The following is a 72,089-nucleotide window of genomic DNA, read 5'->3' on the forward strand; positions in this document are numbered from 1 at the left end:
TGCTTATTACCACATTGAATTAACAGATGATTCTAAACACTTTATCACTTTCCTTCCGCTGCTGGGGCTGTACCAGTTCAAGAGAATGCCCTTTTGTTTGGCCTCAGCAGTGTCAGTGTCCCAGAGGGCAATGTACCACATTTTTAAGGATATGGACAATTTTGTAAAGTGTTTCCATGATGAGATCCTTATATTCTCAATGGATCAACTGGAACACTTGAGTCATCTTAGAGAAGTATGCAAGAGAGTTAGAAGATTATGGGTTAACTCTGAAATGAACAAAATATAAACTGCTCTAGTGTGGAGTATTTGAGACACATGTTATCTGGTGATCGGCTTGTGCCTAAGAAGTCTTTAATAGATGCTATTGTTAAGGCACCTGTACCAAACAGTAAGGGAACGTTATTCTTCACAGGAATGTGTATCATAGTACATGTATTTGAGACTTTGCAACCAAGATGTAACCTGTGCACACATTGCGAAGAAAAGATGCTCTATTTAACTGGACTGATTAACAACAACAACCATTTGAACAAATCAGATGTGATATAGTGGAAGTTCTTACATTGAAACCTTTTTTATGGGAAAATAATGCATAATTATGGTAGGTGCAAGTTTGTATGGGCTGGGTGGTGTTTTGTCCAATAGATGTGCAAAGGAAGAGTGGAATGTGGCATTTGCCTCAATATCTCTCAATGATACAGAGATAAGTTATTCAGTAATTGAGAAAGAGGTATTGGGGTGTGTTTGAGTGATTCAACATTTTCAAAACTATGTATGGGTAAGTTTGAGAACAGATCATAAGCCTCTAGTGAATATTTTTCCACCAGGGTGATTGGAATGTTTCTGCTCGCATTGTGAAATTTACTTCAAGATTGCAAGAGGACTGTTTCAAAGTGGAATAGGTACCAGGAAAAAATAATGGCACAACAGATTGTTGGTCCAGATTGCTGTGTGGTACTGAACATGAGAAGTGCGAGAAGGGGAAATTGGACCTGATTGCCCTAGTTAAGGATGTGGTAGGGAATGAGTTTGAGGGACTTGATGAAGAATTGTAATTGGGGAGTGAAAACAAGGTTGAATTATGGCAAATAGTTAAGAAGTATATCATGGAGGGTTGGCCAAGGAAAGAGAATTTGACTCCTGAGATAATACTGTTTTGAAAAGTGTCATGTTAGTAGGAACTTGGGTTTCCAAGGATGGTAAATGTGTTCCCCCTGACATGATGTGAGATGTACAGAAAATAGATAAGACCACAGCACTCAAAACATATATGGTAGCAAATACAGGTGCAAAGTCCAGTATGGCAGGTCCATTGATGAATAGTACAGTACTCTTCTTTGTGTTCCAGAAAGATATTTATTTGGATCAATAGTCGGATTTTTCATAGGCCATGTACAGTGATAGCTTTTAACAGTTTTGTGTATGTTCAAGCACAGCCAACACGTGTTTCGTCACACAGTGACTGTCTCAAGGCTAGACTGGAGACGGGTAAACAAGCTATCCAACTAGAAAATAAGGAGTAAGGGAGCTATATACTAATTATAGCAAAGCAACAGGCAGAGTGGAAGGTCCTCCTCAAGCATCAAGCTCCTTTCCTTGGCAGAGGTTCCTCTTGATCCAGAAGTAATCTAAAATGGTGGGGTCAGCAGTTCATTACTTATACTCCTTTCTGCCTTTGAAGTAGGCAAACTTCAAAGGAAAGTCTTTGTAGTGCACAAGACCCTGCTTCTTCCTTGCCCTGCCCCAGACACACATTAGGGGATTGGAGACTGCATTGTGTGAGGGCAGGCACAGCCCTTTCAAGTGCAGGTGTCAGTTCGCCCCTCCCACCCTCGCTCAGGAAAACCCATCAGGATACACACCTTAGCTTGCTTTGTGTCACTGTCTAGAGTGATTTCACAAACAGCCCAACTGTCAGTCTGACCCAGACGTGTACTCAGCAGTCAGGCAGAAGCACAGAATGGTTAAGCAAGAAAATGCCCACTTTCTAAAAGTGGCATTTTCAAACAGACAATCTAAAAACCAACTTAACCAAAAGATGTCTTTTAAATCGTAACTTCAGAGACCCCAAACTCCAAATCTCTATCTGCTCTCAATGGGAAACTGCACTTAAAAGGTATGTAAAGGCAATCCCCATGTTAACCAATGGGAGAGATATGCCTTGCAGCAGTGAAAACCGAATTTGGCAGTATTTCAGTATCAGGACATGTAAAACACATCACATCAGTACATGTCCTACCTTTTAAATACACTCACCCTGCCAGGGGACTGCCTTGGGCCTACCTTAGGGGTGACTTACATGTAGTAAAAGAGAAGGTTTTGGGCCTGGAAAGTTGGTACACTTGCCAGGTCGAACTGGTAGTGCAAAGCTGCACACACAGACACTGCTGTGGCAGGTCCTATACATGTTTACAGGGCTACTCGTGTGGGTGGCACAATCAGTGCTGCAGGCCCGGTAGTAGCATTTGAATTACTGGCCCTGGGCACACATAATGCACTATTCTCATGGAAAACCAATTACCAGTATCTTTTATACAGACAGCACCTGCACTTTAGCACTGGTTAGCAGTGGTAAAGTGCCTAGAGTATCAAATCTAGCAAAACCAAATTACAGCACAAGCTCCAAAAACAGGAGTTCAGAAGCATAAAGTACAGGGAAACCATGCCAAGAGCTGTCAGGCCTAACATGTGTCCCCTCAAGCTGAAAGTGGGGAGAACTACACAACCCCTTGGGAGTTGTCATCACTAAGGTGGAAAAACCTGGAAAGAACATCAGTGTTGGAGTGATCTGTTCCAGGGCAGTGTACCACGGTAAAGTCCATTCCCAGTAGGGAGATGGATCACCTCAACAGTTTAGAATTCTCACCCCTCATCTGCATTAGCCATCTGAGGGGCATATGGTCTGTCTGAATCCGGAAGTGAGTCCCAGACAAGTAGGGTCTTAGCTTCTTCAGTGCTCAGACCACAAAATTCCCTTTCTATTGCACTTCACTTCTGTTCCCTGGGAAGTAACCTCCTACTGATAAAGGCTACAGGTTGATCTAGGCCCTCTTCATTCAGCTGTGAAAGCACAACTCCCACCCCAAGCTCTGAAGCATCTGTCTGCACCACAAACTCTTTGTAAATGTCATGAGCCTTGAACACAGGTGCTGTGCACATAGCCTCCTTCAGGGTGTCAGAAGCAGTCTGGGACACCTCTGTCCAGATCACCTGTCGTGGCTGCTTCTTGGAAGTCAGCTCTGTCAAGGAAGAAACAATTGTGCCATACCCCTTGACAAATCTCCTGTAATATCCAGTGAGTCCTAAGAAGGCTGTCACCTCAGTCCGGGTCTTGGGGCAGTCCAGAATGGTGTCAATTTCTGCCTGTAGGGGTGCCACCTGGCCGCTCCCTACCAGGTGTCCCAAGTACACCACAGACCCCTGCCCTATTTGGCACTTACTGGCCTTAATAGTGAGGCTTGCACTTTGCAGGGCCTTCAACACTTCCTGAAGGTTGTGCAAGTGGTCTGTCATCTAGGCAGTTGTTACTGAAGTTCTCCATCCCAGCCAGGACCTGGTTGACCAGCGCTTGGAACGTGGCAGGGGTGATCTTCAACCAAAAGGGCATGACACAAAACTGGTAGTGCCCCTCTGGTGTTGAGAAGCAGACCTCTATTTTACCCCCTCGGTTATGGAAATCTGACAGTACCCAGATATCAGATAAAAAATGCTGAGGAACTTGGCAGCTCTCAATTGGTCAATGAGCTCATCAGCTCTGGGGATGGGGTGTGCGTCAGTCCTGGTGATGGCATTGAGCCCCCGGTAGTCAACACAGAACCTACGCTCAGGTGTGACACCAGGTGAAGCAGCCTTGGGGAACAGAACCACAGGACTGGACCAAGGGATGTTGGAGTGCTCAATCACCCCTAACTCCAGCATCTTAGAGACTTCATCCTTGATGCTGTTTCTCACTCTGTCAGTTAACGGCTAAGACTTGTGCTTAACAGACAGGCTGTCCCCAGTATCAATGTCATGGGTGCATCAGTCGGTGCCCCGGAGTAAGTGAGACTAGGGATGCAAACTGTCTCAGCAACTGTAGACAGTCCGTCTGCTGATCTAGGGTCAGAGTAGGGGAGGGGATCACAGCCTCCACTGACACATCCTGCTCTTCAGCAGACAGGAGGTCGGGGAGAGGTTCACTCTATCCTTCCACCCCATCATCTGTAACAAAGAGCATGGTCAACTTAGACCTCTCAAAGTGTGCTTTGAGGCGGTTCACGTGCAGGACCCTCAAAGGGTTCCTAGGAGTCTGCATGTCCACCAAGTAGGTGACATTACTTTTGCACCCCTTCACCTGAAATGGTCCAGACCAACGGTCTTGAAGTGCTAGGCGCTCTAGGCTCTACCGGAGTCATCACCCACACTTTCTGGCCAGGCTGAAACTCAACCGGAATGGTATTCTGGTCATACCAGTGTTTCATGTCTTCCTGGCTAGCTTCCAGATTCTCTTGGGCAAGTTTCCAGAAGTGGGTGGTCAGGTTCCTGAAGGCCAACATTTAAATAAATACATCCGGGGGGGGGACTTTTTGGGAGCTTGTTTCCAGCTATCCTTCACGAAACTGAGAGGCCCTCTTAAAGGGTTCCCATACAGAAGCTAAAAGAGGCTGAAGCCAACTCCCTTCTGTGGTACTTCCCTGTAAGCAAACAAGGAGCATGGTAGCAAGACGCCCCACTTATGCCTCATGTGTTCAGATAGACCCTTAATAATGCCCTGCAGGGTACTGTTGAATCTCCCCACCAACCCATTGCTCTGGGGGTGGTAAAGCGTGGTGAAATTGTATGTTAGACCACACGCCTTCCACATGGCCTTCATGTACAGCAACATGAAATTGGTACCCCATCAGATACCACCTCCTTGGGGAAACCTACATGGTAAAGATCCCCATAAGTGTCCTGGCCACTGTGAGCACAGTCACCATACTCAGGGGAATGGCTTCCCGATACCAGGTGGCATCGTCTACCAAGACCAGGATAAACCTGTTGCCCATGGCTGTCTTCGGATACAGAGGCCCTACATTGACAATGCCCACCAGCTCAAAAGGAGTGCTCAGGAAAGGATTGGTGAGGAGCCTTGCACCTCTTCCCAGATTTGCCACTCGAATTGCAGGTCTGACAAATCCTGCATAATGCATCTGAGTTCTTCCTCATTTGAGGTCAATAAAAGTAGGTGACAAGCCTGTCAAAGGTCTTGCCCTGTCTCAAATGACCTACCAGTGCTCAACATGAGCCAGGCCCAGTAGGAAGGCTCTGAAACACTGGGGTAGCACCAGCACGCGGGCTACCCCAGCCTCAGCAACCTTATGCTCACTATACAAGAGATCATTCTCCCAGTAAATCAGGTGAAGGCCAAAGGTGTCACCAGCTGCCTGGGCCTTGGCCTGTTTCCGAAGGCCCTCTAGCGCAGGGAATGCTTTCTGCGCTGCTCATAACTATTCCCTTGTGGGGCCTCCTTGCTGTTGCCAATAGGTCAGCTCAGGCAGGTCCCCAGGTTCAGCCACATCTTCCCCTGTAGGTTCCAGGGCATTCCCCTCAGGTTCAGCCTCCTCCCAGACCATGGAAATCTCAGGAGCACGTTTCCCATGCCCCTGACCCCTTCCTTTCCTGACAGGTACCTGGGCCACTGTATCAGGCTCCAGGTCCTTCTGATCACCCTCTCTGGTGGCCATGGACCATGTGGCCATGCACTCTGGCAATCCCAACATTTCCAAATGGGACCTGACCTCCATCTCCTTCCAGGCATTATGCTCTAGGTCATTCCCTAGCAGACAGTCAACAGGCACGGATGGACTCACAGCTACCCTCAAGGAACCTGACACCATCCCCATTTCAAAGGGAACTTGAGCTACCAAGCATTGGCGCTCACTGTTGTGTACCGCTATCACTTGATGGACCACATTATGGATTACCTGCTCTTGAAACACAAGATGACAGCAAACTGTTATCATACTGGCTCCTGTGTCTCTAAGAGCCTCCACCCGCCTCCCATTGATGGGCACCGACTGCGTGCACTTCTTGGCATTATTAGGTATGAGGGTTATCTTGACCACCTCACCCTCACCCAAGGATACTAGGGTTAACTTAGCTGGCTCCCCACCACTAGCTGGGGTCAACTCCTCCCCAAGCACTACAATGGCCACACCAAGTAACTGTCCACCGGTGGGAGCCTGTGCCCACTTAGGACACTTGGGACTCCCTCTGATGTGCCCTTCCTGACAACAGGCAAATCACTTGATGGGTCCCTTTCCTGAAGGCTTCCCTGAAGGGAACCTGCTCTTCTCAACAGGGCGCTGGGAATCTTTACCCTGGGAACTAGTTGACAGCCCTCCAGAGAACTCCTTACTTTTATCCTTGTCCCCAACTTCTTTTGTTGGGGACCCTGCACACCCTTGGCAGAGTCTCCCTCATACAACTTCTTGTGGACCCTGGTACTCATCCAGCGGTTCGCCTCCTGAGCAAGCTTCCTGGGTTCAGTAAGCCTGCTGTCAATCAAGTGCTGGTGCAGCTCTGGAAAACACAGACTAGACAAGTGCTCCCATACAAACAAATTTTACAGCCCCTGGTGAACTGTTACCTCATTGCCCTTCACTCAATCATCCAGTGCTCTGAGAAATGAATCAACACATTCAAGCTAGGTCTGGGAATCAAGTTTCTTAATCACCTTCAACTTCTTCCTGTACATTTCTGGTGTCAGGCAATCCCTAGTGATGAGGGCATCCTTCATGTTATAGTAGGAGAGCTCACTAGCTGTCCCTAGTGCTAACAAGGTGTCCCTCCCTTCTGCTGTGAAGTAATTCCACAGGCCCTCCCCCCTATTCTAACTCAGAAATCTCATGCATTTGGAGAGCTGCCTCATAGCCCTGAAACCAGCTGTGGATGTTATCCTCCTTAGTGTACTCTTTCTCTACAGTCTTGGGAAGGTACACTCTCCTCTCAGACTGCACTGAAGAAACGCTGCCACCATCTGTGCTGGACCTGCTCCTGCAATCCAGCTCCTTCAAGCTCAGCACCTGAGCTAAATGCATTTTCTCCTTCTCCATAGTAATTCTCTCTTTTTCCTTAGCAGTTTTGTATATCTCTTCCTGCCTTCTATACCTAGCCAGCTCCAGCTGAAGCTCCTTTTCATGCGGCAGCTTGAGCTTCTCCAGTTCCAATTGATGCCTCCTGGTTTCCCGCCTGTCCACCAGTTCCTCCTATGTCAGGCCTTTGGAAGAAACACTACTGCCTACCCTGAAGGCCCTTCCTCCAGGCAGGACTTGGTTACTTAACAAAACATCATGGATGCTCTGCACCTCCACATCCACAGCAACATTCTCCTCCTCTGTGGGCCTGTCAGCCTCCTTTGCTGCCAGCCAGGCCCTCAGCGTCTTTTGCAGCGCCTCCTTTTTAGTGAGGTTCTTAATAGGACATTTGAACTCTCTGCAGAACCTTTTGAGCTGAAGCACCGTATAGGTCTCCAGCCTCTCCTGCTCAAACACTACTTCTGAACTCCAAGTGATGGCTCACGAGACTGAGATATGATTGCGATTAAGACTCAATAAAGGTGCAGAGTTTCAGAAGGCAAGGGAAATCCAAAAAGGAAAAAGCAAACATCCAAGAGACAAAAACAGTATATGGCTGTGTAATGGTCTGCATTAAAACAGTAGTGTACACCAATTACTGTATGTCAAGTACAAATACAAGTTTTATCCTCACCACTGAGCAGGGCAAGGGGAAGCCATCTTAAGGTATGTAGTGGACACTAGTCAGCATGAGTGGTCCAACTACATAATGGCAACTCAGAACCTAGGCATGTTTGGTATCCAACATGTCGGCATCATACAACTACACCAATTCCAGTGTTAGTTGCATGACACCATGTACTCTGGGGCTTCCCTAGGATATCCTCCAGTTCTGTCTGTGCAGCCTTACCGGGTACAGATGCCGCCCCACACTGCTGCTGACCCTAGACACTGATCTGCCTTCCTGCTGATGAGCCAGGCTCAGGTGGGAGGAGCAGAACAAAGGATTTCCTGCAAGGGAGAGGTGTAAAAACCTCTCCCTGTGTATTAGATGTCTAAGAGCTGGGGTGGGGTGGCCTCTGAGTGCCACAAGAATGCTTTGAAGGACACATTTGGTGCCCTCCTTGCATAATCTGTTTTTCACCAGTTCAGGAACCCCTGGTTCCTGCTCTGGTGCAAGACTACACAAAGGACTGGGGAGTGGCCACCCCCCTGTACTGCTCTTCCTTTAGGGAGGTGCCCAGAGCTCTGCCAGGTGGCCACTTGATTCTGCCATCTTGAAAATAAGATGGGCAGAGGCCCTGGGAGCATCTGGTTGGTTAGACTAGGTAGGAAACAACCCTAGCCCCCTCTGATAGGTGGGTCACTACAGAGAGTGACCAACCCCCTACAAGGGTTATTTAAGGGCTCCTTCACGGGTGGGTCCTCCGATTCGTCAAGCAAGACTCTACAAGGAACTCTCTGCAAGACATCTTCTGCCCCTGGCCTCTGGAACCACTACTGGTTTTCACCTGGAACTGGGCAAGTCTGCTTCTGGTGGAAAGGTTCCCACTTCAGCATTGTTTCTCCAGATCCTGCAAGAATTCAGCAACATCCAAGGCTGTGCATCCTCCAGGGGCACAAGGACTCTATTTTTACCAAGAAGCATGAAGGAATCTCCCTTGGAGTGAAAGAGTCACTCCCCTGCATCCACAGGCACCTCAAGACAACATCAACTGGTTGGTGGGGTGTGCTGTCTCTGGACATCTGAAGATTCGGCTTTACAGGTGGTGAGTCTGTGGCATCCTTTGGGTCCTGCTTGTCTTCTACCCAAGTTGAGAGACTGTAGTCCCTTGTACCTGCCACTCGACTGGCACCCCTCTGCATTGCCATTGTTGAACTTACAAGGCTTGTTGACTCTTCCTCTACAAAGATCTTCAGACTCCAAGAAGCCCCAGCCTCCAGCACTCTGTAAAACGAAACTCGGCTCCTGTCCTACAACTCCTGCGACATGGGACTTCTGTTTTATTGGGCTGGTAAGGCCTCCTTGTGACTCCCTGCATACGGCACCTGTGTGTCACTCATGGGGGCACCATCGACTTCTGTTGGCCTTCCTGTGTGCTGAGGGCCAACTCTGGCTCCCCGTCCTGGGTAGAGTCTCCTGGGCCTGGATGGTCCCCGCAACTTTTCAAATCCTTCACCAACTCCTATTTGCACTTGCCAGTGCTTGTTGGTGACCCGGCTGGTCACTAACCCTCCTGCAATCTGGTGACCATCGAGGGACAGCTCGTAGGTGACTCGTCCTCAGCTCCTGGACCCTGCAGCTGGACTTCTTCTTCCACCGACTTGCAGAAACTTCATCTCCAGGAGTGTGGGCATTGCCACCTGCACCATCTGGGCACCTCCTTGGGTGCTGGTCTCTGTCCCCTTTCTTTGCAGGTCCTCCATGTACGGAATCTGTCCCTGGGTTCCACCGGCCTGCTGTCCAGGTGACAGCAGCTGGGCAACCTGAGGCAGCCACAGTCTTCAAAGAGAGTTCCTTCTCCCCTTTTCATATGGATCCCTGGGGTAGATACTCCTGTTTTCATGGTAGGCTGGGGTAGGGGCACTCGCCACCCATCATCTTGCCAGCTGGTATCCTCAGGTTCTGCTTGGAAGGGTCCTGAATTCCACAAACTCCAACCACTACGCTTGGTGTTAGCCCATGGGACAACTGTGTAAGTAACTGATTTAATCCTGATTGCTGGGGGCCACTTACTGTACTTTCCTCTGGTGTTCCTAACTGCCCCCATACCATAGCTCACCACCTCATTTAGCTTGGCTGAAGTCCCACTTTCACATTCCACTTTTTTCGTGATTGGTTTGGCATTCCCCTACGGTCCTGTATACTTCTATGCTATTTTTGCTGGTTATTTTATGTGTCTATTGTATGTAATATCTCCAAATGGAAATGTACCAATGTCAGTTTAGTAGTAGTGCTGTAATCAAGTATCCTTTATTTTTGCAACACTTGTGTGGTTCTTTCTTGTGAGAGAGTTACTGTCTGACTACTGTGGTACTGTGAGTGCTTTACATTCTTTCTGGATAAGCTTTAGCTGCTCGCCTCAGCTACCCCTGCAGAGCTTCTGCTATCTGAACACCTATTCACTATCACTAAGGTTTGCCTGGGCTCAGTATAAGATGCTACACCATAGGTGTACACCATAAACTGAGCCAGTCTCCTACAAATGCAAAACAATAAAAACCTCAAAATGAATTAGAAAAATAGAATATTTGAATAAACAAAATGACAAGAACCATTAAGGTCAACCAAGATCTGAATTTTTAAAGTTTTAAGTAGAAACAGCATCAAGAAGCACTCAGTGGCATTGATAGTCAATGGACATGGTAGAGGAGAACCTAGTTGCAATTTGATGCTGATGTAGAGTTGGGGGAGTACTCTAACCAGATTTGTTATGGGCAGAGATTGTGAGGGTTATTCCAACTTTGGAGGAGGTGTTAATCTGTCCCAAAAGTGACGGTAAAGTGACGGATATACCACCAGCCATATTACGACTTCCATATGATATAATGGACTCGTAATACGGCTGGTGGTAAATCCGTCACTTTTCCGTCACTTTTGGGACGGATTAACACCTCCTGCAAAGTTGGAATAACCCCCTGTATCTTCTGACTTTAGTCCTTTAAGTCCTAATCCACCATAAGAGTACACTTCTAAAACCCCAACACCTCATAGGGAAGCACTTAGAGACTCACAGGAGATCAGGCAGAGGCCACAGCAGGGTCCAGACCAGGCTTAGTTGCCACTGGTCAGCTGGGCAGTTGCAGGAAAAGAAAAGGCATGTTGTAGCTTGTTGTGTCCCTGTAGCTTCAACAGGAGAACAGTCTTATGACTCTTGGATCCCACTTCTGTGACATAGGTACAAGAGAGAGAGCAGTTCCAGTCTTCCATGCACATATCAGGTCTCAGGCAGCGGAGTTCAGATGCAAAGTTTATGCCTGGCACAAGTTATTGAGTGGTGAAGAACCCTGGGGATGCCCTGAGCAATGCGGTAAAGGTTTCTGAGGCTAACTCTAACTACTTTGGGCATTTTCAAGTTGGCCGAAGTCTTCGGCCACAATGAACCTGGGCTGTGAGGGCTGTGTGTGGGGGGGGTGGGGGTGGGGGGGGTGCCATATAGTAGTTCTAGTGTCCTCCCACATATAACACAAAAATCTAGTTTTAGACAGTCCCTGTTCTGCCAACAAAGCTGAGATTTTAGAACCAGACAATGGATGCATACAAATTGTTTTACCATTCTGGCTCCATCCTTAAAAGTGCACTGTGGTGATCACGTACACTTGTATGAGTTTCCAAGCAGGTTTATTGCTTGTCTGTACAGGGATGCACACAGCCTGACCTCTCAGCTACATACCTTCTCTTTTCTGCCTCACCCACAGTCTATGACATCATATATATATTAGAACCCCAATACAATAGAACCCCAAAACATTTCACATTTGTCCTTTAAAGGAAACCTACCTACCTACTAACTGGTACACATCCCTTCCCCTTGAAATAAAATTATTAACAGACCATATCCCTCATAAATAAAGGAACTAAAAAAATACAAAAATTAGCAATATAATATTATTCACATAGAAAACATTCTAACATCCTCAAACAACCATTAGCAGGATCCGAGATTCTGGGAATGTAATTTCTGGGCCTAAGGGAACATTTTCTCTCCAATTAGCACCATTGAAAAATAAAATCCAAATCTCAATAATAATGAACCTTCACCTCTGTTATTCTCTGGACACCTATTATGGGCTCTTAAGGTAAGTGACCATTACCTCTCTTTACCAACACTGTCAACACCTGTTATCCTGTACCGGACATCTATGATAATCTCTTAAGGAGACAAACCATCTCTGTTAGCGCATCTGACCTTAATAAGTAAACTTACAAGGGGATGCAAATAGGTTGATGAACCTTTTGACTCGCAATTAAGATGTTCTTACCATTACTCCAGTACATGCAAATCAATAATCAATAACCAATAAACAGTATCAATAATCAGCAATAAACATTAACATTAATAATCAATAGAGTCAGTAATTGTCACGCACCATGACCTTACAGTCATGAATAACCACACCTTTTAGTGAAAGTTAGAGTATTTATTTCCCAATATTAACAATGCTAAAGTCATGTAGATTAATCTCAGTATCAAATGAAACACATACAGAAACTATACTGGCTGTCCAAAGCGGCGGAAGAAACGTAATCTAATCAAAGCTTGAACTACAACACATTCTAAGGTTATGGTGCAAATTAATAACAAAATCAACTGTGTCAGAGTGATTACACACATTTGAGTTCAGCAGAGAAATTCATCAAGCATTTTTCCCTATTAGCAGATTTTCATTACCGAGGACCTTTAACTAACATCAGATTAGCATCAGCATGTTGGGCTTCATGCAAAAAAATTTGTAACATGAATTTAGAAAAACATCTAACTATGGCTCTATCAAAACAAATATACATGATAATCAATATTCTAATTCATAATATCTATCCTCAGTGTGGATCAGCAATCAGAGTCAGTCTTCGTCCTCAGGACATCAGTCGATCAGCAAGGCATCAGGATTCAGCATCAAAGTTCAGAAAACGCAAAGTCTTTAAGCATGAAAGTTAAGCATGTCTCTTGTCAACACGCACAAGAAAATATTGACCTTTTGGACAGGCAAGAAAATGGGCAATGACGGTGTCTTCTCTCAGTGTACTCTCGTTAAATCAAAACCAGTAAAACGATGTCTCGAATCCCTATTGGTCAATTAATCGCATGTTCACACGTTGTCCAATAAAACGAAAACTCCAAATCTATGAATTCCACTATTACTCTGCTCTCATGCCGTTGATTGGTTGTCCTGCAATGTCCTCATCATCCGGATCATCAGGTACCAATATTGTTGCAGCTTCTACTCCAGTCAGTATCTCCATTGTTCTCCTCCTGAGAAAGTCAGTCTCACAAACATTACACACATAATGTTACATTAGCAAGAACAGCACCTTCTAGGATTTGGTTCTCATGAGAAAACTTTTCAGCTATGAGCACATTTAAAGAATACAACGGAAAATCACAGTTTAACACTCTAGGACAGCCATTTATTAAATGTTAAGCGATACAGCTTGACATGAGGCCTGGAAACCAGGCCAAGACCTGCGGTAAATTAAGGCCTACAATTCATAAAGCTAATATATAATGTATAACCTTTAAAATGACATACTACTACATTAGTCAAAACAAATATCCAACATGTCACAGTATTAGAATATATATTTTTTTTATATATTTTTATTTTGTATAACACAACAAATGAACATAGAGAAGATATACAGGTGAACGTAGTACAATGCAATTGTAGACTCATTTTTCTCGTCCCCTGTCAGTCAAGTCGGGTGTTACCGAGCAGCAGTGCCCGCAGGTGACCCCGAGTGCCCGAGCAAGCATGGGTGTGCGCACGGTCGGTGGGGCAAAGTCAGGGGGGAGCGTTAGTCTGGAGAACTTTAAAGGATTAAAATTCTTCGGTTAGGGGGGAGTGTAGGAGGGCCTCGATGGAGGGGGTTGATGGGGGGGGGGGGCCAGTGAGTGCAGGCCACGGGCGGGAGGGGAGAAAAATGCACAGAGGAGTGCAGAGCTAGTAGAACCCGAGTCTGCGCCCCCTCCCCTACTGGCGTTCCCGGGGGGGGTTTACCGCGTCGCATGGCTCGTCGGCCATGTGCAATCAGAGATCCCTACGTGGGAGCGAGCCCCAGAATGTCAAGGTGGCGGGGGGGGGGACACACGGATGCATGTGCAGTTGTGGGGCTAGGTCTCAATGGGGCAGTATTAGAATATTAATAAGTACACTTTGTGAACATTGACAGCCACTCATCACAATCACATTTAAAAATGCGTGCATTATTTTTTTACGTTATTATATTTTCTACACAAACCCATTATTCAGAATACATGAACACTCATTAATAATTTTTATTAAAACACCTGCACTAGCACTTACACCTGCCCGGAAGCTTCAAGAGTTTTGACTGCGTCGTGTATCATAGCGTGGAACACCGGGACCCAGGAAACATTTGTTAGCTTGTTTAACCAAGGGCTTATCATTCCAATAGTTTCAAGTCACGCCATCTGTACACATGACTTTTTGTCCCCAAGGCATATTTCCAGGCCATAGAGTTTATTTAGCACACCAGTGCGTTCTGGGAGTTGTCGTGAAGTTTCCACACAAACCAATCAGACGGTCTATACCAGAATGAAATGGGTTGTAGAAGGAAAGCACCGGGCTGGAAACCTGATATTCCATTATTATGAGCCATGTTTGTAACTCTGGTCATCTGAGGCCAGTAGAATGTGTTCCTGCTCATTATGTCTCATACATGTTTTAGGTTTTCAGTTCAGAATTAGCTGCCCTTGCAAGAAAGAAAAATTGATTGTTTCATTCATAAGCCCACTTCCTGCCTACTCAGAACTCCTCTCAAAACTCCTCCTCACCTGCAGGTAAACCTGAGGGTGCTTCTCAGGGTGATGGCACCACATAACAGCTCTGGCCTTCAAGCCATTTGGGACAGCAGCAAGCGCTTGCAGTGAAGCAGGCTCAGCCTCTGCATGTTGAATTTTGCCATCTCCATTCACACAAGTCTAGCCGTGCCGGAAGCAGGGGAGGAGTGTCACCTCCCCCAGTAGGCGGGTGAACCTGGGCAAGGGGGCAGGGAAGCACTTGTGCAAGTCTCATGCCATGGGCACAAAGAACGGACAGCAAACTTAGAGGCAAAGCCCCATGCATGACTGTAAACATGGTAGGTATCTTAAGTTTTACTATTTGCTTCTGTTGCCAATAGTGGCACCTGGGTGAAGTTTGAAGTTTGAAGAAGAGGTGGGCGTGGCTAAACTCCACCATAGGGTGGTGTGCAGAGTTTTTGCCGAACTCCGTGCTCCAAGCAGAGTGTGGAGTTCTAAAAACTCTGTGAACTCCACCGGTGTGGTGGAGTTTACCACCCAGGCCTACACTTCACTAGACGCTACTCCACTCCATGCCTCGACTTACACTCCCCTGTACAGTTTTCCACTGTACACTATTCTCCTGTTTGCTACTCTACTTTACAGTAATTCACTCTACATCACTACAGTGTACCCCACTCCACTCTACGCCACTCCATTGTATGACACTCCATATAACTCCACTCTATAAAATTCTACCACATTTCATGGCACTCTACAACATTCTACTCCACTCAATCCCTTTACACTCCTGCTCCTGCTAAACTTACAAAGGGACGTGCATAGGTCAATAAAACTTTTGATTTGCATGGAGTATCCCAGAGAGGGTATGGTTGGTACTTCAAATGATCAATACACAAACTCAATAAGCATTTGACATAATTAGTAATGAATCAAAGAACACAACACACCATGACCTTTCACTCATGAATAACCACAACTTGTTATACGTTTTAGTGCTTTTATTTCCCTATTTGTTACAATACTAAGTCATAAAATTAATTCCACACAAATTCAAATCAAATCAAAAGAATTCCATATTAGTTATTATAAGGCGCCAAAAACATAATCTAACCAAAACTTGCATCAAAACATATTCTAATGCATTAGTAAGATTCAATAGAAAGATCAAAGGTAACATGTTTTCCCTATTCATAGAGTTCAGCAAAACAGTCCGTCAATCATTTGTCTCTTAAGTCAGTCAGATTGTCATATAAGGGAAACCTCATCTAGTCCAGATTAGCATCAGCATGTGGGACTTCATGCAAAAACAATTTAGAACAAGAATTTTGGAAAAACATCTAACTAAGAAAAACTATTTAGACAGTGAAGTTGGTACCTAGAAAGCAAAAGCACAAAGTTATATTCAGTCACATTATCATATCTACCTATCCTCGGTATGGATCAGCAACAGAGTCAGTCTTCGTCTTCAGGTCATCAGTCAGTCAGCACCACATCAGAGTCACAAAAGTATGAGCCCAATGATAGAATCTCAAATCGCCTTAACAATATCTAGCATCTGCGTCTGGCATGTGACATCTCTCTCCATCTGTCTGTTGTCTCTCTGTCACGTGGTTATATCGAAGTTACCCAGACTATCCCCCAATTTCCAATTGGTCAATTAATCACCAGTTCTGACTTTACCCAATAGTTGTTTTTATTCCAAATCGATGAATTCAAATATTTCACAGTTCTCATGTCGTTGATTGGTCCGCTTTACGAGGTCCTCATGGTCGGGCTCGTTGGGTATCGAAAATGTTGCATCTTCTTCTTCAGTCAGTGCCTTCGTTGTTCAAATCCTGGGAAAGTACACTCAGTGCGCCTTACACTGTTAATCACTGCAATTCTAGTTCTATCATCTCCTGTCCATTGACTCATGTAGAGGTTTTAGCTAAGCAAATTTTATTAAACAAAGAGCAGTTCACGATTAGTTCAGCTTGTCAGCATTTTCCATTAAACGCAAAGAAATACAGCTTCTGCATGAGGCCTGGCAAAACTAGGCCAAGACATTAGCTAAGTTAAGGTCTACCATCATTGTAAAATATAGGTTACATCTCTCAATATGACACATTACTACATTTTTTTTTTATACGTCTGTTCTATATTTCATGTATGCTAGTCATTTTATTAGTACATTTGTGAATCTTGGTGGACAATCTCCAAGGTCACAATTTCAAATGTGCACATTAATGTTCTACGTTAACTGTTTTCTAACAAATTCATTATTTGAACACATAAACACTCATTAATCATTTTTAATTCAGTCATTTTGCGTTAACACTCCCCTGTCCAACTCTATACTCTAGATCGGACTTCATGTTTAAAAGGCTCCCTCGAGCCATTGAGCTGACGAGCTCTGGAGATGCACCTGTGAGCCGGGGAGTGGTACTAAACCTGAGACTATAACGGCGGCATTTCCAGCAACCCCAGATATTTTTGTTGTTCTTTGGTCTCTACTGATGAAGGGCACTAACCCAGAAACAAGTGTCTAGAGATGAACAGTACTGTCTGCACTAACTTTAGTGAAATACTACAGATTTTTTCCAGCAAACGTTAATTGTTCAAACTGCATGTACCCAGATGCAAGGGGCGAACTAGACTGGAATGTTAGGCAGTGTTCTCCCAATCGGACTTCAACTCTATACTCTACTCTATGTCCGTACACTCCAACGTACAACACTCTAGTTCACTATTTATACTACATTTTTTTATACGACACAGCAATCCACTTTACTGTCAGGACCCCATTCCAATTTTTAACAGTTTACTACCTATGCTATGCCAGTACACTCCTCTCCATGCCACTCTGCTCTACAGCACACCAATACACTCTCTTGTACTTTACTCCACACTATGTTACACCACTCCACTTGACTGTATTCCACTGTACAAGTCACTCTATGCTACTATACAACAATTCACTCTATGCAGCTCCACTGTTTCACACACTATGGTACTCTGCGCAACTCCACTCTACAGCTCGCCACTACACTCTATGCAACTCTCTGACACTTTGCCCCTGCCTACACCCCTTTACTCCACTCTACTACACTGTACTATACTGTATGCCACTGTAGAACAGTCTACTCCACTCTATCAATCAATCAGGAATTTGTAAAGCACACTACTCACACCTGAGGGTCTCAAGGCGCTGAGGAGGGAGGGAAGGGGGTATGCTGCTACTGCTCGAATAACCAGGTCTTGAGAAGTTTCCGAAAGGTAAGGAGGTAGAATTGATACATCCACAATATACTAGAACACTGTATGACACTGTATGCAAATCTCTGTATGCCACTGCATCCCAAGTTATTCTACTCTACTGTAAGCCACACACAGCCCCCTTAGCCCCCTCCCCAGGCCTATTTCGGCCCTGGGTACCACATCTCTTGGAGCTTGGCGATATGTACAAGGGGAGTGGGCATGTGGCTCCACTCCTGAGCCATTTTCAGCCCGGGGACCCCAACTCTCAAGCACTTGTGCAATTTTCAATGGGAGAGGGAGATGCGGCCCCCCTGAACTGATTTTACCACTTTGCCCAGCTTCATTGTAAAGATGGGAGGGAGCACTTGGCTCCCCTGGGTCAATTTCAGCCCAGGGACCCATCCCCCAGGCCTCGCCACATTTTAAAGAGGGAGGGAGCACACAGTACTATATTGAATGGGGAGGAGCCATGCAGCCTCCCTCCAAGGGCTGATTTAATCCCAGACGACCCCATTCCCTGGGACCCATCACTATATTGATGAGGAGGTGGGCATATGGCCACCCTTCTTGGGCCAATTTTGGCCCTGGGGACCCCAGCCTCCAGGGCCTGGCACTAAATTAAATGAGAAGAGAGGGAGGCACAAGTGGCCCCCAAAACCCTGGGGCCCGTGCCCTCCCAAGGTACCAACCATGCTCTCTTTGGTGGTGGTGGGGGAGCCCAAAGGCCCCCACAGCCCCAGCGGGCTCCCAGCACCCAGCCGGAGCTATTATTGCTCCCGCCTCAGGGAGCAGCTGATAATAATGCTGCCCCTGTGGACTGGAGCATATTTAGATCCATTCCCTTGCCCGCATCACTGTGGGGAGGGAAAAAGATATAAAGTGCTCTCTCAGTGGCAGGGAGCATTTTTGAAGCTACCGTCAGTTGGGTGCAGACTCTGGGTATTCTCCCACATGGCAAGAGATTTAAAAATGCCCCAGCCAAGTGAGAGCAAACACAGGTGTCCCTGCCGGCGCTGGTGGGTGCAGAGAAACTGCTATATCCCCCTTCCCATAAACATTAATGCTGGCCAGTGAGTGGGCTCCACTGGGCTTCTTGAGGCACAAAGAGGGGGTCCCAAGCAGTCCCCCTCCCATAAATATTAAGATCGGCCTCGGAGGTGGGCATCCTGGGGCCTCTAATGGCTCTGGGAGGGAGGCTACGCATCTCCCCTTCCCATAAAAATTGATTGGGTCTTGGGGGGTAGGTTCCGCATGGCTTATATTAATAAGAAACCTACCCAGCCACTTTTTTTTATCCCTCAAGGGTCTTACAGGATGGCAGCAATTTTTGCTGTTTCCTTTTCTTTTTTGGCAGAGGGGGGTTCCTCTGGGTCCCCCCCACGAGGCCTAGGGGGTCAGGGTATCCCTACTATGTCCCCATATATCTTATTTTGTACAGAACTTCAGGACAGTGGACTAAGTTCCAGAGTCCTGTAATGGGTACCAGCAACATTTTTATCATGTTGTTGGCAGCCAATCAGAGCACTTGCTCTCCCAGGAGTATGACTCTTCCGGGATTCAGGTGGCTCAAAAAAAGTAAAAACTCCCTGGGCAATCAGAATGCTCTATTTTCATCTTGGTGCTCCTGTGAGATTATCTCAGACTACTGCAAGCCCAACTGCTAAAATATACAATTATATTTTACCCTTAATTTCACAAAGACTACTCAACAGATTTACACCAAACCTCAAAAGATCAAGATTTAGCTTCCTGCTGAATTTGGTGTAGTTCCATTTAGCGTTTTTTGAGTTTTTGGCATAGCCCTGCCTAAAGAGTTCCATAGAAAATATGTGGAGATATAAATGTTTGGATCCTCCCCCTTTTTCTCAGCCCCCCCGAAAACTTCCTGGAAGGAGCTGAGATGGATGAATGTTGTTTTAGAAAGTTTCGTGACAATTGATCAAACAGGCCGAAAAATATTAGCAAACCAAAAAGCTACTGAACGGAATTATACCAAAACAAAATAGCTCTCTTTCTGGACCAGGACCTACCTTCCTGCCAAATTTGGTGTAATGCCATCCAGTATTTTATGCGCTATCGCTGTTCAGAATCCCTATGGAAAAATGAATGGGAAAATGTGTTTTGGGACCTCCCTTTTTTCACCTCCCCCCCCCCCCGGACAGATCATCCCAAAACTTTCCATGCAGCAGCTGACAGTACTGGCAATTTTTTTGGAAAGTTTTGTGAAGATTTGCCAAGCTGTGTCAAAGATTTAGGCAAGTAAAAAAACACTTTTTGTATAGAAACGTGGTCGTACCTATAAATACCTAATGGTGACCGCATAATAAGAGAAAATATATATGTAATGGAGCATTCCTTATGGAGAACTCCTTCGTGCTTGCAGGAACTGCAGCACAAACAAATCTTTCTCCATTGAACAAAAGAACATGATTACCAGATTTTGCAAGAGAGGTTACCCTGAGCATGTGTTGCAGCGAGCGATCAGGAGAATACAGGAGAAAACCAGGGAGTCCCTATTATTTGATGACGGTTTGTCCACCCCTGAAAGTGGTGGTGACCAAATGAGATTCATTACCACTTTCAATGAAGCTTCCAAAGAAATCAAAAAGATTATAACGAAGAATTGGCGGTTGCTTAAATGTGATCCCATTATACAGAATGAGATTAAGGATATACCCAGTATAACCTACAGGAAGGAAGGGGAGGTCATTAAGGGACCCTTTGATGTGAAGTGAATTCATAGATCCATGATATAAGACAGTCTTAGATTTTAAGGTAATGTTATTAAAGAATTTGCATTGCCCCACAGAAAGGGAACAGGAGTATGAACACATTTTTTAGTTACAACTCGGTTTATGCTACTTATGTCTTGCTTTGCCCTTGTGGTAAGAAATACAGGGGCAGCACAATTCATCCTGTTTAAAAGCGGATTTTGGAACATATGAGGGTGATCAATAATCAGGATAGCCATTATCCTGTGGCACGTCACTTTGCAGAATTTAATTGCAGTAATAAAGAGTTGCTTCAGTTTTTTACCATTGACCAGGTAAAATGGAACCCACGTGGTGGTAATAGGGAACTGAAACTTCAAAGAAGGGAATCCAGGTACATCCTTGATCTAGGAACGAAACATCCTTTGGGTTTGAACACACATGAGGAACTGAACATATACCTAAGTGATTAATGTCCTCCATGAGAGATTGCCTTGGATTTATATTTTTATTAGTTTTGCAATTTGGGGCTTCCATCACTCATGCAAAATTTGAATATTCATTCAAATGTATGTTTATTGGTCTTGAAAGAAGATGGACAACTGATTTATTGTGGGTGTATTGGGGTAAAAGGGGTTTATGATAAAACCTAGGACTGTAGATGCATGAATTACACAATGAAACCAGACTTTAGAGTTGACAAATGGGTAATTATAATTGTTGATACATTTTTGGGGAATAGTACTGAGTACAATATTTGATTCTAATTACATATAAACATTTGAATAATTTCTATTTGCACTAACTGCCTAATCATGACAGTTGCCTGAGAATTTTGGGGAATTGACCATTATTAGTCTAAATAGAGTGTTGCTCATATTAGTCGATTCTAAATGCATGATCTATACTTTTAATTTTTGACATCTTGCTTGTATACCTAATTGTGAACTAATCCTTAGTACTGCTTGCTTCTAATTGATGCCAGATGAATGAACTAAGTAGCCAAAGTTGACCGAAGAGTTCTGTGATTAGTACTCAGTACATAGCGCAATATATAATTGTAATTTCATTTCAAACTTATTTGATCTTATCTCTTATTACCTTATTTTAATTTTTTAATTATGAATTATATATATTTTACCTACTGGTGATAGGCAGATGAAGCATTTTTTGCTTTGCTAATAACTTTGGCACCTTTTGACAAATGTTTACAACATTTTGAAATAAAGTTTCCTACTTTGCCTAGTTCTGAGTGGAAAGTTTCGGGGTGCTTCGTCAAGTGGGAGCCAAGAAACAGCAGGGGTGCCAAATCACTTTTTCCCCAGTATTACATTATTTAGACACACCTACAGCCCAAACTGTTGAATGGAATTACACCAAATGTAGCAGGAAGCTAGATGTTGGTTTGTACAATTCACCCCAAAACTTTCAAGGCAGCAGCTGAACTAGTTGTTGTAGTAGTTTTGAAAATTTCACAAAGATTGGTCAATTGGCACCAAAGTTATTGACAAAACAAAAAAACACTGCATATTTGAAAAGTTGGTCCTAACTATAACAGCTATCGCTAGTAGGTATATATATATCTATATATATATGTATATATATATATATATATATATATATATATATACATATATATATATATATATAGACATAGATATATCTATGTCTATATATATATATATACATCAAACCAAGGCCCTTTCAGGGATAGAGTGACGTATAAATTATGTAAAAAACAAAGGAGAACTCTGGGAAGTTCCCAATTTTAGGTGGAGAACTGCTCTAGTAAGGAGCACCCTGCAACACCAGCGACACTCAAGATTTGCTCACCTCAAATGTCTGCTTATCTAGCAAAGTCTTTAAGCATAGGATTAGTACAGTGCTATCCTCGCCGAGCTAGATAGTGACAAAGTCTTTTGCCATTTGTACAGCAAAATCTTTAAGCATAGGATTGACATAGTGTCATCCTTGCCGAGCTGTAAAATGACAAAAGCCATTTACCACTCCAGGCACAGTATTACAGCTTTGGACTGGTCAAATACCATCCAAGCCAACCTGGAATGAGTAAAGCAACCCCTGACACATGTTTCACTCTCATTAGAGCTCTTCAGAGGGGTATAGCTTTGTCCAGACACAAGGGAGCACCCAGTATAAGTCAAACCAAGGCCCTTTCAGGGATAGAGTGACGCATAAATTATGCAAAAAACAAAGGAGAACTCTGGGAAGTTCCCAATTTTAGGTGGAGAGCTGCTCTAGTAAGGAACACCCTGCAACACCAGCGACACTCTAGATTTGCTCACCTCAAATGTCTACTTATCTAGCAAAGTCTTTAAGCATAAGATTAGTACAGTGCTATCCTCGCCGAGCTAGATAGTGACAAAGTCTTTTGCCATTTGTACAGCAAAATCTTTAAGCATAGGATTGACATAGTGTCATCCTTGCTGAGCTGTAAAATGACAAAAGCCATTTACCACTCCAGGCACAGTATTACAGCTTTGGACTGGTCAAATACCATCCAAGCCAACCTGGAATGAGTAAAGCAACCCCTGACACGTGTTTCGCTCTCATTAGAGCTCTTCAGAGGGGTATAGCTTTGTCCAGACACAAGGGAGCACCCAGTATAAGTTAAACCAAGGCCCTTTCAGGGATAGAGTGACGCATAAATTATGCAAAAAACAAAGGAGAACTCTGGGAAGTTCCCAATTTTAGGTGGAGAGCTGCTCTAGTAAGGAGCACCCTGCAACACCAGCGACATTCTAGATTTGCTCACTTCAAATGTCTGCTTATCTAGCAAAGTCTTTAAGCATAGGATTAGTACAGTGCTATCCTCGCCGAGCTAGATAGTGACAAAGTCTTTTGCCATCTGTACAGCAAAATCTTTAAGCATAGGATTGACATAGTGTCATCCTTGCCGAGCCGTAAAATGACACAAGCCATTTACCACTCCAGGCACAGTATTACAGCTTTGGACTGGTCAAATACCATCCAAGCCAACCTGGAATGAGTAAAGCAACCCCTGACACGTGTTTCGCTCTCATTAGAGCTCTTCAGAGGGGTATAGCTTTGTCCAGACACAAGGGAGCACCCAGTATAAGTCAAACCAAGGCCCTTTCAGGGATAGAGTGACACATAAATTATGAAAAAAACAAAGGAGAACTCTGGAAAGTTCCCAATTTTAGGTGGAGAGCTGCTCTAGTAAGGACCACCCTGCAACACCAGCGACACTCTAGATTTGCTCACCTCAAATGTCTGCTTATCTAGCAAAGTCTTTAAGCATAGGATTAGTACAGTGCTATCCTCGCCGAGCTAGATAGTGACAAAGTCTTTTGCCATTTGTACAGCAAAATCTTTAAGCATCGGATTGACATAGTGTCATCCTTGCCGAGCTGTAAAATGACAAAAGCCATTTACCATTCCAGACTTTGTCACTTTCTAGCTCGGCGAGGATAGCACTGTACTAATCCTATGCTTAAAGACTTTGCTAGATAAGCAGACATTTGAGGTGAGCAAATCTAGAGTGTCGCTGGTGTTGCAGGGTGCTTCTTACTAGAGCAGCTCTCCACCTAAAATTGGGAACTTCCCAGAGTTCTCCTTTGTTTTTTGCATATATATATATATACATATATATATATAGACACACTTGGAGAAGGATAAATATAAGCACTTCAAATACGGCTTGCGCCTTCCTGCGCCATCCTGTAGTGAGTGGGATATCCTTATCAAGAACTTTGGTGAGTAGATGTCCCGAAATTATATGGTCACAATACCGATGCAGCTCTGAAATGAATATTTATTCAGAGAGAAAAGGAACCGGAGGCAATGCAGTAAATCTTTATTGTTCCGTAAACAGAGCTAATAAGGACTGGGAAGACTAAATCTGAATCGTTGATCGCTGAGAAAGCTTTATTGGGATTAATAAACACACGTCCTGCTGATAAACAACATTATGAGAGTGTTGTTTTCACAAGTAGAAGTACGAGCTTACATGCAATGAGCAAATATAATAAATTCAATGAAATTACCCATAAAAGTTTGAATGATAGTGAAATCAGCAGGAGATGGACAATTGGAGATAGGGCTAGTTAAGCTCCATCAGAATAAGGACTCTGGAAGGAGGCACCTTGAACTACAATTCCCAAAGTGCCTCTGAGACAATTCAAGGCATGTTAATAAGAACAATGTGTGCCTACAAACTGAAACCACTTGAGGAAGAAAGAATGTTGAAACGCGTTGTGGTGTTTGATTTACTGCTCTTTGAATAAACAGAATCTGCGAAACAAAGCTTCAGGTAGTGCAGAGTTTCTTGTTTGGAATAATATATATATTATATATGTTTTAGGCTTAACATGCATATAGGTAACTTCATAGTTTTCATGTCTTCATATAAGTTACTTGATTAGATACTTATGGGTCTCTGTTTTATTTATCTATCACTATATGTAAACATGATCATAACTCTATCTACAAGTGCTTCACTATTGAAATATTGAGGAGAATATAAAATGTAAATGTAATAAATTAAAACAATATTTTAAAAATGCACAAAAAATCAGCAACACTTGAAAGTCTGAGTTTATACAATGCAACGTTATATCAATATATGATCTTCTGTATTCATGTATACCTTTTCCATGTAGTTATGCGTCTATATATATATTACTTTACTCTTGCTGTAGAAACAATCTTTGACCTTCTCCAGCGCACTACTCTGTCTCCTCCTATACGTCTCTCAATATATCCACTAACTCCACTGTCTGACTCATCCCAAACCTCATTCTACTACTCTGATCTCCAAAATAACTCTTTCTAGGCTCTCCCTTCCTCTATCTCCCTCTATCCCTCCTTGGCTCACCCAAAACCTAATTTTACTACAATGATCTCCAAAATAACCCCTTCTAGATTCTTCCATCATGTATCCCTCCTTTGACTCACCCAATTTCACTATTATAATGTCCCTAATCCCTTTCGAGACTCTTCCCTTTTCCATTTATCCTTTGACTCATCCCAAACCTCATCTTACCACTGTGATCTCCCAAAAACACTTTCCACACTGTTCCCTCCTCTATCCCTACATTATCCTATTCAATTTAACTAATAGACTCACATGTCCACCGCACAAACTAACAACTCATATTTCCCTGTACTAATCCACCACTAAACCTTTTTGGGTTCCGGAGTAGCGTGCTTCTCGCCGAAAAGAGCTCTGACACCTTGTCAGGGGTAGTAAGCGCTATAAAAATACAGTTACAATTACAATGTGCATTTCTTCCTTGCACCCACTCCTTCCTTCACTTGTTTCCATCGGTTCACTGATACCGAATCGGGGTAAAACATATTGTTGACAAAAATATTGTATACAACAATACGGTGCTACTTATAATAGTAAGGACCAAAATGTAAAAAAAATATATTGTTGACACTAATGTCATCCAAAAATATACAACATTTTGTTTTCTTGTAATATACATAAAAGTTTAAAGTAGTAAATGTTAAATATTTTAACATATAAATTTATTATAATGTAAATTAAATAAATTCCACTGATATGTAATCTTTGATATAAATATATACTCATATAAACACACAACCACATATATACTTGCATTTGTGTTAATATAAAGATATGTATGTATAGTAACATAATGCAATATTTATTTTACATTATATTATTTTAAGTATTTTAATTACTATGAATATATATACATATAAATATATTCATGGTAATTCATTTAAATATAAAAAATAATGTAATGTAAAATAAATACTTAAATATTTTATCAACTATGTTACACTATATATATATATATATATTTTTTTTTTTTTTTACTGAAAAATCTTTAAAGTAACATTTTAATTAGGTGTGATAAAAAGATCTGTTTTTGTTTGAAAAAAGCCTTGGAAATTAACATTATGGTTAGGTGAATATGTCAGTGACAACAATAATGTTTTGAACTAAAAAAAACACAGACATTCTCCAGTTATAGTTCAGTTATGGTTAGCACGGCTAACTATAACTTGTGCTCCTTCATCCATTGCTTATCGCCTCAGATATTACACCACTCATCACTCATGACATGTTCTATGACATCATTTATGTCATCACTGATGACATCTGAAATGACATCATTGATTACATCATTTAGGACATCATCCAATGAGTGTGTTAGTTTGTTTTATGGTTTACATAGTGGCAGTTAGCTACCATATTGCTATTCTACCTATGTTTGTACAGTCTGTGTCAAGCTAATGAGTGTTATTGTTCACAAACCGCATGTGCTTCTAATGCATCATAAGTGTGTAGAGGTACTGAACATGTTATAAATCTTTGTATTGAAGAATAACTTTGTGTGCAGATGACAGCTGACGACTTGTATCCAGCATGTTGCACACATGTTTTTTGGTTCTGCAGAAAATGTTTTCAACCGGGCAAAGATTCTGCGTAGTAGATGCTAAGTACTGTAAGCAGCCTTGAGTTATTAGACCGACTTGTCCCAGCAAGACAGTTTCTACACAACATAGAAGAATGTGTGCGCCAGATGATAACCTATGTACATGTGCTTCTTTTGCTTCAGGAAATGGGCTATATGTAAAGGTTTCACCACACTATGAAGGCTGGATGTAGTAAGGAGGTGTTCAAACTGGGGGTGAGTCCCCTTAGGGGTCGTAAGTGATCCCAGGGGGTGGGGTAGCCAGGCTCTGGTCAAGAGAAGCATCATGCATTGCTTTAAATGAAAAGAAATGAGTGACAGTAGGCCACATTGTAATAGTCCATCACCAAATACATTTTCATGAATATCCTTACTGGGAGTATATGTAAAAGGAGTAACAGAACTTAACTGCTATGTTTAAATATGTTTAGACATATTTAAACCTTGTCAATTTAACATTATAATTATAAAAAACAGAGGGGGTCCAATTATGTTTTTTTTACACAGGGGGTGCAGCATTAAAACGTTTAAAGACCACTGATGTAATATGAGCCTTAGCACCTTTAGGGCTTAGTTATTTTAAGCGAATAGTGTATGCATAGAGTGTACACTATTCTTAGTAGACATTTTTTAATACTCGGTGATGTATTTCTCATGAGAGTTTCACTGTCTGCAAACAGTGTGGTACAGAGTAAACTCACTTCATAGAATAAACACAGTTTACAGTGCCCACTTTTCTACTCGTTGCGATTTCATTTCTCAGTTCTGGGACTGTGAGGGGTTTGATACAGATAAAAACTAATTTTGGAACAGATGTTGAGTATCTTGAGGAACCTGGCTTTCTCTGAACAGTTGTATAGATATTGAACACCGTGTGCAATGAGGGTTTTGTATATATTTTGGGTTGATTGTTAATTTGAACTAGGCTACCCGTGAAGTGTATCGTATAGGGCATAGATACTTGCAAACATTTTCCGCAGGGGCCACAATGTTTGGTCTGTGGTGTGCCTTAGGGCTGCGTTGAGGGTGGATGTTTGGTGGGTGGGCAGCAGGGTGATTTTAGGGGAAGTGAAGAGTGTACATCTAGTGACTGAACTGCACAATGTGAAACCAGAATACCTGGGCTTAATCCCAGTTTACCCACTTGCAAAAATTGTGTAATTTTCGGCAATTGTTTTATTTTACTTATCCCTCGTTTTTCTTCATTATCACATATAGGGACTTAGAAATACACGACTTCAGGGTGTGTGCTGTATGAAACCTCCTCCTGTGTTTAATTTAATATACTTTAATGTTGTTCATGTATAATAGCAACCCAGATCACCCAAAGGGAACACATTACAACTGGATTGTCTCTTAGTTCAGTATTGGTTGGCATTGTTGTCAGGGTGAAGAGGTGGGGCATGAATGTTTCTAAATTCATGTTTGAAAACTATCACTTTTTAAAAATACTTTTCAATGCAATCCACTGATATAATATGATGTATTAAGATGAAACAGTTCTGCATTTTCTAATTTTTCAAATAAGAGAGTTTATCATATTTTTACACATTTGCTGCAAGATATCTTTAAAAATGAATGTGTTCATAAAGTTAAGTGTTGCAGAACACCTTTGTTACTTTCTTTGTTTAACATCAATTAATCTTTAACTGCATGCTTGCCAGGTCTTTTTTGGCTATTTGGGGCAGTTCGCGCTTAGGCCCTCATAACGTTTTGTCCACATAAGATACCACGCCAAATTTGCGTCCTTTTTTTTCAACATCCTAGGGATTCTAGAGGTACCCAGAGTTTGTGGGGTCCCCTGAACGAGACCAAGAAATTAGCCAATTGGTTTTTTTTTTTTAATGGGAAAAAGGGCTTCAGAAGAAGGCTTGTGCTTATTTTCCCTGAAAATGGCATCAACAAAGGGTTTGTGGTGCTAAAATCACCATCTTCCCAGCTTTCAGGAACAGGCAGACTTGAATCAGAAAACCCAATTGTTCAACACAATTTTGGCATTTTACTGGGACATACCCCATTTTTACTTTTTTTGTGCTTTCAGCCTCCTTCCAGTTAGTGACAGAAATGGGTACGAAACCAATGCTTGATCCCAGAAAGCTAAACATTTCGGAAAAGTAGGCAAAATTCTGAATTCAGCAAGGGGTAATTTGTGTACATCCTACAAGTTTTTCCTAAATAACAGCTGAAAAAAAAAAATATTTAAATTGAGATAAAAAAAAACAGCCATTTTTCTCCACGTTTTACTCTGTAACTTTTTCCTACGATGTCAGATTTTTGGAAGCAATATACCATTACGTCTGCTGGACTCTTCTGGTTGTGGGGATATATGGGCCTTGTAGGTTCATCAGGAACCCAAGGTACCCAGAGCCAATAAATGAGCTGCACCTTGCAATGGGTTTTCATTTTATTCATTTTCTGAAATATAAAGGGTGAAAAAAGGTAATGAGAAAACCTTTGTATTTCCAAAATGGTGTTAAGAAGTAGTGGTTATTTGCACATCTCTGAATTCAGGGTTGCCCATACTAGCATGTGAATTACAGGGCATTTTTCAAATAGACGTCTTTTTTACACACTGTCTTACATTCAGAAGGAAAAAATGTAGAGAAAGACAAGGGACAATTACACTTGTTTTGCTATTCTGTGTTCCCCCAAGTCTCCCGATAAAAATGGTACCTCACTTGTGTGGGTAGGCCTAATGCTTGCGACAGAAAACGCAACATGGACACATCACATTTTTACATTGAAATCTGATGTGTTTTTTGCAAAGTCCCTAGCTGTAGATTTGGGCCTCTAGCTCAGCTGACACCTAGGGAAACCTAGCAAACCTGTGCATTTTTTAAACCTAAACACCATGGGGAATCCAATATGGGGTGACTTGAGAGGCTCTCACCAGGTTCTGCTACCCGGAAACCTCAAAATTCGGCCAAAAAAACACTTTTTACTCACATTTTGGTGACAGAAAGTTCTGGAATCTGAGAGGAGCCACAAATTTCTTTCCACCCAGCATTCCCCCAAGTCTCCCAATAAAAATGGTACTTCACTTGTGTGGGTAGGCCTAGTGCCCGTGACGGGAAATGCCCCAAAACACAACATGGACACATCAAATTTTCCCAAAGAAAACAGCTGTTTTTTGGAAAGTGCCTAACTGTGGATTTTGGCCTCTAGCTCAGCTGGCACCTAAGGAAACCTACCAAACCTAGCATTTTTTAAAACTAGACACCTAGGGGAATCCAATATGGGGTGAGTTGTGGGGCGCCCGCCAGGTTCTGATATCCAGAATCCTTTGCAAATCTCAAAATCTGGCCCAAAAAACACTTTTTCTTCACATTTCAGTGACAGAGAGTTCTAGAATCTGAGAGGAGCCACAAATTTCCTTCCACCCAGCGTTCCCGCAAGTTTTCCAATAAAAATGGTACCTCACTTGTGTGGGTAGGCCTAGCGCTCGCGACAGGAAATGCCCCAAAACACAACATGGACACATCACATTTTCCCAAAGAAAACAGAGCAGTTTTTTGCAAAGTGCCAAGCTGTGGATTTTGGCCTCTAGCTCAGCCTTCACCTAGGGAAAACTACCAAACTTGTGCATTTGCGAAAACTAGACACCCAGGGGAATCCAGGATGGGGTGACTTGTGGGGCTCTCACCAGGTTCTGTTACCCAGAATGCTTTGCAAACCTCAAATGTGGCCAAAAACACTTTTTCCTCACCTTTTGGTGACAGAAAGTTCTGTAATCTGAGAGGTGCCACAAATTTCTTTCCACCCAGCATTCCCCCAAGTCTCCCAATAAAAATGGTACTTCACTTGTGTGGGTAGGCCTAGTGCCCGTGATGGGAAATGCCCCAAAACACAACATGGACACATCAAATTTTCCCAAAGAAAACAGCTGTTTTTTGGAAAGTGCCTAACTGTGGATTTTGGCCTCTAGCTCAGCTGGCACCTAAGGAAACCTACCAAACCTGTGCATTTTTTAAAACTAGACACCTAGGGGAATCCAATATGGGGTGAGTTGTGGGGCTCCCGCCAGGTTCTGATATCCAGAATCCTTTGCAAATCTCAAAATTTGGCCAAAAAACACTTTTTCTTCACATTTCAGTGACAGAGAGTTCTAGAATCTGAGAGGAGCCACAAATTTCCTTTCACCCAGCATTCCTGCAAGTGTCCCGATAAAAATGATACCTCACTTGTGTGGGTAGGCCTAGTGCTCACAACAGGAAATGCCCCAAAACACAACATGGACACATCACATTTTCCCAAAGAAAACAGAGTTGTTTTTTGGAAAGTGCCTAGCTGTTGATATTGGTCTCTAATTTAGCCGACACCTAAGGAAACCTACCAAACCTGTGCATTTCTGAAAACTAGACACCTAGGGGAATCCAAGATGGGGTGACCTGTGGGGCTCTCACCAGGCTCTGGTACCCAGGATCCTTTGCAAATCTCAAAATGTGGCCAAAAAACACGTTTTCTTCACATTTCAGTGACAGAGAGTTCTGGAATCTGAGAGGAGCCACAAATTTCTTTTCACCCAGCATTCCCGCAAGTTTCCTGATAAAAATGATACCTCACTTGTGTGGGTAGGCCTAGTCCTCACGACAGGTAATGCCCCAAAACACAACATGGACACATCACATTTTCCCAAAGAAAACAGAGTTGTTGTTTGGAAAGTGCCTAGCTGTTGATATTGGTCTCTAATTTAGCCGGCACCTAAGGAAACCTGCCAAACCTGTGCATTTCTGAAAACTAGACTCCTAGGGGAATCCAAGATGGGGTGACCTGTGGGGCTCTCACCAGGTTCTGGTACCCAGGATCCTTTGCAAACCTCAAAATTTAGCCTAAAAAAACTTTTACCTCACATTTTGGTGACAGAACGTTCTGAAATCTGAGAGGAGCCGCACATTTTCTTCCACCCAATGTTCCCGCAAAATTCCCAATAGAAATGGTACCTCACTTGTGTGAGTAGGCCTAGCGCTCACAACAGGAAATGCCCCAAAACATAACATGGACACATCACATTTTCCCAAAGAAAACAGAGCTGTTTTTTGCAAAGTGCCAAGCTGTGGATTTTGGCCTCTAGTTCAGCCTTCACCTAGGGAAACCTACCAAACGTGTGCATTTGTGAAAACTAGACACCCAGGGGAATCCAGGATGGGGTGACTTGTGGGGCTCTCACCAGGTTCTGTTACCCAGAATGCTTTGCAAACCTCAAAATGTGGCCAAAAAACACTTTTTCCTCACATTTTGGTGATAGAAAGTTCTGAAATCTGAGAGGAGCCGCAAATTTCCTTCCACCCAGCGTTCCCCCAAGTCTCCCGATAAAAATGGTACCTCACTTGTGTGGGTAGGCCTAGTGCCTGTGACAGGAAATGCCCCAAAACACAATGTGGACACATCACATTTTCCGAAAGAAAACAGAGCTGTTTTTTGGAAAGTGCCTAGCTGTGGATTTTGGCTTCTAGCTCAGCTGGCACCTGAGGAAACCTACCAAACCTGTGGAGTTTTGAAAACTAGACACCTAGGGGAATCCAAGAAGGGGTGACCTGTGGGGCTCTCACCAGGTTCTGTTACCCAGAATCCTTTGGAAACCTCAAAATGTGGCCAAAAAAACACCTTTTCCTCATATTTCGGTGACAGAAAGTTCTGGAATCTGCGAGGAGCCACAAATTCCCTCCCACCCAGCTTTCCCCTAAGTCTCCCGATAAAAATGGTACCTCACTTGTGTGAGTAGGCCTAGTGTCCGCGACAGTAAATGCCCCAAAACACAACATGGACACATCACATTTTCCCAAAGAAAACAGAACTGTTTTTTGTAAAGTGCCAAGCTGTGGATTTTGGCCTCTAGCTCAGCCAGTATCTAGGGAAACCTACCAAACCTGTTCATTTTTGAAAACTAGATACCTAGAGGAATCCAGGATGTGGTGACTTTTGGGGCTCTCACCAGGTTCTGTTACCCAGAATCCTTTGCAAACCTCATAATTTGGCCAAAAAAACACTTTTATCTCACATTTCGGTGACAGAAAGTTCTGGAATCTGATAGGAGCCACAAATTTCCTTCTACCCAGCATTTCCCTAAATCTCCCGATAAAAATGGTACCTCACTTGTGTGGGTAGGCCTAGTGCCCGCGAAAGGAAATGCCCCAAAACACTATGTGGACACATCAAAATGATCAAATACTAAACTACCTGTTTTTGCGGGGGACCTGCGTTTTTGGTCCTGGGCTCAGCAGCCATATAGGGAAACCTACCAAACCCAAACATTTCTGAAAAGTAGACACCCAGGGGAATCCAGGGAGGTGTGACTTGCATGGATCCCCCAATGTTTTCTTACCCAGAGTCCTCAGCAAACCTCAAATTTAGCTAAAAAATCATTTTTTTCCCACATTTCTGTGAGGGATCACTGCACTGGGGCAAATTTCCTACCACCCAACGTTCCCCTCAGTCTCCCGGTAAAAATGATACCTCACTTGAGTAGGTGGGCCAAGGGCCTTTGACAGGAAAGAGCCAAAAATATGTTGAAATTGACGGGGAACGAAAGGGTCTAAAAGGAGAGTTTGAAAACAAACATCTTTAGGCTGACAAGTGGGGCAAAAGTTGTATCGGTATAGATGAGACAATGCTGGGTGGTAGGAATTTTGTGGATTCCTGCAGATTCTGGAAGGTTGCATCACAAAAATGTGGAAAAAATTTGTGATTTCCAGAAAAGTTGGAGGTTTGCAGGGCATTGTGGGTAATTAAATGGTGCAGGTGCATGTGAAGCACACCACACTGGACTCACCCAGATGTTTAGTTTTCAGATATGTCTAGGTCTTGTGGATTTTTCTACATGACAGCGTCCCAAAGTCCAAAAAGTGCAACTCTCACCATTCCAAGTGGGACGATTTTGAGAGTAGGCCAAGCTCTCGTGGCCCAAATATTAAACCAAAACTCAAAATAATCAAATTTCCTCTTGCTTGCCGTGGGATAAGATGAGTTAGTGTGCGGGGGAGAGCTGAAAGACTGTTACCCCCTTCAGTTGGGGTGCGGGCATAAACATGCCCATACTGGTTGGAAGCCACCACCACACTCATTTTAGATTTTTTTAAATTCCCTGGCATCTAGTAGACTTTCTGCCCCCCCCCGGGGTGTGGATCGGGGGTAATTGCCCCATCTGCCCATTGGTGGACAGCACAACTTTGGCCCCATTTATTTGGGGTGGAGGTATGGCTACCCTCTAATTTAAAAAAAAAAATCTTCCCTGGTCTCTGGTGGGTTTTCTGCCCCCTTTCGCTATCTTTATAGTTTATATCCAGTTGATCACTTGATTACTTGTTGCACGTAGGGGAGAGGGTGTGGTGTTATGGCCAGAGCTGCTGACTTATAACTGGGAAGCCAGGTTTGAGTTTTAGCATTGAGTTTGAACGTCAGCTTAACATCCTGCAATTCTGGGAAAATCACTTAATCTCTGCATGCCTAAAACCAAAATGAATGTATTCTCGTGTAAAGCACTCCAATATTTTTGGGTTATGTCTGGGCTATATAAAACTGCAAAACATTAAAATTTAAAATTAAGCATTTGTCACACTTCTGTTATTGGGATACAATTGGGCTGTTGGGGGTTGGGCTACATTTGGGCTCTGTTTTCTCTGCCTCATTTCCTCATTTACTGCAGTATCCACAATAGAAAATGCTTTATTTTCCACTTCGATTCCATCAAGGTGGTATTCAGATGTGCCACACTTTTGTCAAAAGTCAGAATATTAGCACTCTAGTGTCTCATTAGAACACTGTTGTAAAGTTGCAGTTGATCACCAGGAAGTGAACTGGCAGTCTGTTGCTGGTGTTGAAAGTGCATATTTCAGCCTGCACGTTGGAGTGTTTTAATTAAATAGATGAGGAAGATATTTGGGAACTCATTTAAAATGTGTCCTAATTTTTCTTTTTACAGCACTAACTATAATTTCGGTGACAAAATGAACCCCCATTTTGTTTTTTTCTAAATTCAATGTTTTACATTTTGCCAGTTTGATTCAATCAAGATGGATTCAGGAGTGCCACACTTTTTTCATTCAAAGCCGGTTAGTGCTCTAGTTGTTCTTTAGAACAATCTGGGAGGCTGCAGTAGAACACAGAGGAACCAACTGACAGGTTGCTGCTGTTGGAAGTACATGATTTACTGAGACTGTCAGACTTTACCAGTGTTGCCAGATTGTGCGATTTCCTGCACAAATGGGCCTTATTTTGCCCATTTGTGTGGGGTAAAACACCCCAGACAAGCTGGCCAAAATTGGGCGATATCTGCCCCTGTGTGCGCAAAATGTACTAAATCAGTGGCGCTTACAGAAACTCAGCAAAATGAATGCAGGACTCTGCTTATCCAAGCACTTACAGGAGGGCTGGCAATCATTTATAGCACTAAAGCGTACATAGGGTGGATCTGGTTCATTTTTCTGGGTCTGTCCCCTAGGTGAATTTAATAATCTAGTCTCAAGAGGGAAACCCAATTTTTTTTGTATTGATTGTGTCCTGGTATTGATGGGCCTTGGAGTTCAGAGTTAAGCTTGTATGGTTGCTAGTGAGCCTGCCCACCAGCCTGCTGCTGTGCTGAATGTTAAGTAATTGTCAAGGGATGCAAACGTCAGTAAGATAACTGGAACTGGTGTTTAATATACTTGCTGGAGAGCTGTATGTTTGGTCTAGTCACAGTTTTGCCTCATTATAAAATTGAGCAGAGTTTTAATGTGTTTGCTGCAAAGGGTTTACCACCTTTCCAAAGGGAAAGATTCAGGCTATTTTTTCACGGTTCAGGAGTCTGTGCTGCCCCAACCATGATAATTAAACTTTACATGAAACACCCTGAAAAAGGCCATGTTCATTTTCAACATGCCTTTCTCTCTTTGTTCCAAGTATCGGTCAGGCATGAATAAGGCACTTCTAGGACACATTTTAAATGGCTTCTTGTTATGTTTACAGTTAAAAGTATATGTAGATGAGAGGAAAAATATTATCTTTTCATGATTTTGCAAATTTTTCTATCAGGTAGGACCTTACAATACTGCTCATGCTAGTAAAAATCCGACCTGGGGGCCACCCTACTTGTAACATGCACATGCCAGATTTGTAATGTGTATAGACCGCTCAGTGGATTACTTTGTTTGTCACAGAGATACCTTAGTTACTTGGAGTTAATATGTTAAAATTCTTCTAATGTAGTACAGTAAGCTGGAAACTGCCATCAAGGAGATGCATGCAAACTGAAAGCACAGGATGGCACAAGTAGAATAAATGGACAGCAGTGTCTGGTAATGGTTTAAAGAGGCCTGAAGTGAACTCCAGAGTACACAGCCTCTGTATTTGGGGTGCTGATTTTTTAAAGCACCTATGGAGCAGAGCTTGGAACACTGGCACTCATTCTTTTAAAAATTAAGCACTGCTCTTAACATATAATGTTACTCATTGCATTATGTAAAAACCCTTGGTACATTGATTTATACACATGTATGATTTATTGTCTCTGTGTAATATGCCTTTGTGATGTAAAGTGCTCTGAATAGCTCTTTAAAATAATTTGAACAAAAAATAAATTAGTAGGTGGTCGTTATATCATTACTCATTCTGACATACATTTGACATTCTTACAATACATGCATACATCTTACATACAGGGGAAGAACAAAGTCAGAAATCTCCCTCCAAATCATAGCTCTGCTTAAGCACTTGTGAAGTGATAACAAAATGAGTGTCTGTTTCCCTGCATTGCAGAAGTGTTTAGCTGTTAGGCTCCTGATATCACTGAGTCAGGACAGAACTCCAACAAAAGGAGGGCTGATGGCCCATTAAGCGAGGCCATTGTTTTGGGCCCAGACAAAAGTGAGAATAAGAAACCGCCACAAATTGCTGCTCTCAAAGTAAAACAGACAATATGTGGCTTCTGCTGAATGTGTTCTGGTGTTGGCAAATTACACTGGCACAAATTCAGTGTATTTCACTGATGCTGGCCCCAATCTTAGAGCCAGCTGAATAATAGCTTCCTGACCCCCCTCACTTCCTGCACTGATTAAAGGAAAAATGTGCATAAGGAGAAAGTGGAAACTGGTGCTGAAGAGATAAGAAGTGATGTGAGGTATGCAAATGTAAGATTTTAGAAACACAGAAAGATGTGGGGATAAAAGAGATCGTACAGCACTGCCTTCACTTCACCCAGATGGGCTTGCAAAACTGGTCATAACCCAGCATCCTGTTGCACATGTGTAGTGCTGCTTTCATTTGCAACAGAAATATATGTAATCATTGATCTGTACACTCTGCTGAGAGACCAAGGATTGCATGTTCATTTAATCTAAACTCTTTAATGACCCATTAGCAGACATTGTGAGAAGCCCATGCTGCCCACCATGAACACCAAGCCAAAATCTCAACTTACCAGATGCCAACTCATGGGACTCAGTTCTGAATATGTACTAAATAATATCATATGTTGCACGAAAATAAAACTATAGAAACACAACATCTGGAAAAAGGAAATTTTCTTGTCCAGCCAATAAGGGGGGCTTACATGCCTTGTGGAGTCTGGGTGTACTCACACCACCCCCAATAAAGTTTTCTAATTCGTTTTCAGGACAGAGGGATCAAGTCTCTGAGTCTTGTAATGGTTGACAACACTTTTTTTTTTTGTAAACTTCTTTTTATTGACATTTTGTGAGACAGTACAAGCATACTTAATCAATAAGCATCATAGACTATTCAATACAACTCCATTCCCTTTGTCGTTTGTGCTCTGCTGGGGTAAGTGTTACATTGTTCACTAAGAATACTCTGCTCTATGGGATGCTTATCATTGCGCAAGGTTGTAAGCGTAGCCAGCACGTACAATAAATGAAACAGTTTAAAAATGACAGTAAACAGGTTAATATACAACAAACCATCCATCCCTGGTCATGTCAAGAGTAGCTAAGAGGAGTCGGTGTTTGCGGGTCCCCCTCCCTGGGCCCACAGGGGTCCTCTCCAGGCTCCCCCCGTCTCAGACTCCGGTTTCTAGATATGGAAGAGGTGCAAGACCCTTAGTCTGGGGCTACAAGTCGTGAGGGGAAGCCCCCTGGAAAGGAACCGAACTAGGGGATCCCATATGTAATCAAAACTTCTCAACGTACCCTCCCCTTTATCAACCAGACACTCCATGGCGAGGTTTTTCCATAACCGTGTGAGCCACAAAGTTATAGGGGGTGGGTCCACTTTTTTCCAGAAGGATGCTAGGGTTGTCTTTGCCGCCCCCAAAGCCAGCCACGGGATAGCCTGGTCCCCGTATGTTTGGTGCTGTAGTTCTTGGGCTCGAAGGCCCAAGAGGGCATGCCCCATAGTGATCGGAATGGGATATCCCAGCATCTCTTTCAAATGAGAGAGAATTTTATTCCAATAGGGGCGAATAGTTGGGCAGTCCCACCATATGTGTTTAAAGTCTCCCAACATGCCACAGCCCCTCCAACATCTATCTGACACCTGAGGATAAAGTTTCTTAAGTTTCTCTGGATACAGGTACCAATTAGAAAGTAGTTTGTAGTGAGCCTCCCTAGCTGCCATGAGCGGTTATGCTTAGGTATATCTTGATAAAGATAGCGCCATTGATCCTCCTCCACCGAAGTACCCAATACTTGCTCCCAAAGGGGGATTTGTCGAGGGGTCGGCGCTGTTTGTGTCGTAATTAGTATAGAGAATAGCGTGGAAATACTGCCCTTTGTCGCTCCTCCCCTTTGCACAAATCTCTCCACTGGGAGAAGATCCCTGGTAGCTGCTTCCTTTATATGTGGCTGCGTGACCCAGTGCACTAACTGTGTGTAATGGTAATGTTCGGATTGTGGGAGTTGGAAGTCCCTACAGCAATTATTGAAGGTCCTAAGTTGGTTTCCATGGTATAGATCTGCAATGCATAAGCAGCCCCCTTCTCTCCATCGATCAAAGGGTCCTGGAAGTTCGCCTGGTGTGAATGCCTTGTTAAGGTGGATAGGGGTGTGTGGCGAGGGGAAGGAAGTAAGCCCATAGAGTTTAGTTACCTTGTCCCACACTTTTAGTGTAGTGGCGGTGGGTGTGCTAATGTATGCGTTTGGTGGTCGTGGCCCCTTGGGCTTGCATGGGATATCCCACAAGGTCTTGCCTGTCACCGCTCTGTCCATGTGCAGCCAAATCTTATCCGACTCTCGGAGGGACAACTCAGCTAAGACTCGCAGTTGTGCTGCTCTATAATATAGCAGGAGATCCGGGAGCGCCAACCCTCCCCTCTCTCTGGGGCACGTCAGTACTCTGTATGAAACCCTAGTTCTTGTTCCCTGCCAGATAAATTTCGTGAATAGCGTTCGAGTCTCTGCAAAGAAATCAGGCGGAATCTCAACGGGGAGGCTCTGAAAGAGGTATAGAAATCTGGGGAGCACCGTCATTTTAATACTATTGATGCACCCTAGCCAGGATATCCATAACGGGGACCACCTCATGAAGTCCTCTCGTAGAGACCTAATCAAAGCGGGGTAGTTAGCTCTAAACAAATCAGCCACCTGGGGGACAATCCGAATGCCTAAGTAGGTAATATCTTTCTTGGCCCAAGCAAATGGGGTCAGGGAGGCTATCTGGGTCATCACACCCGCGGGCAGTGTCAGATTGAGGAGATAGGATTTCCCCGTGTTTACCTTGAACCCCGCAACTTGTTCAAAATGAGTCAGTTCTTCTTGTATGGCTAAAAGGGATGCGCGGGGCTCAGTGACAAACAATAAAATGTCGTCTGCAAATAGGGAAATTTTTTTGTGAGTCTGCGCCAAATGTAATGCCTGGGCACCCCCTCACCCGCACCGCCAAGGGTTCGACACTGAGCACAAAGAGCAGGGGGGAAAGGGGGCATCCCTGCCTCGTGCCTCGAGATAGATCAAAAAATTCAGATGTTACCCCATTGACCGAGACGCGGGATCTAGGGCAGGCATAGTTGCTCATCACCATGGATATAAATTGTTCCCCAAATCCAAACCGTCTCATGGTTGCTACTAAAAAAGACCACTCAACCCGGTCAAATGCCTTCTCGGCTTCTAAAGCCAATAGGAGTGCCGGGACCTTTTTCTTGTGTACCTTTTCCATTAAGAATATGACATGCCTTAAGTTGTCATGAGTCTGGCGACCTTTAATAAAGCCAGACTGGTCTGGATGTATCAGGTCTGGCATCACATCCTCCCGCCTCTGCGCCAGGATTTTAGAGTATAATTTGGCATCCAGGTTCAACAGGGTAATGGGCCTGAATGAGGCACAGAGTTGAGGGTCTTTCCCGGCCTTGGGTATGAGAGTTATCAGGGCCTCCCCCATGGATGTGGACATCGCGCCTTCCCCCGTATATAATTAAACAGTATCACGAGTTGACCCGCTAGTTCCGCTCCGAAAGTCTTATAAAAAAGGGCTGTAAAACCGTCAGGGCCCAGAGCCTTATGCAGGGGAAGGGCGTCAATGGCCGCCTGTACTTCCTCCGCCGTAAAGGGTGCCTCTAACATGTCATTCGTCTCCTGAGAGACCTGAGGTAAGTGGACTGAGCGTAAATAAGACTCTTGGGCGTGGGCGGGTGGGTGGTCTGATTGATAAAGATGCTCATAGAATTGTCTAAATGCCCTTGCCTTTCCCTCTTCAGTGAAGTGTTCCCCGTGCTCGTATTTGACCTCCTCAATGTAGTGTCGGGCCTGTTGGACTCGCAGCTGTCTTGCTAAGGGGGTGCCTATCTTATTGCCCTTGTCGTAATGGGCTTTCCGTAATCTCAACAGGGTCATCTCTGCCCTATTTGTATATGTAGCCTATAGCTTACCTTTGAGGGTCGCCACCTTCCTTTGAGCTTGCCAAGTTGGGGATAATTTATATTCGCGTTCAGCCACCTTAAGTTCGCTCTCCAAAAGGAGTTGGTCTTTAATCTTTAAGCTGTGCATAGCAGCGGCAAGCGCGATGCATTTACATCTTATAACCGCTTTAAAGGCATCCCAGATGATATGATGGTTAGTATCACCCGTCCCATTATGTTGGAAATATTCCCTAATCGCTAGTCGCAAATCCCTGCGGGATGTTGCGTCCCGGGTAATCACCCCTGGAAAGTACCAGGGCTTAAATGGTTTGAGTGCTAGTGACCAATTTAAACCTACCACCACCGGAGTGTAGTCTGATATGACAATTGGATTATTAGCTACATTCGTAAGGATCTGTCTTAGCGGTTTGCTCAAAAATACATAGTCAATCCGTGAATATGAACGGTGAGTATGTGAGAAGAAGGTGTAATCCCTCCTCAGGGGCTTCAGGGCCTGCCAGGAGTCAAACAACCCCAAACGGCGAAAGGAGGATTTCACTGATTTGGCAAAGCCACTCGTTTGTGATCTCTGTGGGTGCGTTGTGTCTAATGTTGAGTCCCATACTAGGTTGAAGTCTCCCATCAGGACAACTTCGCCCTCCGCAAAGCCCTCTAGCTCGCTCAGAAACTGTAACAGAAATTGGGTTTGACCGCTGTTAGGAGCATAGACAGTAGCTATCGTACAAAGTTTCCCGTCCAGGCTGCCCATCAACATCAGGAACCGTCCCTCCTTATCTTTCTTAGACCCTGTTTCCTTAAAGTGGACTGATCTGCTAAATAGTAACGCCACCCCACAGTGTTTTGTTGGAGCTAAGGCCAGGGCAATTTGAGAATAGTGTTTGTGACGAAGACGGTGTCCCTCCCCCCTCTTCAAATGTGTTTCTTGTACGGCCACTATATCGTACCGATGATCCTCAAGGTGTTTTTTCAATTGAGACCGTTTATTGGGGGAGTTTAGGCCCTTCACATTCCATGAAAGTAGTTCCAGCATTATCTCTGTGAAACATCAATGTTCTCACCCAGGCCCCCAGTAGTATCTCCAGTATCCTGCATTGTGTTTCCCGCCCTCCTCCTCTGGAAATACCCAATCAGCTGTGATGCTTTCCCCTGACTCTTTTCACAGTGACACGGATGATAAACATTAAACAACTTCAAAAAACATGATCTTTGTAGTATACAACCGCCAAGTGTCTTACAAACTTCATGTCATGGACAGGATCCAGTTCCGTCTCATCTCTCCCCCCAGGCCCGAACACGCCAACGGGCAGCGCAAAGGCAGGGCCCCCCGGACCCCTGGAGACCAGGAAAGATAGAGTATGCTCGAGTAGCTAGCGGCACCGGGACCCGGAGCTTGCAGACCAGCTCCACCCCCTCCCGTCGAGAGGGGGGGAACCTCCCCAGTCCCTACAGTACTCCTAGAGCCCCCCACTGGGGTCGCCGCCCCGCTCGAGTCAGAGAAATGATGAGACTCTCCTCGGTACCAGATTGCCGCATGGCTTCATTTTCTAGGGGTCTTTCTACCTCTCCTCTGTTATTTCCATTGGTCCTCCAAAGCGGGAGGGGCAGCTCCTCCTTGCCCCCCTCCCACCTCGAAGTCGGTGGCACCTCTCTCTCCTCTAGTCTCTAGACTCAGTGCGGCAGCCGCGCCTCCACCGTTGAGAAATGGCACGCTTTATTATGGAGTTCAAACGCCACGCCAAAGGGGAAGGTCCATCGATATTTTATATTCTTCTCTCTCAGCGCCTCCGTCACTGGCCGGAACTGTTGTCGTTGAGCTAGGGTTGCTGGCGATATATCCTAGAAGAGTGAGCATTGCGCACCCTGGAAGGAGACGAGGTCCTGTTGTCTTGCCCTTAGAAGTATCCGTTCCTTCACTTTGAATGAGTTCAATTTAGGCAGAACGTCTCTCGTTCTCCTCCCGTCGCCCGAGACTCTGCTGCCCACACGGTGCACTCGTTCCACTTGTACCTCCGCTTGGTCCTCTCCCAGAAGTGAGGAAAACAGCCCTACTACAAAGGCCTCTAGGTCAGGCCCCTCTGCTCCCTACTCCAGGCCCCTCACCCGTATGTTATCGCGGCGTGCGCGGTTTTCCAACTCTTCACACTTCATTGTGGTGAGGCGTAATTGCGCTTTAACATTTGTGAGCTCGGTCTCCACCGGGGCCACTTTCTGTTGTAGGTTCTGTATGTGTGTTTCCAAGTCCAAAGTATGGGCCCCTACTGAATCTGCATCTGTTTGGAGAACGGCTAACTTCCCATTGACGTCCGTCTGGAAGGCCTCTAGTGTCGCTCTGATATCTGTTGGGAGCTCTTCACGCAATTAGGTTTTAAAGGCACGAAGAGAGGACAAGAGGTCCTCCTTTGTAAGCGCCATCTCCTCTCCCTGTGTCTGGTCAGCACTCTCCACTCTAGCCGGCGTGAAATAGTTGGAGACCCGATTGGCCTGGATTTTACGTTGTGGCATATGAAACAGTTAAGGGCCAAGCCCCAGTGCTAACTTGGGGGCTCACCCTCTTCTCAGATCTACACTCCTTCACTGCAGGGGCCCCCTCTGGGTCCTCGCCTTTCTGTCGCACCACACTTCTTAGGGGGGAGGTAGGGGTGGCTCCTTCTCCTCTGTCTCAAAGCTATATCCTCTCCCCTCAATGGGCTCTCGCCCCCCCTTTGTGTGCTCGCCCCCTGTGATAGTGACCTGCCGGTCGGGGCCCGCACTCGCCTCTGCAATCTCTACTTTCTCCGAACCTCCAGTATGGGAGACTCTACCACTCTGTGCCTCTCAAATGGCCTCCAACAGTCCTCCTCTGACCCCAAAATGCACAGCTTCGCCTTCCCAGCGCAGGGGTATATTTCTTGTGTTAGTTGCCTTCACCCATCAGGGGAGAACCATCCTGTTGATGCTCTAAGACTTCTAGCGGGTGGGGGGCCCCCGCGAGCTCCAGTCGCGCACCGCATACTGGGCCTCCACTGACTGCGCCATTCAGAATGGAGAAGGGAGAGCCCCCTCCCCAATCTCACTTCGCCATTACTGTGGCTGGATGTGGTCCTCTCAGTGCGGCCTGCCGCCGCTCACCCGCGGCTCCGGCGTCGGGGGTTCCGCACCCCCCTCCTCGGGTCCCGCGCCGCCACTCCTCCATCTCGGGGCGACGGCCCCTCTCCGGCTCCAGCCGGCTCCCGCTCGTCCAGCGTGGGGGCGCAAGGCCGCGCCTCACCACGGGACGCTTGCCCAAGCGAGGAGCCCTGCCGGGCGTCGGTCCCCTCTCCACCGGCAATCCAGCCGGTTTCTGCCTCTCCCGGGGTCTCGCGGCCAGTTCCCGAATCCGGGGAGGCCCGCCAACGCCTCCCCACGCCTCACTGCATCGGGCCTGGGGGAAACCAGACGGAGCCGACGGAGCTCACGTCCGATCGGCCATGTTGGTTGGCCCCGCCTCCGTTGACAACACATTTTATTAAGGGTATCACCAACCAGCTAAGGTTGAGTAGTCCCCTTTAAACTGGCCAATCAGAGCATATCTGAACACCAGCTGTCCCGATATACAACTATTTGCTGGACTCTTCTGGTTGTGGGGATATATAGGGCTTGTAGGTTCATCAAGAACCCTAGGTACCCAGAGCCAATAAATGAGCTGCACCTTGCAATGGGTTTTCATTCTCTTCATTTGCTGAAATATGAAGAGTGAAAAATAGGTAATAAGAAAACCTTTGTATTTCCAAAATGGGCACAAGATAAGGTGTTGAGAAGTAGTGGTTATTTGCACATATCTGAATTCAGGGGTGCCCATACTAGCATGTGAATTACAGGGCATTTTTCAAATAGACGTCTTTTTTATACACTGTCTTGCATTCGGAAGGAAAAAATGTAGAGAAAGACAAGGGGCAATAACACTTGTTTTGCTATTCTGTGTTCCCCAAAGTCTCCCAATAAAAATTGTACCTCACTTGTGTGGGTAGGCCTAATGCTCACGACAGGAAACGCAACATGGACACAGCACATTTTTACATTGAAATCTGATGTGTTTTTTGCAAAGTCCCTAGCTGTAGATTTTGGCCTCTAGCTCAGCTGACACCTAGGGAAACCGACCAAACTTGTGCATTTTTTAAAACTAAACACCGAGGGGAATCCAGGATGGGGTGACTTGTGGGGCTCTCACCTGGTTCTGTTACCCAGAATCCTTTGCAAACCTCAAAATGTGGCCAAAAAAAGCGTTTTCCTCACATCTTGGTGACAGAAAGTTCTGGAATCTGAGAGGAGCCACAAATTTCCTTCCACCCAGCGTTTCCCCAAGTCTCCCGATAACAATGGTGCCTCACTTGTGTGGGTAGGCCTATTGCCTGTGACAGAAAGTGCCCCAAAACACAACGTGGACACATCACATTTTCCCAAAGAAAACAGATCTGTTTTTTGGAAAGTGCCTAGCTGTGGATTTTGGCCTCTAGCTCCGCCGGCAACTAAGGAAACTTACCTATCCTGTGCAATTTTTGAAAACTAGACACCTAAGGGAATCCAATATGGGGTGACTTGTGGGGGTTTCAACAGGTTCTCTTACCCAGAATCCTTTGCAAACCTCAAAATTTGGCCAAAAAAAACATTTTTTCCTCACATTTTGGTGACAGAAAGTTCTGGAATCTAAGAGGAGCCACAAATTTCCTTCCACTCAGCATTCCCCCAAGTCTCCCGATAAAAATAGTACCTCACTTGTGTGGACAGGCCTACAGCCCGCAATAGGAAATGCCCCAAAACACAACGTGGACACATCAAATTTTCCGAAAGAAAAGAGCTGTTTTTTGGAAAGTCCCTAGCTGTGGATTTTGGCCTCTAGCTCAGCCGCCACCTAGGGAAACCTACCAAACATTTGCATTTTCGAAAACTAGACACCTAGGAGAATCCAATATGGGGTGTCTTGTGGGGCTCCCACCAGGTTCTGGTACCCAGAATCCTTTGCAAATCTCAAAATGTGGCCAAAAAACACTTTTTTCTCACATTTCAGTGACAGAAAGTTCTGGAATCTAAGAGGAGCCACATATTTCCTTCCACCCAGCGTTCCCGCAAGTTTCTGGATAAAAATTGTACCTCACTTGTGTGGGTAGGCCTAGTGCTCGCGGCAGGAAATGCCCCAAAACACAACATGGACATATCACATTTTCCCAAAGAAAACAGAGCTGTTTTTTGCAAAGTGCCAAGCTGTGGATTTTGGCCTATAGCTCAGCCGGCACCTAGGGAAACCTACCAAATGTCTTCATTTTTGAAAACTAGACACATTGGGGAATACAGGATGGGGTGACGTCTGGGGCTCTCACCAGGTTCTGTTACTCAGAATCCTTTGCAAACCTCAAAATGAGGCAGAAAACACTTTTTCCTCACATTTTGGTGACAGAAAGTTCTGAAATCTGAGACAATCCACAAATTTCCTTCCACCCAGCGTTCCCTCAAGTCTCATGATAAAAATGGTACCTCACTTGTGTGGGTAGGCCTAGCGCCTGTGACAGAAAATGCCCCAAAACACAGCGTGGACACATCACATTTTCACAAAGAAAACACAGCTGTTTTTTGCAAAGTGCCAAGCTGTGGATTTTGTCCTCTAGCTCAGCAGGCACCTAAGAAAACCTACCAAACCTGTGGAGTTTTGAAAACTAGAAACCTAGGGGAATCCAAGATGGGGTGACTTGTGGGGCTCCCACCAGATTCTGTTACGCAGGATCCTTTGCAAACCACAAAATATGGCCCAAAAAACACTTTTTCCTCACATTTTGGTGACAGAAAGTTCTGGAATCCGAGAGGAGCCACAAGTTTCCTTTCACCCAGCGTTCCCCCAAGTCTCCCGATAAAAATGGTACCTCACTTGTGTGGGTAGGCCTAGTGCCCGCGACAGGAAATGCCCCAAAACACAACGTGGACACCTCACATTTTCCCAAAGAAAACAGAGTTGTTTTTTGGAAAGTGCCTAGCTGTGGGTTTTTGCCTCTGCTCAGCTGGCACCTAAGAAAACCTACCAAACCTGTGGAGTTTTGAAAACTAGAAACCTAGGGGAATCCAAGATGGGGTGACTTGTGGGGCTCTCACCAGGTTCTGTTACCCAGAATCCTTTGCAAACTTGAACATTTGGCCAAAGAAACACTTTTGCCTCATATTTAGGTGACAGAAAGTTCTGGAATCTGAGAGGAGCCACAAATTTCCTCCCACCTAGCTTTCCCCCAGGTCTCCCGATAAAAATGGTACCTCACTTGTGTGGGTAGGCCAAGTGCCCGCGACAGGAAATGCCCTAAAACACAACATGGACACATCACATTTTCACAAAGAAAACAGAGCTGTTTTTTGGAAAGTGCCTAGCTGTGGACTTTGGGCTCTAGCTCAGCCGGCACCTAAGGAAACCTACCTATCCTGTGCAATTTTTTAAAACTAGACACCTAGGGGAATCCAATATGGGGTGACTTGTGGGATGTCACCAGGTTCTCTTACCCAGAATCCTTTGCAAACCTCAACATTTGTCCCAAAAAATACTTTTTCCTCACATTTTGGTGACAGAAAGTTATGGAATCTGGGAAAAGCCACACATATCCTTCCACCCACCATTCCCCCAAGTCTCCCGATAAAAACCGTACCTCACTTGTGTGGGTAGGCCTGGCGCCCGCGACAGGAATTGCCCCAAAACACAACGTGGACACATCACATTTTCCTAAAGAAAACAGCTGTTTTTTGGAAAGCGCTTAGTTGTGGATTTTGGCCTCTAGCTCAGCCGGCACCTAGGGAAACCAACCAAACCCGTGCATTTTTGAAAACTAGACACCTAGGGGAATCCAATGTGGGGTGACTTGTGGGGCTCTCACCAGGTTCTGTTACCCAGAATCCTTTGCAAACCTCTAAACTTGGCCAAAAAAACACTTTTTCCTCACATTTTGGTGACAGAAAGTTCTGGAATCAGAGAGGAGCCACGAATTTCCTTCCACTCAGCATTCCCCCAAGTCTCCCGATAAAAATGGTACCTTACTTGTGTGGGTAGGCCTAGCGCCCGCAATAGGAAATGCCCCAAAATACAACGTGGACACATCAAATTTTCCCAAAGAAAACAGCTGTTTTTTGGAAAGTGCCTAGCTGTGGATTTTGGCCTCCAGATCAGCTGGCACCTAAGGAAACCTACCAAACCTATGCAGTTTTTAAAACTAGACACCTAGGGGAATGCAATGTGGGGTGACTTTTGGGTCTCACACCAAGTTCTTTTACCCGGAATCCTTTGCGAATCTCAAAATTTGGCCTAAAAACACTTTTTCCCTACATTTCGGTGACAGAAAGTTCTGGAATCTGAGAGGAGCCACAAATTTCCTTCTACCCAGTGTTCCCGCAAGTTTCCCGATAAAAATGGTACCTCACTTGTGTGTGTAGGCCTAGTGCCCACGACAGGAAATGCCCTAAAACACAACATGGACACATCACATTTTCCCAAAGAAAACAGAGCTGTTTTTTGCAAAGTGCCAAGCTGTGGATTTTGGCCTCTAGCTCAGCCCGCACCCAAGGAAACCTACCAAACTTGTGCATTTTTTAAAACTAGACACCTAGGGGAATCCAGGATGGGGTGACTTGTGGGGCTCTTACCAGGTTCTGTTACCCAGAATCCTTTGCAAACCTCAAAATGTGGCCAAAAAAACACTTTTTCCTCACATTTTGGTGACAGAAGTTCTGAAATCTGAGAGGAGTCACAAATTTCCTTTTACCCAGCGTTCCCCCAAGTCTACCGATAAAAATTGTACCTCACTTGTGTGGGTAGGCCTAGTGCCCGCAACAGGAAATGCCTCAAAACACAACGTGGACACATCACATTTTCCCAAAGAAAACAGAGCTGTTTTTTGGAAAGTGCCTAGCTGTGGATTTTGGCGTCTAGCTCAGCCTGCACCTAAGGAAACCTACCAAACCTGTGGAGTTTTGAAAACTAGACACCTAGGGGAATCCAGGATGGGGTGACTTGGGGGGCTCTTACCAGGTTCTGTTACCCAGAATCCTTTGCAAACCACAAAAGTTGGCTAAAAATCACTTTTTCCTCATATTTCGGTGACAGAAAGTTCTGGAATCTGGGAGGAGTCACAAATTTTCTTTCACCCAGCGTTCCTCCAAGTTTCCCGATAAAAATGGTACCTCACTTGTGTGGGCAGGCCTAGTGCCCGCAACAGGAAATGCCCCAAAACACAATGTGGACACATCACATTTTCCCAAAGAAAACAGAGCTGTTTTTTGGAAAGTGCCTAGCTGTGGATTTTGGCCTCTAGCTCAGCCGGCACCTAAGGAAACCTACCAAACCTGTGGAGTTTTGAAAACTAGACACCTAGGGGAATCTAGGAAGGGGTGACTTGGGGGGCTCTCACCAGGTTCTGTTACCCAGAATCCTTTGCAAACCTCAAAAGTTGGCTAAAAAACACGTTTTCCTCATATTTCGGTGACAGAAAGTTCTGGAATCTGAGAGGATTCATCAAAATGATCAAATACTAAACCACCTGTTTTTGCGGGGGTCCTGCATTTTTGGTCCTGGGCTCAGCAGCCATATAGGGAAACCTACCAAACCCAAACATTTCTGAAAAGTAGACAACCAAGGGAATCCAGGGAGGTGTGACTTGCGTGGATCCCCCAATGTTTTCTTACCCAGAGTCCTCAGCAAACCTCAAATTTAGCTAAAAAATCACATTTTTCCCACATTTCTGTGAGGGATCACTGTACCGGGACAAATTTCCTACCACTCAACATTCCCCTCAGCCTCCCGGTAAAAATGATACCTCACTTGAGTAGGGTGGCCAGGTGCCTGTGACAGGTCGAGCCAAAAACATGTCGAAATTGAGGGGAACGAAAGAGTGTCCAAAAGGAGAGTTTGAAAACAAAAATTTTTAGGCTGACAAGTGGGGCAAAACTTTCATTGGTATAGATGAGACAATGCTGGGTGGTAGAAATTTTGTGGATTCCTGCAGATTCTAGAAGGTTGCATCACAAAAATGTGGAAAAAATGTGTGATTTCCAGCAAAGTTTGAGGTTTGCAGGGCATTGTGGGTAAGAAAATGGTGCGGGTGCATGTGAAGCATACCACACTGGACTCACTCAGATGTTTAGTTTTCAGATATGTCTAGGTCTTGTGGAGTTTTCTACATGGCAGCGTCCCAAAGTCCAAAAAGTGCAACCCTCACCGTTCCAAGTGGGACGATTTTGAGAGTAGGCCAAGCTCTCATGGCCCAAATGTTAAACCAAAACCCAAAATAATCAAATGTCCTCTTGCTTGCTGTGGGATAAAATGTTTTAGTTTGCTGAGGAGGGCTGAAAGACTGTTACTCCCTTCAGTTGGGGTGGGGGCATAACCATGCCCATACTGGTTGGTAGCCACCACCACACTCATTTGTGATATTTTAAAATTCCCTGGCATCTAGTAGACTTTCTGCCACCCCGGGGTGTGGATCAGGGGTAATTGCCCCATCTGCCCACTGTTGGCAGCACAACTTTGGCCCAAGCTATATGGGGTAGGGGTATGGCTATATCCCTACCCTCTTAGTTTGAACAAAAAATCTTCCCTGGTCTCTGGTGGGCTTTCTGCCCCCCTTTCACTATCTTTATAGTTTTTATCCAGTTGATCACTTGATTACTTTTTGCACCCCGGGGAGAGGGTTTGGTGTTATGGCCAGAGCTGATGAGTTGTAACTGGGAAACCAGGTTTGAGTTTTAGCATCAAGGTTGAACGTCAGCTTAACATCCTGCAATTCTGGGAAAATCACTTAATCTCTGCATGCCTAAAACCAAAATGAATGTATTCTTGTGTAAAGCACTCCAATATTTTTGGGTTATGTCCGGGCTATATAAAACTGCAAAACATAAAAATTTAAAATTAAGCATTTTTCACACTTCTGTCATTGGGCTACAATTGGGCTATGTTGGGGGGTTGGGCTACATTTGGGCTCTGTTTTCTCCGGAGACCATCTTGGGGGAATTGCTTGTTATGAACCTGTCTCATTTCCTCATTCTATGTCATGACCGGAGGCGAGGATTATGCAGTTCTTTCTTCACTCTTTGTTAAAAAGCAAACGAAAAACACATAACAAACTACAAATCCCATAAGTCTGCTTTCATAGCAACCATTGTCCACTAAGACTCCGATCCTGTCAACTGTATAAATGCCCTCAACCACGTCACTCTCCCTCTTTCTTTGCTGCTTCAGTGACAGATAAGTGCCCTTACTGCCTCTGAGCGTTACAGTATTATTGATTGTATTTGGTGACCAATTGTACGATCTCTGTGCAAGTTCACTGTCAGCTTCAAGTATTTGTTGTAGCAACTACTGTTGCTAGGTCGCGTTGCCTTCGCGCGGCAGGATTTTCCGCCCAAGCGCACTTTCGGCACGCGGTGATGCGTCGGGCCCACTAGGGGGCGCGCGTCGTGGTTTTTGCACGTTTCCATAGCGCTCGAGTTCCTTTGCGCTCAGCACTTGGATTTTCAGTGTGGTAGGGTTTTTTTACAGGAGCTTGGGCTCTATTTCACCCCTCCAACCCTCCACTTACAACGCGTTTGCGGTCAGCATTTTACCTTGAGCGGGAAGAACGCTCTTGAGCCGCATTTGGATGCGTTTTGAGTGCGTCCTTCTCTCTTTTTCTTCAGGCTTTTGCTTTTTTCGGCTCTAGTGACAGAAATATGGGGGGCTACCCTTTTTATTTTTGGGGTGTTTGCTGTCCAACTTCCCCTGAATTGAGTGATGCAGCCTGCGCAGGAACAAGATTCCTTTTCCCTCATATCCCCTGGTGAGGGCCCTTCTCACCGCACCCTACCTCCTGGGGTGGATAAGTTGCTTTCACAGGCTATCGCCCAATCTCTAGCCCCTATAAAGGAGAGCGTGGTGCAAGTATCCAAAGGGCCGGGCATGTTTGGGACAATGGGTGTTGAGTCGAGGAAAACAGCACCCAGGAAACCGCGCAAGCGTGACGCAGGGCACCTTGAGGACGTCAAGCTCTCCGTTGATGTCCCCAGTAAGAGTGCACACGCGCAGGAGCGCATCCCCTTCCGGGAGGGCTCTCTACCCTGCATAATGGGTGAAAAGCTTCACCACCAATAAGACCTCGATGTGGGGTCACCTAAAAGCATCGCAAGTGACTTAGATGGAGGATGAGGAATCTGGCCGCCCTTGGCACCCTGGGGCCTCTCTCCCGGACCCACAAGATCTGGGGGACTCGGACTCAGACATGTTCGAGCCTGAGGCTGTATATCATCCTCGCTCTTTGGAGTGGCGGCTTGAACAGAAAGTGGCCGATTATGTGGCAAGCGAAATTCGGCAACCTCTGGATAAAGAGGTTCGGGCCCGCCTGAAAGCCAAATGCCCACGCCCTACTTTACCTGACAAGGTAGCGGCTACCCCAGACATTGACCCCAAAGTGTGTACTTTCTTTGCTAAGTATGTTAAAGACCCTAAGAAGGGTATTGACCGGTCCTGGCTGCCGTGTCAGGACAAACTCCTGGACGTCTTGGGACCCTTGACACCCCCCTACCGACGGATGTCATGGCGGGGTGGGCCCAGAGGCCAGTTTGTCTCCTGGGCAATGCCAACTGTGCCATTTCGCCCGAGAGACGCCGATCCCTGCTCATCAAAATAGATCCCAAATTGGGAGAATTGTCTTCCTCGGAGGCATGGGCGGTTGCCCAGGGCCACTTATTTGGGGACCCTTTCGTCAAAGAGTTAGGAAAGTTTGTTGCTACCTTCTCGGCCCTTGACAAGGTGCAGTCTTCGATCAAGAAGATGTTTCTGGGCAAGGTTTTTGGGGGGGCCGGACGAGGCAGGGGTCGCTCTTCCGGCCGCCAGTACCAGCAAGGCCCCGGTTCCTACAGGAACAATGGATGGGGAGACGGTCGCCAAGGAACCTTCTTCCACAATGGGGGCAAAGGGAAATCCAGAGCGAACAGGATTGCCTGGGGGCAGCCAACGCCCCAGGAGGAACTTCGGGTAAGGATTATCCCTTCTTCCCCTCAAAAACTGGGACGGAGGTTGCGTCTTTTCAAACACAATTAGGGGCTCATAACCTCCGATGCTTGGGTGTTGCAGACAGTGTCTGGCTTTCACATCGAGTTTTGGGGAACTCCGATTCAGGAGAAACCTCCCACTACTTTAGTGTTTTCAGCAGCAGATTCCACCCTTATAGATTCAGAGGTTCATGGGGACCCTACTCAAAGGAGCTATATGCGCCTCGGCTCTCCACCCTAGAGGTTTTGTGAGCAATCTTTTCCTGGTGGAGAAGAAGGACAAGGGCTTTCACCTGGTGATCAACCTTCGTTCGTTCAACGACTGGGTAGTCTACAGACATTTCAAAATGGAGGGTGTACATCTGCTCCGGGATATCCTCCTGCGGGGGGATTGGATGGTCCATCTGGACCTCAAGGATGCATATCTCACTGTGCCAATCTTCCCACCTCATCGCAGGTTCGTACAATTTCTGTGAAAGGGACAGGTGTTCGAGTTCACCTCTCTCCCTTTCCGTCTGTCGTCGGCTCCTTGGTGCTTTACCAAACTTCTCAAACCGGTGGTGGAATTCCTCTGTTCTCGGGGAATCAGCCTCATCATTTATCTGGACGATATCCTCCTGATGGATCAATCCAGGTCACAACTTATATCTAATGCAAACATGACTATTGCTCTCTTCCAGGACCTTGGGGTTTGTGATCAACCACCAGAAATCGGAGCTGCTACCTTTGCAGTCGATGATTTTTCTGGGGTTCTTCATAGACTCCCAGTTGGCATCTCTCAGTCTCCCGACTCCAAAGATCTCCAAGATCAAGAAGGAGTTAAGGAAGGTATTGAGGCGATCCAGGATCTCACTTCGGCAACTTGCCAGAGTGGTGGGTCTGCTCTCATCGTCGATCCAGGCCATTTTTCCAGGCCCTCTTCACTACAGGGCTCTCCAGCACCTCAAAGCCCATTCCCTTTGACGCAGTTTGACAGACTCCAAACTGGTTTCTCTCCCCAAGGAGGCGAGAATGGAGTTGCAGTGGTGGCTAGACTACATGGAGGCATGGAGTGGCAGGGCCATTTTTGGGGCTTCCCCAGACTTGGTCATAGAGTCGGATACCAGCCGACATGGATGGGGAGCTTGTTGCAGGGACATCTCATTCGGAGGACGGTGGACTCCTCAGGAGCTCAGCATGCACATCAACTGCCTGGAGCTCCTAGTGGGTTTGTTTGCGATCAGATCCCTGACTCGGGACAGAATCTCTTGCGTGGTCCTTCTTCGGATGGACAATGTGTCAGCCGTGCAATACATAAACCGCCTTCGGGGTACTTGGTCGAAGGCCTTGGCGTAGCTGGCGAAATACTTTTGGCATTTTTGCCTCGAGCATTAGATATCCGTCACGGCGGAGTATCTCCCTGGTTCCCAGAACACTTTGGCAGACTGGAATTCCAGGTTCCTGTCGGACTCCAGCGATTGGGAGCTGGATCCGGTGATTTTTCGGGTGATCATGGAACGGTGGGGCCCGAGTTCAGTAGACCTTTTTGCTTCCAGGTGGAACGCCCTTCTACCTCTGTACTTCAACTGGCGCCTGGATCCAGGAGCAGCGGCGGTGGATGCATTTCTGCAGAACTGAGGCCCACACCAGGGGTATGCGTTTCCCCCCTTCCTTCTGATTTCGAGAGTATCAGCTCAGGTACGTCGTCAGGAAGCGACAGTGGTTTTAATAACCCCTCTGTGGCATTCCCAGGCGTGGTTTCCGTCTCTTCTGGAGCTCTCGTGCGACTTTCCAATCCATCTTCCGGGTTGTCCTTCAATTCTTCGGGATCCGAAAGGACACTTCCATCCTCTGGTCCTTCAGGGCCATCTATCGCTTGTGGCCTGCAAGATTTCAGGACTCGCTGGCAGGATTGTCGACTTTCGCAAGAAGTTAAGGACTTCATTGCACAAGCCTGGGCTCCAGAGACTGGTAAGCTGTACAGGTCCACATGGGCTAGATGGGCTCGCTGGTGTATGGACAGGCATACCGATCCCATGGGGGCCCACTTTACCGATATCCCAAATTTTGGGAGGGGAACTAGCGGGTGCTGGTTTGTCTTATTGCACGGTGAATTCCTTTAGGTCGGCCATCTCGGCGGGTCACCCCCATCTCGACAACCATCCAGTGGGGGAACATCCTTGGGTATGTAAACTTCTTAAGGGTATCAGACTTTCCAGACCTCCGCAGCCTAGGAACTCGGAGTTATGGGATGTCAACCTAGTTCTTCGTCTGTTGTCCTCGTGGCAGGACAGTCAATATCTTTCTAGGAAAGAATTATCAGCTAAACTGGCTATGTTACTGTGTCTCATTTCATGCAAAAGGGTGTCGGATGTCCGAGCCTTGGACGTTTTGGATAGAGTGTTTTCTCCGGAAGGAGTGACTTTCACAGTTTCTCAAAGGACCAAGTGCAATACCAAGTCGATATTGTACCCTGCGTTTCCTCTTGCCCCTAAACTTTGTGTAGTGCGGTGCATAAAGGCTTACGAGGAAATGACAGCTGAGCTTCATCCTCTGGGGGAGCGTCAGCTGTTAATTTCTTTGAAGAAACCTTTTAAGGCAGTTTTCTCCCCTTCCATTGCTAGGTGGATCAAATGGATCTTGGCGGAAGCCGGTATCAATATACAGATGTTCGGGGCACACTCGGTTCGAGGCGCCATGGCGTCCAAGGTCATTCATGTAGGGGATAGGTTGAAAGACATCATGAATGCGGCAGATTAGTCCTCTGAGTCGGTTTTTAAAAAGTTCTACTTTAAACCGATACATGAGGCAGTCTCTTTGGTGGTAAGTAAGCTTTGAACTTGCATAATCCTCGCCTCCGGTCCTGACATAGAAAGAAAAATTTCCTAGCTATTGTGAAGGAACGTTTCAATTCTATTAAGGACACGGAGGCGAGGATCATCCCACCCTACACGTGTTACGTGTTTTTCCCACCCAGAGGTCCTTTGGAGCTTATACAGAGGTGGTATTCTTTTGTTTCTATTGACGTGTATGCATATGTTTCAAGACTGGTTATTGCTGGGAGTGATCATATCTTGAATACTCTACAATTGTCGTTTTTCCTGCCATTTTATGGTTTAAGACACTAGAATATCTTTAAGTCTACAGGTCTCTTTAAGTATTGTTTAATGACTCACCTTGAGTATGACTGGTTTAATATTTAATGTTTCTCCGTAGGATCTGAGGCAGCGGCCACTTGAGGAATCAAGGTTCTCTTTCGCAGTGAAGACGAGGGAGAGTGACGTGGTTGAGGGCATTTATACAGTTGACAGGATCGAAGTCTTATTGGACAGTGGTTGCTATGTAAGCTGACTCATGGGATTTGTAGTTCGTTATGTGTTTTATGTTTTTTGTTTGAACTTGCTATTTAATAAAGAATGAAGAAAGAACTGCATAATCTTCGCCTCTGGTTCCTGAATAGAATTGAAACTTTCCTTCATGATAGCTAGGAAATGTTGCATTTACTGCAGTATCCACAATAGAAAATGCTTTATTTTCCACTTCGATTCCATCAAGGTGGTATTCAGATGTGCCACACTTTTGTCAAAAGTCAGAATGTTAGCACTCTAGTCTCTCATTAGAACACTGTGGTGAAGTTGCAGTTGATCACCAGGAAGTAAACTGGCAGTCTGCTGCTGGTGTTGAAAGTGCATATTTCAGTCTGCACGTTGGAATGTTTTAATTAAATAGATGAGGAAGATATTTGGGAACTCATTTAAAATGTGTCCTAATTTTTCTTTCTACAGAACTAACTATAATTTCTATGACAAAATGAACCTCCATTATGTTTTTTTCTAAAGGAAATGTTTTAAATTTTGCCAGTTTGATTCAATCAAGATGGATTCAGGAGTGCCACACTTTTGTCATTACGAAGACTGTTAGCGCTCTAGTTGTTTTTTAGAACAATTTGGAGGCTGCAGTAGAACACAGAGGAACCAACTGACAGGCTGCTGCTGTTGGAAGTACATGGTTTACTGAGACTGTCAGACTAAACCAGTGTTGCCAGATTGTGCGATTTCCTGCACAAATGGGCCTTATTTTTCCCATTTGTGTGGGGTAAAATACCCCAGACGAGCTGGCCAAAATTGGGCGATATCTGCCCCTGTGTGCGCAAAATGTACCAAATCGGTAGCACTTACAGAAACTCAGCAAAATGAATGCAGGCTCTAAGGCTCTGCTTAGCCAAGCACTTACAGGAGGGCTGTCAATCATTTATAGCACTAAAGCGTACATAGGGCGGCTCTGGTTAATTTTTCTGGGCCTGTCCCCTGGGTGAATTGAATAATCTAGTCTCAAGAGGGAAACCTATTATTTTTGTATTGATTGCCTCCTGGTATTGATAGGCCTTGGAGTTCAGAGTTAAGCTTGTTTGGTTGCTGGTGAGCCTGCCCACCAGCCTGCTGCTGTGTTGAGTGTTAAGTAATTGTCAAGGGATGCAAACATCAGTAAGATAACTGGTGATTAAAATACTTGCTGGAGAGCTGTATGTTTGGTCTAGTCACAGTTTTGCCTCATTATAAAATAGAGCAGAGTTTTAATGTGGTTGCTGCAAAGGGTTTACCACCTTTCCAAAGGGAAAGATTCAGGCTATTTTTTCACGGTTCAAGTTTGTAAAGGCCCAACAATGATAATTATAACTTTACATGAAACACCCTGCAAAAGCCATGTTCATTTTCAACATGCCTTTCTCTCTTTGTTCCAAGTATCGGTCAGGCATGAATAAGGCAACTCTAGGACACATTTTAAATGGCTTCTTGTTATGTTTACTTTTAAAAGTATATGCTGATGAGAGGAAAAATATTGTCTTTTCATGATTTTGCTAATTTTGTCTACCAGCTAGGACCTTAAAATACTGCTCATGCTGGTAAAAATCCGACCTGGCGGCCACTCTACTTGTAACATGCACATGCCAGATTTGTAATGTATGTAGGCCGCTCAGTGCATTACTTTGTTTGTCACAGAGATACCTTAGTTATTTGGAGTTAATATGTTAAAATCCTTCTAATATAGCACAGTAAGCTATGAACTGGCATCAAGGAGATGCATGCAAACCGAAAGGCATACTGTTAGACCTTTTATTTTTTTCCTCAAGCTTTCATTGCTTCAGGGTTGCTAAACTTAGATAGCAATAAAGTCTAGTTAGCATAGGCAGCTACTACATTATGTTTTAAATCCCCACTTTGTACTTTTCCAGACCAAGTACCCTTAACCAGTGCCTAATTTGAGCTGGTGTTTGCCGGTGAGGTCCACCAGCATATTTTTTTGGGGACCATTACTTATTTTTCCTCATCGGATATTGACTGCGAGCAAGAGAGATAAAAACACACAAACTGGAAAGAAGGACAAAGAGAAAGATGGTCAAACTGTCACAAAGGAGAAAGCACAGGTTGACACAAGTAGAATAAATGGACAGCAGTGTCTGGTAATGGATTAAAGAGGCCTGAGGTGAACTCCAGAGTACACAGCCTCTGTATTTGGGGTACCGATTTTTGAAAGCACCTATGGAGCAGAGCTTGGAACACTGGCACTCATTCTTTTAAAAATTAAGCACTGCTCTTTTTTTTTTTTTTTTATTGATTTTTCAAAACAAAAGCCATACATTTTCTTGCATATACAGACATTAATAATGATTTGTCATTGGCTACAGTTTGCCGTCTGGCTTCCCGTATTAAGAACGATATATATAACAAAACATCTAAGAACTTGTGTGCACTACCCGGTATGTTTATTCTGCCCATCACTTCCGAAGTTGCCGCCACATATGACGAGGCGTTCAATTGCAATGTGGTTCTATTGCCAATGGTGACAGGGGCCCACAACGCCACGCGGGCGAGGACGGGGGGCAGAGGACCTTGGAAAGGGGGGAAGGGGAGGGGGGGGGCAAGGAGGAGGGGAATGGCACAGTGGAGCGTAGCGCTGGTGACTATTGGTTGAGTGTGCAGGCTTCTTAGTGCTATGGTATGTATGCAATGGGAGGGGGGGACTGCTGTGCTAACCATATTGGCGAGGCATTAATGATGGATATATGCGCTTCCCCAAATGTGGTGATGTCTTTCTGCCGGGGGCTGGGCCCACGGCCTTCCAGGTAGGTTCATTCATCTGTGATTCAGGGGGGGTCTTTCATCGTTCTTGGCTTCTAGCCTGGACACTAAGGGGGTGATTCTAAGCTTGGCGGGCGGCGGTAGCCGCCCGCCAAGCGGGAACCGCCAGAAGACCGTACCGCGGTCAAAAGACCGCGGCGGTCATTCTGGGTTTCCCACTGGGCTGGCGGGCGACCGCCGAAAGTCCGCCCGCCAGCCCAGCGGGAAACACCCTTCCCACGAGGACGCCGGCTCAGAATGGAGCCAGCAGAGTGGGAAGGTGCGACGGGTGCAGTTGCACCCGTCGCGAATTTCAGTGTCTGCAAAGCAGACACTGAAATTCTTTGTGGGGCCCTCTTACGGGGGCCCCTGCAGTGCCCATGCCATTGGCATGGGCACTGCAGGGGCCCCCAGGGGCCCCACGGCACCCCATACCGCCATCCTGTTCCTGGCGGGCGAACCGCCAGGAACAGGATGGCGGTATGCGGTGTCAGAATCCCCATGGCGGCGCAGCAAGCTGCGCCGCCATGGCGGATTCCCATGGGCAGCGGAAAGTCGGCGGTACACCGCCGGCTTTCTGCTTCTGGCCGCGGCTGTACCGCTGCGGTCAGAATGCCCGGCGGTGCACCGCCAGCCTGTTGGCGGTGCTACTGCCAACCTCCGCCCTGGCGGTATTTACCGCCAGGGTCAGAATGACCCCCTAAAACGCCCCAGGTCTCGCAGCCCGCCTGACGCAGTCCCCTACGAGCTAAATTTGTTAATACCTGATGCTCAGCGCGAGCCCAGCGTAACGTGAGGGCAAGCCAGGCTTTTAAGTCAGGTGTGTTGCGAGCCTTCCAGTTCATTGCTATCAATCTTTTGTACATTACATACGCCAGATCCACAAACCTGTGCAAGTGTTTATTTCTTTTCGTCCTTGTCCTTAGACCGAGTAAACAGGATTTGGGATTCGCGTCCAGGTTAAGCCCCGTGATTTCCGCTAAGGCTGCGACCACCCCCTCCCCACTCCCCCCCCAATCGCGGGCACTCCCAGACCATGTGGTAGAACTGTGCTGCTGGTAATTTGCATCTGGGACAGGCTGGGTCCGATCCGGGGAACATGCGCTTAATCCTGGCCGGCGCCAGGTATGTCTGATGTAGATAATTGAACTGTGTGTATCTAAATCTGGGGTTTCTTGAGACCTCGCGTGTGTGGCACAGAACTTTTGGCCATTCTGTCTCTGATATCGGAGTGGGCAATACGGTATTCCACCTCTCCCTAGCTTTCTGCAGGTTGTCTTCCGGGGGTCTGTTCAGAAGTTTATAAAGGTTTGAGACTGCTTTTCCTTGGGGATCCCAGTTCAGCACGTAGTGCAGGGTGACTGAAATGTCAGGCTCTGTGTCGCCAGATGCCCACGTTTTCCTGATTGCATGGCATATCGCGTGGTATGCCAGGAATTGCCCCAGACTGATCTCTGTGAGGGCCTGTATAGCTTCGAAAGTCATTAATTTCCCTTCCTCGAAGCAGTCTCCTACTGTGCTTATACCCGCGTCTGACCAAGTTGTAGGTGAATATGAGCCGGCTTCTACCCACCAGGGGAGCCGATCCAGTGGGAGGAGTGGTGAGTAGGGTAGTTTTTTAACTCCCTTTTGGATATACTTCTTCCAATATGTGTGTGCCACTATCATCAATGGATTTGTGTATGTGCTTTTAGTCTGCTTGTCCAGCAACCACACTAGTACGGGAGCGCCCTGGAGTCGGGATTGCAGCCATATGGTTTCTGCCGAGCTGGGTCTGTGGAGCCAATTTAAGATCCACTGCAGCTGTGCAGCCGCAGAATAGAGCTCAAAGTTTGGGGCGCCCAGTCCACCCATTGCTACCGGATGATGCAGCGTGGTGAGTGCAATCCGCCTTCTGCCCTCACCCCACACCAGCTGTAGTAGGATGGAGTTCAAGCCGACGAAAAAGCTTTTGGGGATATTGATTTGCAGGGCCGCAAAATAATACAACAGTCTAGGTAATATCAGCATGTTTGCTATAGCTACTTTGCCCAGTGGTGAGAGTGGTAATCTATTCCAGAAGCGTATTGAGCTCTTAACAGAGGACACCGCTTTCCCCAGATTTCCATCCCTTAGATCTTCCGCCTTGTGGTAGACATTGATCCCTAGGTATTTAAATGTGTCGAAGCACCATTTTAGGTGGCCTGATGGGGCGCTCTCTTGCCTCGCAGGGGGCCAGCTGGTTAGTGGGAATATACAGGATTTCCCCCAGTTAACTATTAGGCCAGATACCCTTCCGAATTCGGATAGTAGCGACATCACTGGGGCCAGCGAGTCCTCTACTCTGCGTATGTATATCAAGGCATCATCTGCGTATAATGATATGGAGTGGAGAGTGCCGTTCCTTGACACCCCCCATTCTTCTTTTTTGGCCCGGACGCGTACAGCTAGTGGTTCCATCACTAAAGCGAACAGGAGGGGGGAGAGGGGGCAGCCCTGTCTTGTTCCCCTGCCAATCGGAAAGGTTTCTGATATTACTCCTCCCGTCTTCACCCTAGCCTGTGGGGCAGTGTACAGAATACGTACCCAGTTTATGAATTTTGGACCGATACCCAATAACTGCATGGTGGCAAACAGGAAGTCCCATTCTAATGTATCAAACGCTTTTTCTATGTCAAGCGATATCACCACTTCCTTGAGTGCAGTCGGGGAGGTATCTCCCATCACACTGAGCAGCCTCCGAATATTTAGGAAGGTGTTACGTTTCGGGATGAATCCATTCTGGTCATCATGTACCAGGATATGCATGTAGGGAGCTAGTCTATTAGCCAGGATTTTGCCAAGTAACTTACAGTCTAGGTTCAATAGTGAGAGAGGTCTGTAAGACCTGACGTCAGTGGGGTCACGCCCCTGCTTTGGAAGGACCACTATCATTGCCTCTCTCATTGAAGGGGGCAGGATACCGTTGATCCCTGCTTCTTCTAACGTTTTTAGGAGATGTGTGTTAAGGTGTGTCGCAAAAGTGGAGTAGTATTCTGATGGCAGGCCGTCTGTGCCTGGGGCTTTATTCCTAGGTAGTTGTTCGAGGGCCTTATTAAGTTCCCCTAACGTGATGGGGGCTTCTAGTGTCTCTCTGTCAGCGTGCATTAGTTGGGGCAGAGGAGAGTCTGCTAGAAAGGACACTAGCTGTTGGATGGTGCTTGATGTGCTTTTGGTGTATAATTGTGTGTAATATTCCCTAAACGCCTCATTTATATTAACCTGCGTAGTAGCTATTACGCCTGCGCCTGTCCCTATTGCCCTTATTGGAGGGCACCGCGGGTCCTCCTGCAGCAGCCACGCAAGCAGCCTACCAGATCTATCGCCTTCCGACTGTAGCCTAGCCACATGGTGTCTGTGGTCGTGGAGGCGCAATGTGGCATCAGCCTTTGCATGTTCCGCGCGCGTTTCCTTCAGAGCCGTATATGGCGTTTCATTGCGAGGAACCGCGTTTTCTAGTACTCTTAGTTTCTTCTCCAGCTTGCTAACCTCTGCATGGAGTGTGCGCCTCACCCCCCATGTAGTGGACATACAATGTCCACGGATCACCACTTTGTGTGCGTCCCACTCCATTGCTCTTGATTTTGTGGTGCCGGTGTTTAGTTCCCAGTACTGTTTTAGCGCTGTTCTCAGTGAGTCTGTGAATGAAGGGTCATGTAATGCTTCCGCTTGTAGCCTCCATGTTGGAATAGCCTGGCGCTTCCTGCCCCAGTCCAAGGCTATATTGAGCGGTAAGTGATCTGATAGTGTCTTGGCTAGATATTCTGTTCCGCTGATCCCTGTGCAGATCTCCTGAGTGCCCCACATCAAGTCTATCCTAGTGTGTACCTTATGTGGTGCTGAGTAAAATGAATACTCCCTGTGTCGTGGGTGTTTCATGCGCCATATGTCATGAAGGCTCATGTTACTAGCCCATGTCGATAATGGGCGGTTGAGGTGTCTAATGACTATTGAATGTGTGGGGGGATTTGACCTGTCTAATGCTGGATCTGGCGTGCAATTAAAGTCTCCTCCCCATATGGCGGGTGCTTCGGGGTTCGTTAATAATGCTGGAGTGAGTGTACTCAGGAACTCAGGCAGTGCGCTGTTGGGAGCGTATACCCCTATAATTGACAATTGTTTGCCGTCCAGCTTACCCTCCACCACCACATACCTGCCCTCGTGGCCTATCTTGTGCGATGTTTGAGTGAAGGGGACACCTCCTGCTATCCATATGAGTACCCCCCTCGCGAAAGATGAATAGGATGTGCCCACAATCTGACCTCCCCATTTACTGCGTAGATCCTGCAGGTCTGGGTCCCGCAAGTGAGTCTCTTGTAGGATTGCAATATGTGTACCATGGCGTTTGAGTCGTGTGTGCACCCTGGCCCTCTTGCCCGGAGTCCCCAGTCCCCTGACGTTCCAGGTGATTATGTCATATTTGTATGTGCTATGGGTTGTGGATTGGGCCATATTCAATTTGTGAATATATGTCTTGCTCCCCGGAGCCCGGGAAGCCCCTCTGGGTTTCCACCGCCCCCGTCGCCCCCGTGGGCGGGCCCCGCACCGCCGGGCATTCGTCCAGTGTTGCGAGCAGACCGGTAGTGCACGAACTATTAATTACCCACTTTCCCTCCCCAACTGGATCCCAACCCCAACTTTGAACTTGCAACAGGCCACACACCCATGGTGGGTGCGGGCTAAGGCGTATCCATATGGATACCTGCGGGGGAGCAATAATACTATCCAGATGCGGCTCATTTTAGGGGCTCGCATCCTTCTGCAGACACGGTCCGCAATTAGCCTGGGGCGCTCCCAGGGCACGGCCCCCCGCCCACCCCCCCTCCGCCCCGCACGCCAGCTGCGCACAATATGAATAAAGGAGTTATCTCCAGGAGCAAACGCATAAGGATACAGAAGTTCAGGTGATGCGATCTCCTATTTCAGGAGGAAGTGGCAAAGTTCAGTTCTGTACTCCGGCTGTGGCGGTTGGTCCCCCCTGGGGGGATAGTTCAGTGGTTTTTGTTCAGAGTGCGTCCGCAGACCTGGGGGTGAACTCCGGGCCTCTCAATGCCTCCGTTAATGTAGAGTCCGAGCTAATCGAGTCCGAGTCCGAGCCCTCCACTGGATGGGACCTAAGCGTCTCAAAGGAGTTTTGAGTTAGTAGGGGAGTTTCTTTAAGGGCCCTGGCTCTCTCCTCTGCAGCCTGTTCCTCCGTGGGTTGACCCCTGGCGTGCCTCTTAGATCGTTTCCTAGGTTTTGTCGTTGACCAGTTCTCGTCAGCACTGGATGCCTCGCGTGGATGGGCGAAGCCCTTAGCATGCATCCACGTCCAGGCATCTTCCGGAGAGGTGAACACGTGGATGCGTTCATCTGTTATTACACGAAGTTTAGCGGGGAACATTAATGCGTATTTTATGTCATACTCCCGGAGGCGTTGTTTGACTTGGGAGAATGAGTTGCGTTGCCTTTGCACATCCGGAGTGAAGTCTGGATATGCATGAACAGTCGAATCCTCATACCTGTATGGACCTTTGTTGCGGAACTGTTGGAGTATGGTATCCCGGTCTCTGAAGTTTAGGAACCTAGCTATCAGTGGTCTCGGAGGTTGGCCCGGTGCCGGGGGCGTCCGGGGATTCTGTATGCTCTTTCCACTGAAAAGAATTTGGATGAAGTTCCATTCAAGACCTCTTTAATTAACCAGTGTTCCAACAGGAGCTCTGAGCTTTGATCCAGAGATTTTTCAGGAAAACCGAGAAACCGTATGTTGTTGCGGCGGGATCTGCCCTCTGCCTCCTCTGCTCTTCTCAGCAGTGACTTAACTTCTGCGTCTAGGCGGAGGATTTGTTTTTGATTATCCGCTACCGTGGGGGCCAGTTCACTTAGCGCCGCCTCCGTTGTCTTCATTTTATCAGATAGTTTGCCATGGTCTACTCTAAGTATGTTCAGATCTTGGGATACCGTGTCTATCCTGGTTTCCAGTGAAGTTTTAGTGTCCATGATTGCTTGCAGAACTTTCTCGAATTGTGAGGAATGGGACATGAGCGTGGACTCCAACGACTGCAGAGAGGGCGTATGTTGCTGATCTCCGGATGCCTGGCCTTGCGTGCTCCGATCCTGGTTTTTAACTGATTTGGGCCTTCCAGCCATTTTGGCTTATCTGTTGCGGCCTGATTCCTCCTAAAATCATGCGCTCGCCTGCGTTTTCTGGGCCCTGCAAGCGAGGAGGGCATACAATTCCCCGCGGGGCCACGCCAGTGCAGACTTCAGTGTTTGAGGCTTTGGCCCTGTTGGTGGTCCTCTAAACGAAAACTTATTCAGGCTATCCAGTACCACCCGTCGCTAGTTCCACACGCGTGCCACGAGCCCCCGATCGGCAGCCACCTCCAGGCACTAGGCCCTCTTCGGTGCGGAGTAGGGGGGTGGCGTTCCCGGGCTTAGTGTATTACGGGCCCGCACAGTTCTTTAAGCGCTGTTCCACCCTGTGGCGCAGGTCAGCACCAATAATCAGAGGATATGGCTTTGCTTGATCCTGACTGACCCTGCACGGATCACGTCTGTGGTGGCCTCGATATCCAGCTGCAGGCTCAAAGCCGACTCCCGGGGCGGGCGCAGCGCGCAATCAGGCACGAGACAAAGGAGGCACCCCCCGTGGCCCGCGTAAGGATTCGTCACCCAAGCTTCATCCCCCCTTGTGGGCAGGAGAGGGTAGCCGGCGCAAGGCAAAGGCAATGACTCCCCGTTTCCCTCGCCGTGCACCCGTCTCACCGTCAGGACCTCCAATCTGGTATACCCCACCTCAGGGGAAGACAACGCCAGCGGCCTCCTGGAGAGGGCGCGACTGCTGTGGCCGAGCTCACAGCCGCCCGGCGGGCCTCACAGCCCTGTGGAGCATTCGGGGGGGTCCAGGGAGCGGGTCCAGACCCGCTCATGAAGCGAATTGCCCCTGTCCCGTTGCTGTACTCCCATAAGGCCTTTTGCGGGGGGAGGTGCCTCTCTCCGCTCGCCCCCAGCCGCGGCTCGCCGCTGTTCCTCGGAGCTCCCCACGCCCGACGGAGGGGGGGGGAGAGCCCCGATGCCCGATATCCTGGCGAGGAGGGAGGGGGGCGCTCAGGGCGGAACCGAGACAAAATATGGGCTTAACGCCCTCGCGAGGTGGGTCGCTACCGGCTCCGCGCACCCACCTCTCTTCCAAATTCCGGGGCCGCGACCAGCCCGGAGCGGTCGACAAGATGGCGGCCGCAGCTCTCTGCTCCGGTCCGCTCCGCAGCAGCACCTCCGCCCGGCCGCCCGAGCACACCTGGAGCCGTCAGCAAGTGGAGAGCGGCCGCAGAAGCGGATCCCGCCGCAGGGATGTGGCAGCGGCGCCCCAGGAGCGCCCGCAAATTTTTCCCGTGGCGAGCCCGAGAGGAGCGCTTCATCAAGCGTCCTTCCCGGTCGCCATCTTGGCTCCTCCCCCAGCGCTGCTCTTAACATATAGGGGGTTATTCTAACTTTGGAGGAGGTGTTAATCCGTCCCAAAAGTGACGGAAAAGTGACGGATTTACCACCAGCCGTATTACGAGTCCATTATATCCTATGGAACTCGTAATACGGCTGGTGGTATATCCGTCACTTTACCGTCACTTTTGGGACGGATTCATACTCCTCCAAAGTTAGAATAACCCCCATAATGATACTCTTTGCATTATGTAAAAACCCTTGGTACATTGATTTATATACATGTATGATTTATTGTCTCTGTGCAATATGTCTTTGTGATGTAAAGTACTCTGAATAGCTCTTTAAAATGAATTGAATAAAAATAAATTAGTAGGTGGTCGTTATATCATTACTCATTTTGACATACATTTGACATTCTTACAATACATGCATACATCTTACATACAGGGGATGAACAAAGTCAAAAATCTCCCTCCAGATCATAGCGCTGCTTAAGCACTTATGAAGTGATAACAAAACGAGTGTCTATTTCCCTGCATTGCATAAGTGTTTAGCTGTTAGGCTCCTGATAGTACTGAGTCAGAACAGAACTTCAACAAAAGGAGGGGTGATGGCCCATTAAGCGAGGCCATTGTTTTGGGCCCAGACAAAAGTGAGAATAAGAAACCCCCACAAATTGCTGCTCTCAAAGTAAAACAGACAATATGCGGCTTCTGCTGAGTGTGTTCTGGTGTCGGCAAATGACACTGGCACAAATTCAGTGTATTTCACTGATGCTGGCCCCAGTCTTAGAGCCAGCTCACCCCCTCACTTCCTGGACTGATTAAAGGAAAAATTTACATAAGGAGAAAGTGGAAACTGGTGGTGAAGAGATAAGAAGTGATGTGAGGTATGCAAATGGAGGATTTTAGAAACACAGAAAGATGTGGGGATAAAAGAGATCGTACAGCACTACCTTCACTTCACCCAGATGGGCTTGCAAAACTGGTCATGACCCAGCATCCTGTTGCACACGTGTAGTGCTGCTTTCATTTGCAACTGAAATATATGTGATCTTTGATCTGTACACTCTGCTGAGAGACCAAGGATTGCATGTGCATTTAGTCTAAACTCTTTAATGACCCACTAGCAGGCATTGTGGGAAGCCCATATTGCCCACCATCAACACCAAGCCAAGATCTCAGCTTACCAGACGGCAACTCATGGAACTCAGTTTTGAATGTGTACTAAACGATAGTCATATGTTGCATGAAAATAAAACTATAGAAACACAAAATCTGGAAAAAGGACATTTTCTTGTCCAGCCAATAAGGGGGGCTTACATACCCTCTGGAGTCTGGGTGTGCTCACACCACCCCCTAATAAAGTTTTTTCATTCATTTTCAGGACACAGGGATCAAGTCTCTGAGTCTTGAAAATGGTTGACAACACATTTTATTAAGGTTGTCCCCAACCATTTAGGATTGAGTAGACCCCTTTAAACTGGCCAATCAGAAAATATCTGAACACCAGTTGTACCAGATATACAACTATTTTACCCTTAATTTCACAAAAACTGCTGAACGGATTTACACCAAATAACAATAAGCAAAATTTGCGGACCAAGATCTAGCTTCCTGCCAAGTTTGGTGTAATTCTGTTTAGCAGTTTTTGCTGTAGCCTTTTCTAAAGACTTCTATGGAAAATGCATAGGTATTTAGCATTTTGGGATCCCACTTTTTTCTCAGCCCCTGCTTGATGGATCACCCCAAAACTTTCGGTGCACAAACTGGTCAAAAAGTAGCACTTTTTGGAACGTTTTGTGCAGATTCGTCAAACAGGGAAAAAGTTATTAGCAACACAAAACGTATATATATATATATATATATATATGTTTCCACACCCCTTAAATGCTCTGCAAGATCTTTGGGTGGCTTCCAGTCACCACCAGAAGGGCTGTCACACAGGCCCTCATCACCAGCAGGCTGGACTATGAGAATACACTTGACGTAGGAATCACTGCACGCCTTCTGAAGAGACTACAAATGATACGAAACTCAGTGGCAAGAATCATCCCCCCACTTCCACAGATGGACCCACATCACACCCCACCTCAAGAAGCTACACTGGCTCCCTATCTAGAAGAGATGCCAGTACAAGATGTTGACCCACGCATACAAAGCCCTGCACAACGAAGGACCAGAATACATCAACAAATGCATGACCTTCCACCAAACCACCAGACACCTACGATCCACCTCCCTCTTCCTCGTAGACACCCCCGGGATCTGCCAAGGCAACAGTGGAGGACGCTCCTTCCCACAACTGGTGTCCAAAGATTGGAACAACCTTCCCCTGCACCTCAGGACTGCCTCATCACTACAGCAATTCAGGAAAGAACTCAAGACCTGGCTGTTAGAATGAACAAATCACCACGAAGCAGTTAGCAACCCCAGTGCCTTGAGACCCTCACGGGTGATTTGCCATGCTTTACAAATCCTTGATTGACTGGTTGATTGATTGGTTTTAATTTACTAATACCAAGCCAGTCTTTGAAACAGTAGGGAAATCGTTGGATTTCAGAGGGGTGAAATTTACTATTCCCACTCCAAACAGGGCAACAGTAGGGAAAGTGTTGGACTTCGGAGGGGTTAATTTTGCTGTTAATAGTGCAGTCTAAACAAGAGTAGGGAGATTATTCACTTCACTTCAAACTCATTACATATATGAGTAACCCTGTGAATATAGCAAAAACAAATCTCTCAATGTAAAATGATTATTTAACTATATAAATGTGAATAATGCTTGGTGGGAGCCGAAACACGTCATTGCCGACTTGTGTAAATAAAACTTTAATGAATCATGGATCCTGTAGTGCTGGCGTCTGGTGAATAAGTGAACTACTGGATTTTGAACCTATATGTATATCTATATATATATCCATATATATATCTATATATATATATATATGTATATATGTCTCAAAACTAAAAACAATAGATTTACATAATTATTGTTCAATATTTATCACTTAATAAGAAGTTGGTATTCAGTTATTAATTCACTAACTTCCCACCCTGTACCCCTACTAACCTAACAGCCCGCACCAAAAAATATAACTAAAAAAATAAGCATTCCATAATTTACATACTTAAAATCCATTAGATCACTAATTAACAATTAATAATTAATTGCTAAGAGAGAATTACTTAATTAACTTCCCACCCTATACCCTATAAACCTAATATCCCACAACTAAAATATAATTAAAATAAATAAGTATTCCATAATTTACTCATATAAAATTCAATTAAATAATGAATTTAGAAATGAATAAAAGGTAATTAATTATCATTTAATTAACTTTGCACCCTATAGCCCTATAGAGCTAGCGGCCCACATCTAACCTATGAGTAAAATAAATCAGCATCCCATAATTTACATAATAAAAAAAACAATGAAATAATTAACAATGAGTAATAAATTGTTAATTATTACTCAATTAACGTCCCACCCTAGACCCCTACCAATCTAGCAGAAAGCAACTAAACTATAAGTAAAAAAATAAGTATTCCATAAATTACATAATTAAAAATCAAGTAAATAATTAATTAATCTTTAATCAATTATTACTTAATTAACTTGCATCCTATACCCCTACAAAACTAACAGCCCACAAATAACATATAACAAAAAATAAATCAGTTGTACATAAATGTGCATAATTGGTATGAATCATATAAATAATTGCAAAAAAATAAATAATTCATCATTAATTATTACCTAATTAAATTCTCACGTCATCCCCTTACAGACCCAACAACCCGCTACAACACTATAAATTAGTATTAAAAATACATTTTAAAAAATCAAATCACTTGAGATTACATGCTATATTTAAAAAAATAACACTTATATAAGCAATAGCAATACATAAAATAAATGTCAACCACATTAAAATAAAATAATTAAAAAACAATATTTTAACCACTATATTACTGAAAGTGATATTAAAAGCTTCAATATTATTTAAAATGATAATACTTACCTGAAAACACAATATTCTCGTGAACGATATTCTTACATCGGGATATTTATTTATCATAACATTTTATTTCCGATAAATCTATCTCCCGATATCTACAACTCAATATTTTGTTCAAACACCGTTTCCGTCTCTGCCTCATGCTTACTTGCCTCCACTCCTTCCCTCCCTTTTTATTGTTTGCTTATTGCAGTAGCAGCCACGGGGACTGTTTGGTTGATGTGGTGGTTGACACGGTTTCTGGAAATATTTCCAGTTAATACACCCGCAAATGCCAAACACTGCCTCGTGGCAGCAAAGACAATCCACTGTAATATTCCCGTAGAAAACATCCTTTATATCCCACACAAACAAAGACAAAGAAGCACATCCAAAAATAAAAACACACCTACGCACCTAACAGCACATACGTAGAAATGTGCACAAATATACAGAGAAAACCAAAAACTCACAACCAAATGCACTCACACATGCACAAACTAATAAGTTCACACATGAAGACTCTAACATCGGCTCAGTGATAATCACACTGACGTGCAAAACACATGCAAACTCAACTACACAATAAACACACATTCAGTTGCCCACGTAAAACTATACACAAATTTACACATGAATATACTCACATTATCAGGCACAACGACATTCATATGGCCTAAATCCCCCTGATTGTCTGTGTTTTTTGTCTACCTCCCAGAAAAAAAATTCCTGAAGCACAGTTTGCTGCCTTATGTGACGAGCCCTCGATTCACGGTTAAATCTCAGTAAGTAGAAACGTTTGTGAAGCTTGAAGTTTGACCATATTGCTTAGATTCACCGTTCTAACTGCTTCCTCTAGGTGAATATCCAATTTATGGGGCTGACTCGAAGTTATCCTGCAGGCATTGATACACACGCAATAAGAACAAACACTGACCCAGCAGAGCACAATTCTAAAGACATTAGGTGCAGTGTGGCCTCATACACGTCCAAATGTAATTTGAAAGGAGACATTTTTGCCATCTTGCCACAGACAGCTTTAGCAGAATCATAACCAATACTCCCTAGAGTAACACCGTTGCTCATGGCTGGCTTTGCTCCCTATTTTAGTCCCCTGCTCTTGATTTGATGATATTCCTCTCTATTCTTGTGTTGTCTTGCTACTGAAGCATTTATGCTTTATTCTTATTCTTCATTTGTTCAGTTTATCCTTCCACTGATGACATCAGGGAAATTATTTTATTTTATTAAACTTTGTGATTTAGCACTCAATGAGAGTGCATGTCCTGCTCTTTTCTCTTTACTTATTTTTCTGACCCCTACTCTTTATTAAGGGTTATGCTCCTCATGCTTTGCTCTCTTTTTCTTGCCATCTTGCAAGTATAAAAAATAATACTTGGTCATCTTGGAATGTTATTTTTATACTTCAAGATGGTTGCCACATTGTGGCAAGCTTCATGAAACTTAGGACATAATATTATAAGATGGCTGGACATCATTTGCTACAATTGCAGTATGGCTGCCACTTTGTGTCTACATGCAGTGTGATGGCTACCTTGGAACTGTACAAAAAAAGGGGGGGAGTATCCTATCACCCTCACCTGCTTAGGATACTAATACAACAATGCTCACAAAAAGATATAGCAGGAGAGGGACAAATTAAATAATTATTACACAAAACCAATAATAACTCTTGGTTCGGAGGAATACAACTATTTTCCATTATTTATTATATTTGTCAATATACACACACATCTCAGGGTCAGAGGAAGACTTTCTGTCTATAAACAACTGACACAACAGTGAAGCTATATACACTTATCTATACATATTTACAAAAATGACAGACAAGTAAACCA

The sequence above is a fragment of the Pleurodeles waltl genome, chromosome 12 (assembly GCF_031143425.1).
Source record: "Pleurodeles waltl isolate 20211129_DDA chromosome 12, aPleWal1.hap1.20221129, whole genome shotgun sequence".
Taxonomy (NCBI): Eukaryota; Metazoa; Chordata; class Amphibia; order Caudata; family Salamandridae; genus Pleurodeles; species Pleurodeles waltl.